General features: G+C 57.8%; 7 protein-coding genes and 1 pseudogene across 7 annotated transcripts, besides 4 other annotated features; 1 reads left to right on the forward strand and 7 right to left on the reverse strand.

The window, feature by feature from the left end:
• The first annotated feature begins 526 nt into the window (after positions 1-526).
• Positions 527-918: a repeat region.
• A 1365-nt stretch (positions 919-2283) lies between these two features.
• On the forward strand, positions 2284-3303 carry LPMP_271720 (hypothetical protein; the record flags this gene model as incomplete). The annotated part of the gene is made up of 1 exon (XM_010701956.1): positions 2284-3303. The coding sequence occupies one exon, from the start codon at positions 2284-2286 to the stop codon at positions 3301-3303; it is 1020 nt and encodes a 339-aa protein (XP_010700258.1).
• Positions 3304-5947: 2644 nt separating this feature from the next.
• Positions 5948-19357, reverse strand: LPMP_271730 (dynein heavy chain, putative; the record flags this gene model as incomplete). Its single annotated transcript, XM_010701957.1, has 1 exon — positions 5948-19357. One exon carries the CDS (start codon positions 19355-19357, stop codon positions 5948-5950), a length of 13410 nt encoding a protein of 4469 aa, XP_010700259.1.
• Positions 19358-21733: 2376 nt separating this feature from the next.
• Positions 21734-22062: a repeat region.
• Positions 22063-22506: 444 nt separating this feature from the next.
• Positions 22507-24219, reverse strand: LPMP_271740 (hypothetical protein; the record flags this gene model as incomplete). Its single annotated transcript, XM_010701958.1, has 1 exon — positions 22507-24219. The coding sequence occupies one exon, from the start codon at positions 24217-24219 to the stop codon at positions 22507-22509; it is 1713 nt and encodes a 570-aa protein (XP_010700260.1).
• A 737-nt stretch (positions 24220-24956) lies between these two features.
• Positions 24957-25324: a repeat region.
• A 1226-nt stretch (positions 25325-26550) lies between these two features.
• Positions 26551-31253, reverse strand: LPMP_271750 (annotated as a pseudogene).
• Positions 31254-34763: 3510 nt separating this feature from the next.
• On the reverse strand, positions 34764-36443 carry LPMP_271760 (casein kinase I-like protein; the record flags this gene model as incomplete). Its single annotated transcript, XM_010701959.1, has 1 exon — positions 34764-36443. One exon carries the CDS (start codon positions 36441-36443, stop codon positions 34764-34766), a length of 1680 nt encoding a protein of 559 aa, XP_010700261.1.
• Positions 36444-40915: 4472 nt separating this feature from the next.
• Positions 40916-43438, reverse strand: LPMP_271770 (hypothetical protein; the record flags this gene model as incomplete). The annotated part of the gene is made up of 1 exon (XM_010701960.1): positions 40916-43438. One exon carries the CDS (start codon positions 43436-43438, stop codon positions 40916-40918), a length of 2523 nt encoding a protein of 840 aa, XP_010700262.1.
• Positions 43439-45672: 2234 nt separating this feature from the next.
• Positions 45673-46032: a repeat region.
• A 1827-nt stretch (positions 46033-47859) lies between these two features.
• On the reverse strand, positions 47860-53193 carry LPMP_271780 (protein kinase-like protein; the record flags this gene model as incomplete). The annotated part of the gene is made up of 1 exon (XM_010701961.1): positions 47860-53193. One exon carries the CDS (start codon positions 53191-53193, stop codon positions 47860-47862), a length of 5334 nt encoding a protein of 1777 aa, XP_010700263.1.
• Positions 53194-57776: 4583 nt separating this feature from the next.
• On the reverse strand, positions 57777-59351 carry LPMP_271790 (glycosomal phosphoenolpyruvate carboxykinase, putative; the record flags this gene model as incomplete). The annotated part of the gene is made up of 1 exon (XM_010701962.1): positions 57777-59351. The coding sequence occupies one exon, from the start codon at positions 59349-59351 to the stop codon at positions 57777-57779; it is 1575 nt and encodes a 524-aa protein (XP_010700264.1).
• Between the last annotated feature and the right edge of the window lie 2195 nt (positions 59352-61546).

Consider the following 61546-nt stretch of genomic DNA (forward strand, 5'->3'; position numbering starts at 1 on the left):
TCTCTCTCTTGTTGGGCTGATCTTTGGTGGAGCGGAGGCTGACAACTTTGGCAAGCCACCAAGCGGCTCGTTTCTCCAATAGACCCCGTTGCTTTTGCTCTTGAGTAAAGGTCAGCACGTGAACCAGTGGAAGCGCCTCCCTCTTCACCGTCCCACGCGCATGCCTCCTTCCCCTTCGTTCACATAATTAGTTGTCGCCTTTTCTCTTTCATTCCCCCCTTCTCACTGCTATCGAGGTAGTTGAACGCGTGCTGCTGCTGCTGCGGATACCACTTCAGCATAGGCAAATGATAGCCCTTCGCTAGCATCACCGACTGGCAGTACCGCTCCTAGTGCCACCTTGCCAACCCTGTCCCCCCCTCTGTCCCACCGAAACAACGCTCAACAACAATAGCGAAAACAGAGGTAGGGGCCAAACACCGTCCTTCCTCGACCATCGCAATACAGAGAGACGTCACATTCGTCTCTTGTTTTTTTCTTCTTTGCACCCGTGTGTGTGTGTGTGTGTGTGTGTGTGTCTCCCCACCCCTGATGGTCAACTGTGAACACCTCAGTGCGTGGCGTCTCAGGGTCCAGTACCGCCGCGCTGCGGTGTGGGGAGAAGCCAGGCAGCCCCCACCCACCCCCTCCACCCCTGCCAATGCCGGACCACCCCTCTGGTGGTGGCAGGGTCAAGCATCTGGGTCGCAGGGAGGCCAGTGTGACGCATCACCACTGGTGTGGAGGGGGGGGGCGTGGGACGACCAGCAAAGCGGAGGGCGGGTGGAGTTTGCCTTAGGGGCACTGCACGGATGGCCGAGTCGGCACATTACTGCAACGCGTGTGTGTCCAGGACTGCTTCGCGCCATGCGGATGGGGCCCGTTGTGGTAGGGTGAAGGTCGAGTGGAAATTTCGACTTTGTGCTCTTTGGCAGAGAAAATGGGCTTTGAAAAGGCAGAAGAAAAAGAGAATGTCTCCTCCTGCCCCCCTCCCTCCCTCCTGAGTTGTGTGTGGCTCAGCGTGACGGTGAAGACATCTTAAAACACGCAACGGAATTTGTTCTTCGTTTTTCTTTTTCGTTGGTGCCGCCCTCGTGTCTTCCATTTCTTTAGCTCTATTTCAGCCTCGCATCATCTTTACCGCAGTACGGTTGTCGAGACACAGACAGAGGAACTGAGGATGGAACTGTGGGTGAGGGTGGGCCTTTGCACTTGGTGCATGGGTGTGGGTGGGTGTGTGTATGCCTGTCGCTCCCGCCACTGAAGCACAGGCGCATTGGAAGGAACCGCTTTGTGATTCGTTGGCGGAAGCATGACCGCATTTACTCACGCAAATGCCTGCGCGCGCACCGAGGCCCACGTGGAAGCTTAGGCACCTTTGCTCGTTACATCCCAACGCCTTCGGCTCTGCTTTTACATTTTTGTTCTTCTTTCGCTTGCCCTTCTTTGGTGTATCGTGTCAGTGCCTCCCCTCTCTCTCTTCTCCCTCTGTGCTGCATGGCCTGTCGGTCTTCTGCTTCGAGCACAAATAGTCGCTCACTTGTGTGTTTTGTCATTCGAGCGCGTCTCCGCGCAACTAAGTCAAACGGGAAGAAATAGTGGACACTAATCAACCAAGACGGCGAGAAAAGGGCTGCAGACCGGCACACGCCCAACAGCAGGCGCAGTGACACGATGCCGTGTTGTTGTTGCCTGTCTCTGTCGTTGTGGGTGGAGAACGAGAAGCTTTAGTTTCCGTGTGCCCTTTGGACTGGCCGTCACGTCGTCGCAATCCCATGTGCAGGGAGGCGCAAAGAGCGCGCGCCGGTGTGCCTCCTCCACCCTTAACTCCCTCCCTTCTCATCCACATCAACTGCACGTGCGGACATCGCAGCCCTCCTCTCGTTTGTTGCTCTTCCGCACCGACATACAAAGCAGACAACAGCCCTTCTGAATATTAAAAAAACCCGCCTCCCTCCTCCTCCTCCCCCCCCCTTATTTTGGTTCTCATTGCCCACTTGTCTTTGTTTTTCTTCGTTTTTCTCACCCTCACTTGTTCGCCCATTTCGCTTTCGTCCAGTCTTGAACTATTCAGTCGTCTTGGTCTTGTATACTGCGTGCGTTAGACCAGCGCTGCAGTAAGTAGAAAAAAGTCCCCCCCTTCCTCCCCCCTCCTACATAGTCAGTCCTGACCTGCACGCTGTCACCGCAGTGCTTCCACTTCGCACTCTAATCAACGTTTTTCGTTTTCTTTGTGGTCTTCCTTTCAGTTTTCTTTGGTCTCAGTAGAGCCTTTCTCTCTCCACCCACCGCCAAACAGCAGTCATGCCACTCTGCGCCAGCGTCCCCGCGACGGTGGACACCGACATGAACACCCGTGCCCTCTACCTAGAGGACTTGGACAAGTGCATGAAGAACTTCAGCGACTCCCTCACGACCACCATGAACTCGTACCGAAACCTCCTCACCGCGTTTGACCAGGTAGGGCAAGTGTACGGCAACGTCGCTCAGGAATGCGGGAATGAGGTCCGCAAGCTGGTCGACGAATTTCGCGACGGGATGCGCGACCTCAAGGACAAAGGTGGCATCGAGACGTTCAACCGCGAGATCCACTCGGGCACGATCTCCGTGATGGAGCCGGTGAAGGTAAGCCTGAAGAAGGCGGCCAAGTCACTCAAGAGTCTAAAGGTGAAGCAGAAGGAGTACGACACCGTCCGCTACGAGCTGGAAAAGACCGAGAAGTCGTACGCAAAGAAGAGCAAGCCCCTGTCGGAGAGCAAGAACTACAAGAAGACGCTCGAGAAGCGCGATAAGATGAAGGAATCGTACGATACAAGCCGCGAGGCCTTTGGCGAGGAAGTGAAGGCACTGCAGGCAACAACCAAGTCTGTTCTGCTGGAGTCCCTCAACAACTACCTCCACTGCACGGCCGCCTTCTGCGGCCAGCTGGAGGTAACCATGAACGGCTACCGAACTGACTTGGACCAAGACGGCTGCACCACGTTTGCAAACGACAGAATGGACCAGCTGAAGGAAAAGGCTGAAGCCGAGTCGATGACGCGGCGCTCACAGCGCAAGAGCGAGACGCTGCATCCGTACCAGGCCGGAAGCGACGCTGCATTGAACAACACTCACCCCAACTTGCCGTCCGTCGACGACGACCTCTACCCAAAGAAGGATTCACAGCTGGATCCTGAGAGCGCCAACTGCTACCCCAACGCCGACTCTGCGCCGCTGATGCACGACAGCGGTGAGAACTCCATACTGAAGGAGCAGTACGACAACGCAACTCACGGCAACGCCGATACCGCGAACCCGCTCATCAAGGTGAACGACCACGAGTAGTTGGGCGTGCGCGCCAATGCCTGCGTGTCCGTGAGTGCAAGTTGTAACTCTATCCTATGGCAGTGGTGGATCGGGGAGCGGATAGAAAGCGAGCGAGTGAAGAGAGGAGAAACATGGGCGTTATTTAATGCAAAATACCGCCGCCTCAGTGGTACTCCCCCTTTCTGCTGCTCCCCATTTTTTCTCTCTAGTAGATCACTTACTTGTCCGGCACCGGTCTCCTCCATGGGTCTTTGCACAAGCGCGCAAACGCCACGGGGACGATGGTGCACACGAGGGGGGGAGGTGTTCGTGCTTGTGTGCGTAGGTATTTCCTCAAAAGGATGCCCCGTGCTGTTCCCCTCAACGGTTACAATGTGCATGAAAAGCATCGATGTGGCTCATCCGGGTTTTGGATGGTTTCTCCCCCCACCCCACTCAACTTTTGTCGACTCGATTTTCCTCTTCTTCCGACCACTTTCATTTTGCACGTTTTTCTCGCTCGCCTTTTTGCTCGTTCATCTCACCTGCAATCCTTCACGGAGCAAAGGCGTCGGTGTGCTTTACCGCCGAGGAAGTTGCTCTTTGCTGAGGCTTTGGAGGGGCACAACGAAGCGTCTTTGCGATGAAGAGGACCGGTAGAGACCGCGCGAAGAACTTGCCCCCCCCCCTTCTCTCCCCACCCCCCTCCACCTTCCCCAACTCGCCGACGCCGACGCCGACGCCCCCCCCCCCCCTCCTTTTTTTAAGGTATGATAGTGGTGTGACTCTCTCTTTTGCCGTTGCGGTTTGCTCATGTGTATGTAGCCACCCCCACCAAACTTTGGTGCAGAACAAACGAAAGCAAGCAAGCAACGCATGAGGAGGAAGAGGAAGGAAAACGAGCAAAGGAAAGAGCAGAACTTTGAGCCTTTTTCTCTTTGGGTGTCGGGGGAGGGGGGAGGGGGATTCTTTCATATCGCGGTATGACTGCTCTTGTGTCGTTGTTGGAGCTGGCATGGTGCGCCGCAGGGGCGAGCAGCTCATGGGAAACCAACACAACCACCGATACTGGCGCACATCAACACACCGGCTTCTCTCCTCATTCACTACTACCACTACAGTGATGTTATCCTTTTTTTCTTCCTCATTTATTCCCCTCATTCTGATCATTTTGTCGAGGTGAAGAACGAGCGGCTGGCACCGGCTAGTACTCGCGTACAAGTACACCCAGACAAGTGAGAAAGCAGTAGTGCAGTCACGTGCACGCGTAACTCTTGTTCTCTCCTCGTGAACAAGCGTCAGGCTTGGCGTTGTCATGAGTCTACTGCATTTCGTCCTCTCTTTTCGGCACCCCCCTCCCTACCCACGCTCCTCCCTTCTACGCAGGGATATGCGCGCAGATTCAATGCCTTCTCTTGTACGCGGGTACACGCGTAAGTGCAATGTAGCTATGAATGTATAGGCACCACGGAAAAAAAAAACAAAGAGCGACCAAACAATGCAATCGTAGCGTATCGAGAAGCGAATATGGGTGGGCGCCTCCATTGTGGGGGGAGGGAGCTCTGGCGCCAATGATATCACAGAAGCATCCAAGTCAGGACTTGCCATTTACCCCGCCCCCCACACACAACGATTCCAATCCGTTGAGCTGCACCTGCTGCCCCTCTTCTGCAATGTTGCCCCGAGTCGATGTCTATGAACACTACTACCATGTGACCTAAACTATCCACGCCACTTTCTCCTCATCCCTGTACCTTCCCCTCTCGGCCTTGACTCTTCCAGTGTTTCGTTGGCCGCCCCACCCCCCGAGCAGCCCCGGTGACGGGTGGGGGGGCGCGCCGCTTATCGGGCGCGGGCGGGGGGGTTTTGGGGGGCGGCGGTGGCTTGCCGCGGATTTCGTTTTGGGCCTGCGGCGGTCCGGAGGGGGCCGGGCTGGGCACGGCCCCAACCCCCCTCCGCGCGGCCGGAAAACAAAAGAGGGAGGCGCTACGCCTAACGCAAGCGGCCAGCGCCGAAAAGGGGCGGGCGGGCGAAAGTTGTCAGGAGGGGATGGGGCCCCCGGCCGGCAGCCAAACGAGGAGCCCCCCGCACACGGCAGCGCGCCGCACGCACAGCCCCGCCACCGCCGCGCGAGAATAGCAGCGTTGGTGCTCTACCACACATCTCGTGTGGTGCTGGCGGTGTACCCTTTCCACCTTATTGAGGGTGGGGGTGGTAAGAGGAGAGACACAGAGCTCTTGAAGGCCCTCTGCAATGGTTAAAAGATGGGCAACAGGCGCCAGCACGTCGCTGGTCCTACAACTCCTTATGGGACATTCTATCAAGAGGAGCAAACCAAAATCAAAAAGGGGCGAGCGGGCGCGCATCAGCGGACTCGTCGTACGCCTTTCACAGCGATGCGCAGCAATAGGGAGAGAAGAGCATTGAGAAGGCACCCAAAATTCAAGCACGCACGAGCACATACACCAGTGTGTGCACGCCGCACACCACCCTCTCGCCACCAGCGCGATACGTGCGCGGTGCCGCCAACTCACAACGTCCTCTAGCAAACGTGTGCGGGAAAGAAGACGTGAACAGAAGGAGCGAGGACAAGAACCGAAAGAAGTCTGAACTTCTCCCACCCATCTGCGCTGTCGCCGCTAAGCGCGCGTCACAGCAAGGAAGACACGGATGAAGCGCAGCTCTACATATTCACCAAGTAGCACGCAACACCGTTCAGCGCCGTCTTGGTTGCCTCTGCCTCGCCGGCGCACCTCACACGCAGAGGGAATATCATCGTCCGGCGCTCTGCATCCGCGTAGACGGGAATGGCAGCGCTTTGACTGGAGTGCTTCACCTTGCCTGCGGGCACCCAGCTGGCTGTGATGTCCATACTGAGCTGCACGGAGGACGGCGAGTTGGCCTGCACAGCCGCGAGGCAGCCGTCGCCCGCGACCGCTGCGCCCTGCATCACCAGACTCTTCGCCGCCACCTTGACTGTGACGCCCCCGTGCACCACGTTGTCCATAGTGGCCACCAAGACAAGATCCGCGAGGGGCGCCTTTGTCGCCCGCGCCGTGTGTTGCCGCAGGGCGTTGAAAAAGGTCTGCGGCCGCAATAGGGACGAGAGGTCGTACGTCACCGATGTGCTGAACGGCACCTTCACGCTAGCGCGCGTCGTGTTGTACTTGCGCCACAGCAGCGCGAGCCACATCTTTGCCTCCTGTGGTCCATCCATGCGATCCAGCCAGCGGCTCGGCATACGGCCATTCATCAGCTCCGTCGCCTCCGCGCGCAGCGCACTGTCCGGGATGAGGACTCCCTCCGCCACGCTGTGCAACGTGTCGAAGAAGACCGACAGGTCCTTGATCAGGGCGGCGATCAAGTTCAGCTCACTGATGAAGAAGACCTCCATCGGCTCCGGGTCACTCGTGTGGCTCGACATCGTCTGCGGAAGCCCGTTTGCAGCGATGCCGCTGCCCTTCCACACCTCTAGCGCGGGCCTCAGCCGCTCTCGCCACTTCTCGCCGCTCGTCTGCTCCGTGGTCTCTTTCGTGCAGAGCTCACGGAGCGACTCGCACGTGGCGTGCGCCACGTCCTCCTGCACGGTGCGGTCCGCGTTGTCGCACATGCACAGCAGCGCCGGCGGATCGACGTCGGGCATGCTTGCCTGCAGCATCGCTACCATCCTGTCAAGGCTGCCTGCGTTCGCTGCCGTCACGCCGGGAAAGACTGGCGACTTGTCCTTGAGCAGCACGTCCTCGTTGAAGTACGTCTGAATGAGGAGCTCCAGCACCTTCTCATCTACCGCGTTCTCGAGGCGGCCGCCGTAGAGGCAACTTTCGAGGAAGCCAGTGAGCGTCACCCAGTCAAGCTGCGGCTGCTTAGCGAGGCTTGTCAAGACATCTGTCGCCGCCTTCAAGTCAGCCGGCGAGAACTCATAGTACTTGGACCAGCCCTGCGGCACATATGTTCGGCGCTCCTGCATCACAGCGTGAAGCCAGGCGAGTCCAAAGAGCAGCCGTGCGCCGGCCTGAGACTGTGCCGCGAGAAACGCTGAGTCCCAGAGGCTATAGGTGCGCAACAGGTTCTGCTTCACCCCTGGCGGCGCCTCCACGGCGACCTTGTTCGACATGCGCAGTAGTACGCTGGGGAAGAGGTCGTGCTGCTCGGTGGTAATGATGAGGCGGAAGTCCGTGCTCGGCGGAGGCATCGAGCACAGCTCATTTTCAAGCACCGAGGCCCAGTCCAGAACGAGGTGGAGATTCTTGAGCAGTAGCCAGTCGCCCTGCACGGCACAGCGCCGCACCTGCTGCAGCGCGTTGTCTGTCTGGCCACCACCAAGAGCAAGCTCCACAAAGCGCTCCTTGCCCACGAGGTGCGTCGCCACATCCTGTATCTCCATACTCGGGTCGGCGCCGCTCGAGGTGATCAGCAGCACCGGGGTGGTAGGGCTGCTGGTGAGGATTGTCTTCTCGAGGGACATAACGGGCGCCAGCGAAGTCAGCCCCAGCTTACTCAGGATGATCTGCAGCGCGGTGGCAGACGCGCGGTCCGGGCGGAATGTGTTAATCCACAGCAGCTTCTCCATGTCCGAGACGACCACGCTGCCATCCCTGTTGCTGTTCGTGGCAGGCGGCACCAACTCGCTCTCTGGTGTGGTGTGGTTCATGACAGCGGCCCACCGATTAGGGTCGCCGACCTGCCACTTCTCCGCCAGTGACTGCCCAGCTGCGCTGGAGAGGATGCTGGCATACTTGATCTTGCTTGATAGCGGCGCCCACTGCGGCAACGGCGAGTCTGAGACCGCCTTCACGTTGGTGATGGTCCCCACCAGAGCGCCCCACAAATCCTGCGGATACTCGGCTGGCCACAGACCGTGCAGAACGTGAAGCCCGAAGGCGATGCGGTCCTTCTTGAGGAGGCCGCGCGCCACGTTGTGAAAACAAGCCTTGGTAAAGCTCGCGATCAGCTCCTGCACCTTCGCCCCTGCCTCGTCGTCGCCCTGGTACGTCTTGAGCGTCTGCGTGAAGAGGGCAATGTAGTCGCTGATACCGTACTGGTACATGTGGTTGAGCACCTCCATGTCGCGAATGAGGAAGAAGAGGAGAGCTCCATGATGCGCGAAGGGGCGGTACACCTCGCGCTTCTCATCCAGCTCCACCTGTAGCACGTGCGAGCGTGCGAGGGACCGCTGGATGTTATAGGCCTGCATTTTGACCTCGTTGAGGGATGTAATGAGCTTCGCATTCTCAAGCAGGTTTCCCTGCGACTCGGCAAGGTCACTGAGAAGACGCTCCTCCAGCTTGCTGAGTTGCAGCTGCAAACTCTCCTCGTTTTCGAGAAGCTCCACTTTCTGCTTTTCCAGCTCCGGCCGCTCTCGTTGCAGCGTGACGCCGAGGAGCTGGCCCTCGAGGCCGAGACTCGTAACGGAGAAGTTCACCTCCGTCACCAGGGCCGCGGCTCCGGGGGACAGTCGCAGCCCCGACTGCCGCGAGAAGAGCATAATTCGGAAGCTGTCGTTCCACTCCACTGTCTTGTTGCCCACCTGCACCACTCGCTTCGCGCCAGCAGAGATGAGGTCGCGGCGCAAGACGGTGTAGAGCAGAGGCGCGATGTCAGCCACCTCCGTCACGATCAGCGTCTTCCCGAAGCGGATGGCAAGCTCGAGCGTGTGTGTGAAGCGCCCGTCATGCAGTGAAATCGTTTCGACAACGGTGTTCGCCCTCCTCAGGTGCTCCCGCATCCACTCAACCACCTTGTTCGCCGGGTCGATGACGAGCGGCGTCTGCTCCGTGTCCAGCATGACCACCGCATTTTGCAGGCTGAGTCCATCCGTCGACAGACCCTCGGACTTGTACTGAAGAAGATCTCCCTCGGTTCGCAGGAAGTAAGTCACCTCGAGAACCTCCGGAAAGCCCAGTCGGTCGCACCACGTTTTGAGAAAGCGGCGCCGGCCGTCCTCTGTTTCCTGGCCTAGGTAAGTCAGGAAGGCGGCGGCGACGAGGGCACGCTTCGGCATTGTGTTGTTCGCCTCCCGGATCGCGGCTGCCTCGGTGGCCCACCGATCCTTCTCGCCACTCAGCTTGTCCAGTAGGTCCTTCGCCCTCCCCAGTTCCTCCTCAGCAGCTTGCAGCTTACCCCTCAGTCGCTCTGCCTCCTTACACTTCTCAGAGAAGCCCTCGCGCAGCTCCTTCACCTTGGCGTCGATTTTCTTGAGCCTTTTCTGGAGGTGTTCGAGCTTGGCGGCGCCATCTTTCTGGTTCGTCTCGAGCTTCTCCAGCTGCTCTGTCAGAGGTGAGATGCGCTCCATGATGCTGGAGTACTCCAGCATCGCCTTGACCCACTCTGCTATCGGTGCCGCCGCCACCGAGGCGCGCTGAATGACTTCAGGCTTGAAGAAGGAGGCGCGGTCGCGTAGCAGCTTCTCCACACGGTGGCGGATGTCGGGGGTCACGCTCCTGACCTCGAAGTCAAGAATACGCTGCTTTGCACCACGCTCACCAAGGAACTGTCGCATCGACTGCCACGAGACGTCATTCACACCAAGCAGCGCTAGAACGCCCTCGAGAACGACGCGGATCGCCTCTGGCGGAGATGGCAAGGAGCGGATCTCGCTGAGCTGCTCGCTGCGGATGGAGCTGACAGCGTCGCGTGCGGCTTCCATCATCGGCTTAATGCCACCAAGCTCCTCCTCTACCTGTCCACGGCTCTTCGCAATGCACGTCTGCTCTTCCTTGAGCTGCTCCTGAAGGATTGCCGCCTCGTCGCGCTGCTCCTGGGACTCCTCCATGCTGGACTGGATCTCGTTCAGCGCCTTGTCCGCCGCCTTCTGCATCCGCTCCACATCCTTCTTCTTCTCCGCGACGTCCCTCTTTACCTTCTCAACGCTTTCCTCCGCCTCCTTCAGCTTCGCTAAGCCCGCCTCCAGCCGCTCCATCTTCTTCTTGCTGGTGCTGCTCTTCCGGCCCAGGATGGCGCGGAATGTGTTGAGCACCACCTGGACATCGTGCGGTGTGGAGCGGTCGCCCATGCCTTCGTGAATGGCGTTGACCTCGCGGTGCACGTGGAAGCCTTTGTTCGCCGGGTTTGCCTCGAGTGCAGCGATTTCGTCCGCCAGATATGTCTTGCAGATCGTTTTGGTCATGTCGCCACTCCACGTCCCCATCCACAGCAGCTCACACTTGCTCATGAGGGCTGGGTTGGAATGCAGGCGAATCAAAAAGAGCTCGTGGCGGTGGTCCATGATGAGGGCAATGCGCAGGTTGCGTTGCAGCCTCTCCACAAAGTAGGCGTAAATTGCCCCCATGTGCCCATCGTTGGCCGCATCGTCGCGCATCGCGGAGAACATCGTTTCCATCTCCTCCTGCGAGAACAGCCCCGGTACCTCGCCGCTGCTCAGCAGGCTGTTCACATACTCCAGAAAAGTCGCATTAACGATGTGGTGGTCCTCGATGAGGAGGACCAGAGGCGTATTTTGCACCGTGGCGCGCTGGATGAAGCCGCGGAGGTCAAGTCGGAAGTGCTTGAGATGGTAGTCCTGCGTCATGTTGAGCGATACCACCTCACGCCGTTGCTGATACGCCGCGAGAAGCACGGCGTTGCGCCGTCCGACGCCGGTACTACCAACCAAGAGGAGGTGGCCGCCTGGGCGAGTCAGCACCCGGTCGACGTAGGTCACCCAGCACAAGATCTCCGGGATGAGAGGAACGTGGAGCTCCTTGAACTCGCGGCTGTACCGCAGCAATCCATGCTCCACCTCGTCCCGCACGTCGTCGTACTTCCTCTGCACCAGTTTGAGCACTGCGCGTGGGCCCGTCGCTGCGGCGGCGGAAGCGCCCTCCGCCTCGCCGCCTCTGCTGGCTCTCGCGCCATTGTCAGTGTTCCCTTCCTCGTCACCGTCAGCGGCTGTCGCCATTGGCGCCTGCTCGCCGGCCGCGGCAACGTCGGCAGCACCGTTCTCCTGGTCGAACCACGTGACGAACATTGTGGTGAAGCGCTCCTCCTTTGCCGGCATCGCGTAGCCAATCATGGCGAGCTGCTCCGAGAAGGTCCGCAGCGCCTGCCGACGGTCCTCGGCGCGCGGAAGGCAATCCGTAAAGATGCGGCTGGCCTCGTAGGCGAGCACCGCCGGCAGCGTGGTGCGGGTGTCGATGTGGTAGAGGAGCACGTTGGTGATCCATTTGGTGAGATGGCGGGGGCTGAAAGAGAAGTGCATATACTCCTCACCCTCGAACTGGTGACGCACCTTGTCGTACACATGCAGCATGAACTGCGCGAGCAGCGCTCCCTTCTCGTAGTCTTTACCTTGGCCAATGTTTGTCTGCCGCAACAGCGCCGCCCAGTACGTGGTGTACACCTGCACGAGACTCGTTCTGGACGGGTAGGATACTGTCACGATGCTGGCGAGCGCCAGCAGCCGTGGTGTGACCGGGTAGCGACCGGCCGATGGAGTGGGGTTCATGCTGGCGACGATCTGCACGCGGTCGACCCCCACCCACTCGAGGTCCTGGTTATAGAAGCCGTTGTACAAGATGAGCTGCTGCAGAAAGGAGTGCAGCTCTACGGTGCCGTACTTATCCGCCTTTGGGAGATTTACGTTCTTGAGAATGATGACGAGCCGCTCCCCCTCGCGCGGACGGTACACGGGCCCGGCATTCGTGTTTGCCAGCACGCACGCTTGCTCGATCTTCTGAATGACGTGCGTGGAGTTTGTCTGCGCGCTGCAGTTGATCGTCGTCGTGCGCAATGTCGGCCGGGTGGAGAAGACGTAGTCGAGCAACGAACCCTTCCCACACCCCTCCGGCCCGACAACAAAGAACGCCTTGCAGCTGCGATCCTCCAAGAGCGGTTGCAGCGTAGAGATGAGTCGCTTTACCTCCACCGTCTGCACCACCGGTGGGCGGCCCGCCAGCAGGTCGGCCGGGGCCACTGGGGTCGAGAGGTCAGCCGTAAACTCCACGGCGCGCCCGAGCTTGTCGTCCCAGTATGAGTCAAACGGGCGGCTGTCGGAACAAGGCTTCTGCCCCATGGTGGTGTAGATCCAGCTCGCCAGCTTCGCCGCTCCGCCAGCATTCAGGCACGCACACAAGCCGCGCACCAGAGAGTACGCAAACTCCTGCGCATTCTTGGTGAGCATCACGTGCAGCAGGCATGTCTGCAGCAGACCCATGCGCGTCGTGGTAACAGAGAAGTCGTTCAGTCGCTGTGCCTCGTCGATGGCGGCGAAGACATACTTGAGGATGAGTGGCCGCACCACATTCCCCGTCTCCAGCGACTTGAACGCCATGCCAGACTCCACCACCGCCTCCAGCTGCACGTCCTTCTCAGAGAAGAAGAGTACACCCATGCGCGACACTGTCGCCGGTGACGCGTACTCGAGGCTGTGCGTCTCGAAAATAAAGTTTACATTCGCCCCAAACTGGATACGCACACCGTTCGGCATCGTCAGCAGCTTGTTATCATCCAACACCGAGTTGAGAGACTCGATCCACTCCGGGTCGATGTCGCCATCGCACAGCACCCACGGCCGCGCCTCCTTCGACTGCTTCACGACGTCGCGCGCTGCCACTGTCAGAACACCATCGTACCACTCCCGTGTGTCAGCGTCCATGTAGCCGAGCAAGCGACGCCGCGGCATCGCCTTGGGGTTCATGACGTGCATGGGGACTGTAATGTTCATCGTCTGCAGAGCCTTGCGGAGAATGCTGAGCAGAGTACTCTTGCCGCTGCCACTGGGGCCCACCAGCACCACACCTGTGCGCTGTTGCAGCGCCTCGTACAGCTGGAGCACCTTCCTCTGCTGTGCGGGAATCGGTTGCAGGCCCATATCCTTGACCGCGCTCGCCACTGCCACCTCCAGCTCGTTGTAAGTAATGTCCCGCGACTCCGCGCCAGGGAAGATGTCGCGCAGTAGCCCTTGAAAGACGCGCGCGTCGCCAAAAGTGAGCTTGCTGAGGGTGTTAATGTTCAGTGACTGTAGCACTAGCTCCTCCTCCGCTTTTTGAGATGCTGCGGCGCCGGCATGCTCCTTTTTCCAGCGCTGCAACAACGTACCGCCCAGTCGCAGGACGGCCTTCAGAGGACGCAAGCCCCAGTCGTAGTGCTGCTGCCGACTCATCAGCTGCCCACAGAGGCGGTAGAGTGCGACAATGCTCTTTGCCAACGCTCGTGCATGCGTAAACCCCTCCGAGAAGAGCACTGTCGACGTGATGAGCTCGTTGTCAGGCACGCTCATCGCCACCTCGCGGAAGAGCTGCTTCAGGTTGTCCGGTAGTTGCGTGCGACCGCCGTAGCCCTTGCCAGCAGGATTTAGCGTCACGAAGATGCCAGCATTAGCATTCACCGTGATTTCATTGTTCAGTAGCATACAGTTTGACTCTCTGTTCTTGAGGGCCTGCTGAATGACCTGAATCATCTGTGAAATAGCGGAAAGCTGATCGATTTTCAGCCGGTTGAATTCGTCGAAGCATCCCCATGCGCCACACTTGACAATGCCGACAAAGATTCGCCCCATCGCTTTGAAGTCGATGCCCTCGTCGCAGTTGAAGACAAGCACCTGGCGGCCCATTGCCGAGCCGAGTGCCTTCACAGACTCTGTCTTGCCGGTACCCGCAGGCCCGTATGGGTTGCCACCGTAGCCAAGGTCCATCCCTTTGGTGAGAACGAGGTAGCAGCGGTCCGTCAGCGGTGTGTGCACCAGCTTCGCCGCGTTGCCTTGGTACTCGTACGCGTACTCAAACTGGGTGTCAGCCATGTGGACGGTGCAGTAGTGTGTGTCATCCGTGGACATGCGGTAGCGCAGCTGCTTCTTCCACCACCACTGGTCGACGCTGCAGACGTTGCGCTTCAGGAGGAGCTCGACAACCTCGATGTTGTGAATTGTATCGAATATAAGCGCCTTCACCTTCAGCACGTGCAATGCGTCCAGCTCTGGCGTAATGGAGGTGAGTCGGTCGAGCCGCTGACGGAGCGATATGAGTAGCTGGTTGAGGGACTGCGCAATGATTGCCTCCTCGGCTTCCCGGGCGAAGTGTACGCCTTGCGCCACCTGAAGAATTTGTGATGGGTAGTCGATAATGCTCTCCTTTGTAGTGGCGTCTGGCTGCTTGACGCAACTGATGAGAAGTTCGTGCAGTGTCTCCTTCATGCTCGCATCCAGTGCCAGCAGCCAGTCCTCCACATCGCTGGACGTAATCACCACTGGCCTGCGCAGCGCCACCTTCTCTCCGTCGGCGCTAATCATGTGTGTGATACTGGCGTTGTCGCTGCTGAATGTGACGGAGTGAATACCCATAAAGAGCTTTTTGAGGTGCACCTGAATCACAGATGGGCTCTGGCTGTGGCCGAGCATCTCGAGCATGTCCTCGTCACTGATAAAGTAGAAGCGCGGCAACTTGTTACGCTTCGCCTCCAGAAATTCGATGAGTGACTTTTGGCATCGCTCAACCTGCTCGAGGATGCCCTTCAGCCTCTCATTCACATCTGTTTGGTTTGCCAGAGACATGACGCGCGGATCCGCCTCAATCTCGCGCAAGATGCCGATAAACTCCTTGTCCACGCGCTTGAAGCGGGCCTGCTCATGTGGTAACGCGCCGCGGGCAAAGATCGGCTCTAGATACGCCCACCGACGCTGAATGTGGTTCAGGAGCGTGAGACTCTGCGAGAGAGAAATTAACTTCGATTCCCATCCGGCCGCCTCGTCGGCAAAGTGCGCAAAGAATGGGCTGTCCTTGAGCGAGTTTACGAGGGCCTGGTTGTCGGTCACCTGCGTCATCATCTCCTTCCAGTCCGTAATGAGGCGCACCTTGCTGGCGCTCTCTGTAGGCGCCGTGAGGCTAAAATCAGCCTCCAGGGCCCACCTGCGCATGTCCTGCAGCGCCTCCCGCAGCTGGATCTCGCCGTGCGCGCGGGCGTGCAGGTGCTTCAGCTCCCCCTCCTTCGCCAGCAGCTCGAGGTGGTGGTCGAGAATCAAGCCAAAGGTAAGGCTCGTGCTGGTCGTCTCCTTTGGAATGTTGAGGAGCCTAAACATTTCGTTCCAGTGCTCCGTCATCCATCCCTCTCCACGCACAAACTTCAGCAGCGGCACCACATTCCCCCACTCCGTCACCATATTCAGTAGGTAGGCCGCAATGGGGTCGTTGGTGTTGTAGGCTGCGCTCGTAGTGTCGCCGCCGCCGTCCTTGTTCGACTTCCTCTTCTTGTCTTCCCCGGCCTCGCCCTTCGCGGTCGCGTCGCTGCCCTCTGCCACTGCTTTGTTGAGCTTCGATCGCCACGCCTTGCAGAAGTCCTCGAACTGACACGTGTGCGCGCGGAACGTGAGCCAGTCCTCGGCGCGTAGCTTCCCGAGCTCCTCCTCAAAAGCGTCGTACAGCGCCCACGTGGCGCTCATCGCCTGCACATCTTTCTTTGTGTCCCACAGCACTCCAAAAACTGGCTTCACCTGCCCAAAGAACTCGCACTTGGACTCCAGTTCCTTCGCCTGGGATTCGAGGTCAGCCAGGTCATGCAGCTGATCCTTGAGGGACAGCAGCACTGTGCGTATGGTCTTTGTTTCTTTGGCCGCAAAGGCGCGCATTAGCTGCGCTCTCTGCCGCTTCCACCCGTCAGCGAAGCGCTCCACATCCTTTAGGAAGCGCTGGATAAGGCTGTTGAGCGAAACCCGCATCTTCAGCACCGCAGCCTCCATCACCTTTGTGTGGGACGCCATCGCGTCCTTCAGGTGGTCCCAGCGGGCTCGGGTGGCGCCTACGTCGATGAAGGCGCCGACATGGTTGCGCAGCTCCTTATTCTGCTCCAGTACCGCATCCAACTTCCTCTCGTAGATACTGATTTGCTCCAGTGATTCCTTGTAGCGCTTATTGGCCTCTCCGACCTCGTCCATCGTTGTTGGCTGCCGCTCCACGATGTTCGACACGCGCAGCACAAACTCGTCGATGTCATTCAGCGAGGTCTGAATGTGGCGGCGCATGCCGTTCAGTAGGGCCTCCTCCAGGCGATGCAGATGCTCCTCGATGCTCGCCCGCACCGGAACCGTGCTAATAGCGAAACAGTCGATCTTCATGACGTTCTCGATCTTGCCCATCTTCTCCCGGTGCTCCTCCACAGTGCGAAAGCCCTGGCTGATCTGTCCGGCCAACTTTTCCATCCATGCATCTGCAATCGAATCCAGATCAGGCGAGCCGTGGATGCCGCAAAGACCGACAATGATGTGCGAACGAAACGCTTTTCGAACTCGATTGAGCTTTGCGAAGAGTTCGATGGCCTTGGCGTGCACCGTGACAATGCGGTCGTTGTTGGTGAGCGGCATCAAGGGGTATAGTTCATACGGCGTATTTGCGTCTTGCCGCTTAGGCTGCAACCCGCGGAAGCGCAGCGGCACGCTGACGAACTCACGCAGCTTGACGTAGTAGGCCTCGCGGATGGCCTCGAAGCTGGGCTTGAAGTGCACAGTGCCTTGCCTCAGTACCAACTCTACCTTGAACTCCGTCATCTCCTCGTGCAATCTCTCCAAGCCGCGCCTATACTGGTACTCAAGAGCCTTGTAGATCTGTCCATCCCAATGCCGGCGCCAGTCCTCGTGGTCAGACAGGTGCTGCCTCGCGAGGAAGTCCTCCATCTTGCTGCGAAGGTCGTCGACAGTGATGCGCCACTGCTCCATGTGCGAAGTAAGGTCCACGTCCATGAGGGCAATGACGTGTTGGCCGAACTCCTCGTGAAAGCGGCGGACCTGGCGGTTGGCGTTGCTGAGGGCCTCGATTGTGTTCTGGAAGCGCATGTTGACGCCTTCGAGCTCTTGGTAATTTGCGACAGCCACGGCCCTCTTTGCGGTGTCGGCATACAGCACCTGTAGCATACTCTTCTCGATGGCGGGGGCGAGCATCCGGCGTGTGCACGGGAGAATCTGTGCGATAACGGTGTTGTGGTTCGCAACACATTTCTGTGTGCGCAGTGCAGCTGTGCAGAGGTGCTCACAGGCGCAAATCGTGCTCTCGGCGCTGCTGCTTAGTCGCCAGAGCTGCGACGCCGCCGCTGCGGACACATCTTGCGACGCGCTGTTTCGGCGATCGCCGCTGCCACGACCGTATTGTTCTTGGCCGTGTCGCATCTCGGCATCGCTCAGCCACGCCCGCACGTTGCGCACCTCTTGCATGAACTTGCGCAGTGACATGTGCACTGTGCACATCAGCAAGTACGGGTGCTGTTGCTGTTGCTGCAGATCCCCGATCGTGGACACCACAACGGCATCTGGAAGCTCGAGCATCTTCTTGGCGGTCGACTCCACCGACGCACACCAATCCTTCATGATGACCGCCTCCTCCTGAGCTGCCTTGTGGATTAGCTCGTGCGCGTGGGCCGTCACCTTCTCCGTGAGCGCATCGGTGGTGCCAAACACCTTGGCGGCCTCCTCAGGCACCATCACGCACTCCGCTACGCACCCTTTCGCAGCACGCAGCTTCTGAAGCGGCGTCGTTGCACGTCGGCTGTTATTCTCAAAACGCGCGTACACGCGATCCAGGTGCTCGAAAAGGTGAGCGGCAACGCCATCCATCTCACGGGTCACAGCGCTGCGCACCCCACTCCGACGCAGCAGCGCTCTGTGCTGCTGCAGAAAGCGCAACTGCACATCCGACACTGGGGATTGGAAGAGCTGCTTCACGCAGCTCCGCAGGCCGGGCTCGGCGAAAGAAAACTCCTTCTCGAACTGCGCGACACGCGACTCCCACACTGTGTCTGCCACACCGCGCATGTCGAGAGCATTCAATCCCGCAAAGATGTGCTCCGGATGCAGAGCGGGCGGAGTTGTCTGGTTCAATTTTTGCACGCTCGCAAACGTCTCACGAACCCGCAGCACCGTGTGAAGGCGCTGCGCGAAGACGTCGAAGCTCTCGTCGTGGAACATGCCGCTCTCCCAGCCGACCCAGTCCTGTCGCACCAACTGCACCACCATCCTGTTCCACTGCTTGCACAGGTCAACAGCGCTGCTCAACTCCTCGGCAGGCATCCGCCATGGTGCTTGCCAGTCAGAGCCGTAGAGTTCCACCTTGCCACGCAGGTACTCCCGCAAGTCACCTGAGACGATGCTCAGCAGTGACAGCGTGGTGGATTTGACACGGTCGGTGTTTGTGGTGTGTTTTTCGTTCCAGTAGTGGGCCAACGTACGGTGCACTATGCCCAGCACCTCGGGAGCCTCAGCAAGACTGAAGGCTTTAGAACGCCACGCAGGCGGTAGCTCGGCCTCGACAGAGGCGCTGGCGTTCGACGCGAGTGCCTGTGCCCATGCACGGGTGTCAATCCACACCTTTGCTAGCTCCCCCTCCGGCAGCTTCGCAACGCTGTATGAGCTCTGCAGCATCGAGTCATTCAGGCTGCGGCAAGTCCCACTGTGAACGGTGGGACTTGGCGTTGTGGCAGTCGCCTCGGCTTCCACTTTCGAAGCGCGGGAGCGACGGGGTGCCTGTGCACCGTCAGCAGCATCGCCAAACGGCTCCGCTTCGTCGTCCGTATCGTCGTCGATGGTAGTGGTCACCGCAGCAGTCGGAGCGACGACCTCCTTCTCTGCTACAACGGCCGAGGCAGTCCGTGAAAACGCCTTTACGCAGATCTCGCCTTGCAGAACAACGTCGCAGCGGGTCCCCTGGGGACACAGGAGAAAAGGGAACTGCACAATGGCACGGGCGCCGTGCTTAGACTCTGCCACCACATCGTGGTAGAGCATTTCCACCATCTCCACCACTCCAGGTGCCTTTGGCAGCTCATCCACACCCGCACTGTCATCGCCCTTCTTCGGCTCACTACCTGCGCCCAGCGACACACCCGATTTGCGCAGCAGCTTTGTGAAGGAGAGGCTTTTGTCTGCCAACTTCCCAAAATGCGTTTCCTCATCCTCGTTGGTGAGCCGCACAGAGCCAGCACCGTTGCCAGTGACATCGCGCACAAGCGCGCTGCATAGTGCCTGTACCTCAAGCTCAAGCCTGGTATCGGCCCCAAAAGGTGCGAAAGAGAGCAGCAACCAACCGTCACCGCGCCGAGACTGTACATGGCCACAACGGATGTGGAAGTGGCGCTGCGCGGTGCTGACCAGCTGCGACTCTACGGAGACAAGGCCCGACATGTGCGTATCGGGGGTGCAGTTGATAGTTTGGGTTTGGCTGTATGTATGTCTCGTGTTGCACGATCGCCCGTGGTCAGCACAGCACAGACGAAGAGAAACAGAAGAAACCAGAAATACTCAAACATGAACGAGAAGAGTCGCAGACGGTGGAGGAAAGCGCAAGAAATGAGCGGGCGGCACACGAGCAACTCTTTTCCGGCTCTCCTACGCCACACTGCACAGCCAACGCGTCTGTAAGAAAGAGGCGGAACGAAGAGAGAAGGCGATAGCGGCGGAAAGTTTATAACGTTGTCTTCTGTGACACAAAACTGCGATGCCGTCTCACCTTCCACCCGTCAAAGCACAGAAGAATATCTGCGGTGGCCGTGCGTGGCTGCAGGTGTATCTGTGCAGAGAGCGCCAATATAAAGCCAGAGCGTGCATATATGAGTTTGTCTAAGGAACAGAGGAAGACGCACGCGAAGCGCGGCTACCACAGTGTCCCACCTCACGCAGCAAGAGATCGTAACAACAGTAACGATACAGGATAACGCAGAGCGAGTGAAAGAAAGAGGCTGAAGAAGAGGTGAATGTTGGCGGTGAGATGAGTTATGGAGATGTGTGATGGTGCTCTGCTGCGGAAGGGTGTGGTTTCGCGCTTTTCACATACACGAACGCAAGCACAACAGTAAAACGAACGAAAAGGGAAAAAAAAAAACGACCACCACTGAGGGTCGCGTGTAACGAGAAGGAGAGAGAATGTGGGTGCAAGTGTCCAAGAGCATGAAGGGAGGGGGTAGCAGTCCGTGGCGATGGTGTGAATGTTGTGGATGCGACACCACCACGCACGCGGTCAGACGGAGCTTGGCAGCCACGTTGTAGCAGAGAGAGGAAAGGAGATGATGAGAGCCAGAGGAGGAGGAGGAGGAGAGAGAGAGAGAGATACCGGGGGAATGAGGGCGAAGGGGAAAAAGCGGCAAAGCTGCGCACTCCTCACAAAACAGGTGTACCCCTCTAAGCCCCGACATAGCCACAAGACATCCCCCCAAAAGGTGAAGATGTGTATGTGTATTTTGTGTCGTCATGTATGCCTGTGTGTGTGGGGGGGGGGGGGGATGGCTGCTTAAATGAGTGCCTGCACATTGCACTCAGCTTCAGCTGCACTGAAGGCGTCGCCTTAGCTCGTAGAGAACCTGGTGTCCCCATTGCCAGCGCCGCCTTAAGCATAACGAGCGCCATAACGCAAGCGCCCAGCACAGTTAGGAGCACATATATACCACCGTGATATCACTGGCTACGATGGATTCGATCTGCCGCGCTAGGAAGGCGAGTAGAAATTGCGGAAGTACAAGTGCGATGAAGGACACAGGAAGCACCAGCAGGCGGCCTTTGCTTCTTCTGGCGACGCCTGCAACCACCTCCTCTCCCCTACGTCGACACAAGGCGCAGCGCCGCTGATGCCGCAACTCCACCACGCGCCCCTGGCACCTTCATGCCATAGCCTATCGGCGCCGCCGATGTTCTTTTTAGTTTTCCTCTCTCTCTTGCTTTGAAGTGGATACGATTGCAGTGTGGAAGAACAGACGGTAGATGCAGAGTACAGACAGGGAGAGCACTGCGGAGGTGGCAAGCGCAACGGAGAGGGTAGAAGAATAGTTGTCCAAGGAAAACGAGTAAAAGAAACAACAGCACGACGGTGCTACAAACCCCTTCCCCTCCCCTCGCCCACGGACACGGAAACACGCAGAAGAAATGAAACAAACAGCGCATGCACGCACAGGCGTACGGCGCAAGGAGAAAACAGAAGCCCACCCATCCACTCCCCGAATCGCAGGGAATGCCAGGAGGAAAGCTGCACCGGTGATACAGGGGCGCGCGTGCAAAGAACAGCCAACCCGTACGCAGACGGGCCCAAAAACAAGCGAAGCACAAACAAAAAGGACACCAAACGAAGAAAGGAACCAGACAAAACCAAAACAGCCGCGCTGCGTCTCCCATTGCCCCCCTCCCGCCCTCTCGTCATTGAGCAAAGGGTGCGGAGAGTCGAGTGCGGCTAGGGAAAGAGTACGTTTCCTCATGCATACGAGCCGCCTCTGCCTCACGCCACCTCACCAATACGATGCAGTGAAATTCAGCATTAAAGACTGAGGGAGAGGAGGCGGTGAAGGTCAACACACGCAAAGAGGCCTCCCCATTGGCAATGAAGGGGAAGAAAAGGTGGCGCAAACGAAGAGGGGGGGTAAAACGTCATCGAAACCGGAAGCGGAAGAGTTAGCGAGAACGGCGGCAGGCAACCGCGTATTCCCCGTTGCTTCTTCACCGCATCCACACTCTGCCGCGGAGCAGACAAACTCACTATCACCACGCACTCTACACACACGCATACATACACCAAACCTACCACAACGGGCCCCATCCGCATGGGGCGAAGCAGCCCTGGACACACACGCGTTGCAGTAATGTGCCGACTCGGCCATCCGTGCAGTGCCCCTAAGGCAAACTCCACCCGCCCTCCGCTTTGCTGGTCGTCCCACGCCCCCCCCCCCCTCCACACCAGTGGTGATGCGTCACATTGGCCTCCCTGCGACTCAGATGCTTGACCCTGCCACCACCAGAGGGGTGGTCCGGCACTGACAAGGGTGGAGGAGGAGGGGGGGCTGTCTGGCTTCTCCCCACACCGCAGCACGGTGGTACTGGACCCTGAGACGCCACGCACTGAGGTGTTCACAGTTGACAATGGACAAATATAATATATATCTATATATATATATATATATATATATATTCCAGATACAGTAGCCTCAGCACAGAGAGCGCCTATTGGAGAGAAACGAAGGGAAAGAGAGAGAGCGGCGGCAGAGAGCCGAGGGGCAAGCGGAGTACCGTGGGCCAGTTGGTGCTCTCTAACAAGAAGTGCAGAGGCGAGTCACAGCAGACGCGCGCGCACCTTCCCTGCAATAGTCAACACGTCCACAGAGAGCTTTACTAGCGCCTTCTGCGTTGCTACGTGGCCCTCTCCTCCTTCGAAGCACGGCGCCAAAACCCGCTCACGCGCTTTTTTCTCGTGCACTGCTCGCATCACCTCGGCTCGACAGCGAATTCGACTTCGGAGAGGCCCCACAACGACTCAACTCCTCCCCCCTCCGTCCTTCCTTCCTCATTCTCTATCCTCAGCCCACTGTTTTGCTTGGCGCCACGGTGTGTGTCAAGTCTGCCAAGATGTGCTCCTGCCCCGTCTCCTTCAGCCAGTCGCGGAACATGGATGTGACGCGCTGGTGCAGCTCATCCACAAGGTCGTTGCGCCCGGCCCCCCTCAGCTGCCCGGTGGCATCAGCGATAGCCTCGTTCACATCACGTAGCCGCTGCAGACGGCGGTTCACTGCATCACGGTACGGCATCGGCAGTGGGCATGGGTTTGTGCGGGTAACATTGCTGAGGTTGGCAGAGTGCGTCAGGGGAAAGGGCATGCTCTGGAACTCCGAGGGTGGCAGAATCGATTCGTGATCAGGCAGTCCCACGTTCCATACGTTCAGCAGCGGGCTAATGCCGGAGCTGCTGATGTGCTGCTCAATGGCGGGGTAGAATGAGTTGTACGGAGCAAAGCGCACCCCGCTCCTGGGAGGAAAAGATGCTGCACCGTTCGTCTTGCTGCTGCTCGCCCCTGACATCCCCACGCCGCCGTTCAAGCTCTCGTTCGACAGGAGCACTGGCGGTGTGTTCACACATACGTACAGAGTGACGTTCGTGCAGTTGCTCACCACAATCGCTCCACAAAGGGCGGAGATGCAGCAGTGATGGCAGTTCTGCACACTCAGTACACCGCTCACCGGACCCAGTAAGACGGTACAGTTCGTGAGGGAGCTAAGTTGGGTGTGGGGGAGCACCGAGGGAGCGTAGATGTGCGTCTGCGAGCAGTTCGAGATGGTCAAGTTAGATGACAGCAGACGGAACGCTATATCGGGCAGAAGGGCGTACGGCGTGATGTGGACTGTACTGTCTAGGTTCTGGACAGTGACGTTGTTGAAGCCGAAAGCGTTTGCTGCTGTCGTGGCGACGCTGCCGACCTTTGCTATTTCGCTGTTGGCCCGGATGCGCACTCGCAGGTACTGGGAGAGAACCGCGACGTCAATCGTCTTTTCGTTAAATTGCCAAAGAAAGCCGATACTGAGTCCGAACGGCTGCTCAACACCGTTGACAACCTCACGAAGCAAATAGCCAAGCTCTGCTGCGTCAGCCAGGGTCAGACGAGACGAACACGTAGCGGCGACGGCGCTGATGAAATCGTGCAGATGCTGCCGAACGTACTCGGCCACCGCCTCCGAGGTGAGCTTGTTGGGCGCGCCAGCCCGCCTGCGCTCCACGAACAGCTGACAAAGTAGAAAGACAAGAAGCCCTGGCAGACTCACCTGTCGCGCGGTGGAGGCGGCTGGCCAGCGGTTTTGATCAACAGTGCCGCCCATCTTCTGCAGCAGAGCACGATTGCTCTCCTGACGCAGCTGCGCCACGCTGGACCGCTCCCCACCCGAATAGGCCGGCGTGTTTTGGATGCAGCCCCCGCTTAAGGCGAAAAAAACGTCGAAAATGGCGTACGCAGTTGACTCGCGTAGCCCGAGCACCATCATAGCTGTCTCCTTCCACTTGGCGAGCGAAATGGACGTCTTGTTGCCGGTGCTTTGCAGCACCTTGAGCACAGCTGTCGTCGTCAGCCCGCTCGGCGCATTCAGCAGCGCACCGCAGTTCTCAAAGAGAACGGGGTTCACGCAGAACACCGCCGGTGCCGCCGCAGTCGAGCTTCCGGCGTCGCCGCCGCCCCCGCCTGCGCTGCTGAGGTGGCTGGAGGCGCTTCCGCTGCGGCCAAACGAGCCGCTCGGTCTCCGGGACATCCCCGTGTATAAAGGTTCGGTGAAAGGAATACTTCAAACAAACAGTAGCAGCTGCCCACACACGCCAAGCACCTCCGAGGTGATGTTCTACAGATGCCGGTTCTTCTTCTCTTCGTGGAAGGAAAGAGCAGTGGTTCAGCGCGATAAGCGAGGGGCCACGGACGAGAGAGGAGGATAGCGTCAGTGTGGATGAGCGTGGCATTGATGCATGCACAAGAGTGATAGTCAATTGATCAAGAGTGGGAGCCAATCAGGAGCAAGTGAAAGCGGTGATGAACGACACTAAACGCGCTGGAATACTCAATCAGCGCGCACACCACCATTACCAGCCCTTACCACGGCTAACCAAGAGGGTCTCCCCTCTTCCTCCGCTCTCCACCTCCCTACACTCAGGCATACCTTTTGCATCACACACCTCGAGCACACCGGCACTAGAGCGCTGAGGCATCTCCGTGAGCGCGACGCTAAAAGTGTCGCTCCACACACTCCCTGACGAGGGCTGATGACGCATGTCGATTCTGAGAGCGCATGTGTCGTCAGCACAGAGAAGTCCAACCGTAGCGGACCCGCAGGATGGCACGCACCTCCGTCTCCGTTGTGGTAATACCCCTCCGTTCACACAGAAGACGACCCACAAAAGAAAACAACATGCCATCATGAAGAAAGAACGATTTTTTTTTCCAAACATTTCCACAGCGTGTCCGTTCATTCACCACCAACAAGTCAGCGGGGATGCGCAGCCAATCGCAGCTCGCCCATATCCCTCTGCTGCACCACACGGCTCTGTCAAGGAACCGGGCCGACCAGCTGTGTTGGGTGTCGTTCCGCCGCACTACCATTCCACGGCAGGCAGCACAGGCCAGGCCCAGGATTGCGCTCAGCATCACAGCTAGCACAGAGAGCACAGCGGGTGCGTGCGTATGTGTGTGTTATGCCGCCGACGCGAGGCGTGGTGAGCTGGTACAAATGCTACCCTGACCACACGTCTCGTCCGCATCGCGCCAGGCCAGACGTGTCCATCGACACCAAGTGCCCACGTGGCCGCATACCCGAGGGCAGGCTGTAGACTGCGTGTCTGTCTTCCCCACAGAGTGGGCACTGGGCCGGATACCACACGCATTGGGGTGGCCAGCCGTCATGAGAACAGAGCCGAAGAAGCAAAAGATAAACTAAGCGCCAGGCACAAATCGAAAAGAAAACGAAAAGGTGACAGAGGCGCCGAGCAAGACGGTCAAAGCAGGAGACGCCACGAGGCACAACCCTATGCAAGTTCTGCTATACCGCCTTCCTCCCCCCTCCTCCTCCTCCTCCTCCTCCCGCTGGAGAACTCGCGGCTGTCGTTCTTTCTCACACATGAAACGCAACAGACAACTGCCACCACTGCACAGGAGGGTGGAGAGCATGCAAACAAGCGCGGGTTTCGGCAGCCACGCACAAACGCCGCCGAGTTGGATGCAGCCCAGCTTGTATGAGAACGTAGAGGAGAAGCACACAACGCGAGCAAGACAAGAAAAAGCTGAAAACAAAACCTGCGAAGACAACGTGGAAAAGGGGGGGTCGCTGAGAATGAGTCACATGTGAGAGAGAGAAAGTAATGACTGTTGGTAGCAGAAGGATGAGAGAATAAAATGAAAAAGTGTCGCCTACTCCCGTATTGGTTTCCTGACTGCGTGTACGCCGTGCGTGGCGGCACGCTTGAATGCGAGTGCCTCTGTGCTTGTGGGTGTGTGTGGCGAATGATCAGAACATTACGGACTCACGCCACCTTAGCCCCAAAGGAATAGGGCAGAGAGTAGGAGAGCAGCATTCGTTTTATTTACAAAAAAAAAGAGACACAGTCGAAGCTGCGAGGAGACGTCTGGCGCCTCGCCGTGTCTTGGCCACGTCAGAGACGGCAGCTCCAGTCACAAAAAGGGGCGGCGGCGACAGCGGCGCCACTTCTCGCCCCTCCCCCTTCTCCCAGAGGCATACGCACCAACAGAGTCGCACAACACGGCTCCAGCGCAGAGACGGTCAGCACACATCACATCCCTACCAAGGAACGCCTCGACACGCACACTAAGCGAGCGCAAAGCGCTTCACAGAGGACGAAAGAAGGAGTTCAGGGAGAGACGGCGAAAACATCTCGAGCAGAGGGGGGAGGAAGCGAAGTCTTGTGCGAGTGCACTGGGTGCGCTGCAGGGGTCAGGGTAGTGACAACACATACGTGGGACTGTCCCTGCTGAGCGTCTCTCCGCAGCACTCACCTTTTCCAATCCCAGCACACCATGTCCGATCTTCTTACTTTGCATGCGCTTCTCGAATGCGAGCTGCATGCCCTGAGTTTCCGTGTCAGACAGCACCTCCACCCCGTAGTCGACGACACACCACCAATCGAGCAGGCGCACCTGGTAAAGCTACAGCTTCTCCGCATCGCATACTGCCTCGTCTGCCGTAGCACCGGTCTTGTAGAGGCAGTACTGGCAACACCAGTCCATCAACTCAAGCCAGGGGTGTGCGTTCGCGCAACGGCTCGTGTCCTTGTAGCAGAGGTAGTGCGGCGTTTTGGTGGATGAAGGACGGCAAAAGTAGCTGTCCACATGCATGCCTTCCTCGAGATACTCAACGTACTGGAACTTCGCCTCGATATTAAAGCCTCTGCTCTTGATAGGCTGGTTTGTAGCCACCTCTAGCTCCTCCTCGCAGCCGCCGCGATCACATAGCCGCGTCCACGGATACTGCCGGTACATCTGCAGCCCAGCATCTTGCAACTTGCCCGGGGTCTTCGGGCCTGGGTTCTTCCGATACCGTTCCTTTATGGCGGGGTGAGCAACAAGGTAGCCAAGCCATATGAACGGCCCCGAATTCGATAGGACGAGTCACCTGAGAAACTGGGACCGCAGCAAGCCGTCCACCCAGTGCTCTGTGTTGCTGAAGCGGCTGATGTACATGTGCATCAGCAGACCGTACACATCGAGGACATCGTAGATGACACATCCCATCTCGCCGAGCGGAGATGGGATGGCGTAGCGGCGCACGCTCAAGATGGGATAACGGGTGATGAGAGCGCAGCCGTAGGTGTTGTCAATGGTAGTGTGGTCGCAGTTCGTATAGCGGAATCCTAGGTGGTAGAAAATATAGTCGGCCATGCCGCGGTTGCCGTTCGTGAGACGCCTGCTGTCATTCTCCAGTAACGCCAATCACACCGACCTCCGTCTTCCCCAGCTCCTCCAGAATGCGGGAGAAGGAGTCGACGTTGTAGGCGTCTATTCCCGAAATGGTCCGTCCAGATCGCCCCGGAAAAGAAAGGCATTGCCTTAGCAGCCTCCCAGATGTCAATGCGGTCCACGCGCCTGAGATGCGTTAGGTCAAACTTGGGGTCAACCGGAACGCTGTCCTTCAACGAAGTGGTGCTCTTGTCTATACTCTCCATCGCCTCCTCATAGCGCTGCTTGCAGGAGGTCATCTCGAACTCCCCTTGTACGCGGTTCCGTGATGCTGCGGCGCGCCTTGCGCAGCTCACTGAGCACCTTGTGCAGGCGCCGTAACTCCTTTTCGGTCACTAAAGAGGGCCGCCCTTCCTCTTTGTTGGGATTGGGACGCTGGCGACACCAACGGTAGCCCCGTCTGCGAAGCACCCACGCAACAGGGAAGAGGATGAGGGTGATACCCATCAGCTAGAGGGAGCGCTGCTTCCCCGATGTCCCACACGCTACAGGGCGCGGTACACTGTGCCAACATGCGTCAAGATGAGAGGCCGTGACTTTTTCACGCGCCAGCCACCCCATCACCACAAACGGCTACGAGGTGCAGCGCTTGGAGAGGGTGCGGAAGAAGGTCTTGGCACATGAGCCATGTCTGCCCAATTGGACATGAAGAAGATGCACTTGCGGCTAATAACAGATGCCGTCCCCATCGCCTCCGCGATCTGTACGAAGCGGGGCGGTCGCGTTGGTGCACCCGCGCCACGTCAGTCACAAAGGGGGGGAGAACACGCCAATGCAAAAAAGGCGAAGTCGAGGCCGCCCATGAAGGCCAGAGGCTCACTACCCCACAATGTACCGTGCGCACACACACACACCTTACTTCACATTCACTCGCGCCATCAGCGTATCCATTGCCACTGGGTAGCAGACCTGCGGCACCACGCGCGTGAAGTCTGTCTGCTGAGGAACAAACAGCGTCAGCGTAGTGCTGAGGTTCAACAACGCCTCGAAGCGAGGCCCAGGTGCCGCCAAAGACAACGCAAAATGCGCGTCGCACCTCGTCGGGGCGGCGCTTGGGGCGAAGCAGTACTAGCGTGAGAGCAAGAGCACCCGTGGAGCAGTACACTCCAACCCTGAAGACGCCTGCGATGACAATGACTACTGGAAGCGGCTCCACCGCAAACAGCCGTGGAATGTAGTTGGCGCCGTAAAGCAATGTAATACCGATGCTTGCCATGCACCTACACAAGCCGCCAAGCAGCACCGGCGACGGTGGCGTGTAAAGCGGGGCGATAGCCGATACAGTGCTTTCGTTCACCACGTCGATCTGGCCCAGACTGAGGTGGACATCGCGGATGTGGATACCGTCGGCGGCCTGCTTGCCATCACTGTCGGTGGGGAAGGTGCCGCGGCTGCCGCTCGCGGTGCTCACCGGCAAATCCCCGATTTTCTCACCATTGCTGCCACAAAGCGACCCACGCATCAGTAGTGTCGTGGCGCTCAGCTGTGCGACAGACGGCGTGTTGCACTACCAATTCACCTCCTCCTTCAGCGGGTTGGCCATCATGGCACGACGGTAGACGTCAGTGGTGAAGCCCAGTCCCACCAAGATGCTGCAGACATTGCCGTAGGAAGGGTCTGTGAAGAAGGGTGGTACACTCGCATGGTACACCCGGAGAAGCATGCGGAGAGTCAACCCAGGCGGTACCGTCATCATCATCCGGCCACTGTCTTCATTTAGCTCCGCCCCTAGGCGGTTGAGCGTCACTGTCGAGGGGTACAGAAGGAGCGTGCAGACTGCCAGCAAGAGGAGTTGCGGACCCATCGCAACCACCCGAATCTTCTTGCCAGGATTCCGGCGGAGGAGCCGGTGGAAGTGTGAAAGCGACGCCAGCGTGAAGAACAAGATATGCATGGGCAACGTACGATAACTGAGGCCAACCGGCATGTGCAACGGCTTCAGCCAGGTCCGCGCATAGGGGGCATGGCCCTATTACTCATCAACAGGAGGAGGTGATGCGCAAGAGACACGGAGCACCTAGCACCAGCACCGAGCACACCTCCTGCGGCAGTGACATGGAGATGAGTGGCGTGAAGTACATGGGCTGGACAAGGTGCACCTCTCCCCCATTTCGAATGGGGCGCGTGAGCTCAGTAAAGGTCGCACATCCATAAAGATGGGGACGACACGGGCACACTGCAAAAACTGAAGTGAAGAACGATGTCGTGGTCAAGGAAGAGCTCGCACGCGGTGGTGCGGGGCGAGGGGGGGTGAGGAGCGACATCGCCTCCCCGGCAGCAGCAGCAGCGTCGCAGTCACAGCCTGGCATCGTGTAGTCACCCTTGTTGGACACCTGGACCTTGACGAAGGCATCGCTGCAGCTACAAGCGCGTCCAGCCCTGTTGCCATCTTTCGCCACGTTGGCCTGCAGCGGCGACGTCACGCTGCCATCGTGGTGGACGTGATGAGTTCAACGATTCCGGTGGAAACTTGGCGACCCACTCGGCCACCATCCCGTTCTGCACCACGCCAAACCAAGCCGAGCCGTCGAAGAGGAGGTTGCACGTGGCAAAGACTCACTCCAACATGCCCGAAAAGTTGAATGAGCCGCTAACCCGGATGTGGGAGTGGCAGGGGTGTAGCAGCAGACGACACTAACGGCAGCAATGGAATCGCCCTCCCACATTACAAACAAGCTTGCGCGCGGTAACGAGGCGGTGACGTCTTGCTGGGGAGGGTAGAGGACCGTGTTGAGCCGATTGCGCTGCGCGAGCGTTGTCACCATCGCCTGCAGCATAAAGCAGAGGAAGACGTAGGGCCAGAAGCTGCACTTGTGGTAAGAAAGGGACTCGCTTGAGGAGACTAGAGTCCACACGACGACTCCGATGAGTCGCCACAAATCAGCCCAAAAGCTCCAGGAGGGCCAAGAAGGCGTTGCAGCTGAAGAAATTCGTCCACGAGCGGCGGAAGTCGTAGAGGACCGCCACACCACACGAAACTTTCTGCCAAGCGACGTTGAAGAAAGAGATGGCGGCGCTGAGGCGGAACGGGACGCACAAGATGAGCGCAGTCCTCCGCGTCTGCCTCTCCGACATCATGACATGGATAGTGACGCAGGTGCTAAGCCAAAACCTGTAGTGGCCCTCCCTGCACACTGTCGTCAGAATCTTCTTCGAGTGGAAGAGGACGCCGATGTAGCGGGAGACGAGTAGCGCTCGCCCCATAATCAGGACACATGAGCGTCCGCGTACGCTTACGAGATGTAAACCACGTGCCGCATCGTTTATTCGCATGTTCTCTCTAGGCGTGTGTGCATGGGTAAAGGTGTGAACGCAGAGATGAGATATTGTTGACTGTGAGAGAGCCAGGCACCAAATGAGATGCAGGGGGGGAACAGCTGAGAGAGAGAGAGAGAGGCTGATACGGAGAGGCAAAACTGGTGCCTTCCTGTGTACAGCGTAGAGAGTGAAGTGACAGGAGAGATGTAAAGAGTAACGACAAGAATCAAACGGGGAAAAGAGGTGGAGAAAAAGTGTGGGATGGGTTTGGGGAGAAAGAACAAGAGAGAAGACACATGCACACACACACACACACATACGAGCCAGTGAAGAGAAACACGAATTCGTGTCGAAGCTTTCTCAGCAGAAATGGGCGAAAGAGATAGGGGAGAGAGGTGAAAGAGGGGTGTGAGAGGGCAGGCACGTCTGCACAGACGTAACCCCCACCCCTCTCTTCTCCCCAACAGGAGCGAAGCGAGAGAAATGGTGCTGAGGGTCTCTCGGCTAGCCATCGCGGTGGAACACATGTGCACACACCCACGTGACTCTCCGAGGAGCACCTCCCGACATTCGACGATTTAGCTTTGCCACCTAGCCTGGTAGTCTGACTCACAAAATGGTAGTTAGAGGCCCCGTACTCAATGCGAAGCGGATGCAGCTGGGCTGAGCAAAGTCCAAAAAAAAGAAAGAAAGTAACGTAGGCATAAAAGCGAGCCTTGTGGCTATCAAAAAGGGGGCGGCAGTCGAGAGTGAGAGTGTGTGTGGGGGGGGTGTCTGGGTGGATGGGGGTTAAAGATAAGCACAAGGAGTGGAAGATTCCTATTGGTGAATTCTTTGACGGCCGCCGCGGCTTTTCGCTTTTCGACCTCAACAGTTTCACTTCGTCACTACGGTCAAGTTCACCGCTCAGGCAGGAAAACGAGCTGATAAAAAGAGAGACATGAGGAGAAATTAAATCGACTGGCACGTGTGCAGAGTATTGAGCGACGCTGAAAGAGGAAACAAAACACAAAAAAAACAGAGAGAGTCAGAGTGAAACGAGGTGAAGAAAAACACGTAGGGGAAGTCACCGTCTGTATACGTGCATCCATGACATCGTGCTTGGGTCTGTGCTTTTCATAAGAGGAGCGTTACTGTAGGAAAGCAAACAAGGGAGAAGAGGAGGGGGTAATAAGCTGAGTAACGCGCCCGCGTCAAGCATGGATGAGGTCGTGTTATCGGCACTAAGATGAAGCGCTAGAGAATAGCAGAGAAGGGAGAGAAAGAAAGGGCACAATAATCACAGCAGAAAGAAACCCACAGGAACCCAGCGAGGAGGGGTTAGGGAGAAGAGGGAGGGAGATGGCGAGAACAATAACATGGTGGCCAAGGTTTTGCCTTCTCTGTGAGCTGTCCCTCACGCGTGCGTCAGCCTGTGTATTGAGAACGCTTTGGCCTTTGCTTTTATTTTTGCTTTTTTTTTTGCGTTCTCAGTTCTCATGGTAGCCTCTCCGCATGTGTGTATGGCAGTGGCGGCACGCGTGCCTCTCTTTTCTGCGGAAACCTTCTCGCGCTCGCCTTTTATTCGGCCATCAGTGAATGCCTCCGCTCCTTCGCCAGCGTGAGAGGTAAGAGGTGAGAGAAGAGAGAAGGGAGGAAGTCGCAATACGAGCACCAGCGAGCCAGCATACTCGCGCCCAATACACATGACTGCTGGGCGGTGTGGGGGCAATCCGGCCACCTACACCGAGGCCACACCGGCAGCGGCAGAGCGCGGCTTTCATACAGGAGCATCGGCACACGTATGTGCGGTGCTTGGGCACCGACGAAAGTGCGGGGCTGCCGGCCCTGTCCACCCCACCCACCTGCCTCACCGGGTAGGGACATGAAGGGGCCCGATGGACGGCACCTACTGCGGAGGCACGGATAGCGAAAATGACGAGAAAAGGAGCGACACGGTCACCGTGGCCCTTTCTCAACGACGATGAAAGGTAGAAGTATCTCACTGGCAGGTAGAGCAGCGAGCGCGCTTCCACTGGGCAAGCAAAACACGATCGTGCGGACGATCGCGTCGCACCGCCATGCCCTACGAGGAGCGCACAAGGATAAACAAAGAGAGCAAAGGACCGAAAATGAATTCCCTTTCAGCAGCGGCTAGGATGCTCATCTGCTGGTCCAGGAAGGTGAGGAGAAAGAGGTGAGGAGGGGAAGGAGCGTGAGGGTTAGTCAGCAGCATTCCCTCTCCAAGCGACACCCGTGCCATAGTATAGAACAAATAGGTTGGGGATGGCTTGAGAATACGCAAGGTCAGCACCTAATGAAACAAAATGAGGAGAGAGAGGAAGAGGAGAGGAGAGGAGAGGATAGGATAGGAAGGGGGGATTAGAAGAACCAGAAACCAGCCCACACCGAGCGAGTGAACACAACATGCGGTAGAGAGAGAGGGGGGGTAGACGAAAACAAAGGGGGGCAGGTGTGTATGAATTTATAGACAGAGAGGAGGGAAGAGGAGGAGGAGGAGGAGAGGGGGATGGAAGGGTGCACACATCGAGAGGATGGGGAAGAGGAGGGAGACGAGGGAGGGAGGGAGGGAGGGAGGGAGAGAGGGGGGGTACACGTGACAAAAAGAGGAGGGGGGCCCAGAGAAAGACAGGCTGGTTGTATCGATAAGGAGAAGGTCCACAATGAGTGACAGTGGCGATGGTGGTGGGAGAGGGAGAGGGGGGGGTAGGTGGAAGAGACTGGGAAAAGGGGCACAGAGAGAGGGAGAGAGAGCGCGGCAGTAGCACATGGGGAGACCCCCAATAGAACTCCAATCATGCAGGTAGGCTCCTTTTCTTCCTCTCCTCGATGCATCAGTGACTGCGTTGTGGGTCTAGGGATGAAGGGTTAGATGGCGCAGAGGAGGAAAGGGGCAACAAAAAGGAAGACTGAGAGGGGGACGGGGGGGTTGTCGGCGCGTCGCAACACCGTCAGTAGAGACAACTGCCTTTACACCAGCAAGGGTGGAAATAAAACGAAAAGACAAGATCGACAGGAGGGGGTGGGGAGGGGAGGGAGGAGTAGCGGTTGTAGGAAGAACGGTAGGCAAGAAAGTAAGTCGTGTGGGGTATAGAGAGGGCACACAACAGGAGTCGAACTTCTCTTCTATTGAGTAAATCGGAGCGCGCGCATGTGCGCAAGCCTCACGGGGAAGGGGGTGAGTGGACCCCATCCTCAAGCATTACAAGAGGCATTGGGGGAGGAACTGAAGAGGAGGATAGCAGGGGGGAGGGGAGGGGAGGAACCACGAAGAAACAAAAGGGCAAAACGCAAAGGCAAACAAAACAAAAAAAGTGTGTGTGTGTGGGCGTCACAGCAAAGGAGGAAGAGGCAACACACACACACACATGCGAGAGGTGAGGCACACGGAAAAAAATATATATAAAGAAAAAAATAGACATGAAAAGCACCACAACAACAACAACAACGAGAAAAGGGCGAAAAAAAGGAGAAAAAAGGGGGGCGAGGGAGAAGAGAGAGGAGAAACTCGCGAAGAAGAGGCCCATGAGGAGCGAAGAGGAGAGCCGGGAAACAAACAAACCAACCAACCAACCAACCAATAAAAGAGCACAGAATGAAGAACTGGTCAAAGAATCAAAGTACACAGACACGCAGCGGCAATAAAGGAAAAGGCAAAAATGGTTCCGTACAGAGGGAGAGAGGGACGGGACCTTGGAGGAGGGGAGGGGAAAGAGGGGGGAGGGGGGGCCTCAAACGTTACCGGCAAAGAGGAGCCGAGGACATGAAAAAGGGAAAGGAGAAAACAGAGAAAGCCGACTCGCGCATGTACCTACATACGGGCGCGCTCACGAAAAAGTGAGTTAGGAAAGAGAAAGAGAGGAAGGGATATTGAGGGAGGAATCGGGTGTGTTTGGTAAGAAGGAGGCACACTTCGACGCCTCCAAGCGCAGAGAGAGATCTACCCAGCTAGAGCGCACACACACACACTCTGCTGCACGGAAGCTTTTTCTTTTTTGTAGGGGTCCCCCCACCACACCTTTCCATTGTTCCCCGGCTCCTTGAACACCTCTGGGGGTGATCGGCAATGTCGCCCGTCCCTTACCACATCTGCCGCAGTTGCGGCGACCTACACAGCAGCTGCAAATCCAGTGGTGGGGTTGGGAACGACTGGTCGTTCAGACAGTCGATGCGCGCCGATAGCGGTCCAGCATCTGTGCCGTTACCCGACAGGAAACCCTGGCCGATGGCGTCGCTGAAGAAGGCAGGCGCGCCAGTACCCCGTGACGACATCCTCATTGGGATCTCGGCAATCCCATCAATCTGGTCAACAACGCCAGACACAATACCCGTGTTCTTGATAAGTTCCACCCCCGCTGCAGCCACATCCACCGCACCCTCACCCGCAATACCGTCTCCGCTGTTTCGGCCCTTGGGAAGCTGGTGAGTAGAGCAGTCGCCATTCAACATCAGCATCTGTGGCATCACGCCACCAGTGCCGTCCGCGGACACGCAACTCGGCTTGCTGCTTAACTCCAGAGCGCATGAGTCACGCAGCGAGCATAAAAGCACATGCAGGAACTGGTACTGCGGTTCCTCCTCAAACTCCATGCAACGCGCGTAGTTGAGCACGTCTCGGAAAGCCTCCGGGCAGCCGGCGCAGATCAAGTCAAGCGGCATATCCGCCTTCATTTGCGCAATGCGCTTCTCCTTCGCATCCGGGTCGTGGATGCGCAGACCCGACCACGGTAGGCGACCGCGAAAGAGATAAATCATGACATACACGAGCTGCTCGATGTCATCGCGGCGAGACAGGGTGTAGCCCATGTGCGTCCGCAGCGATGCATAGCGTGGGGTACCAATGAAGCTGTGGTTCTTGATGAGAGGACGATGTTTGCCATTGCGGTCGCGGAAGCAGACGCTCAGGCCGAAGTCGACCAAGTATAGCTGCTCCTGGTCCTCGCGGCCGAATAGAATATTCTCCGGCTTCAAGTCCGCATGCACATACCCGGCGCGGTGCACGTGTTCGAGGCTGCTAAGAACCTGATCCACGATCATCACTGTCGCAAACAACGATAGGCGCTCTTGCTGCCGGTGAACATTGGCGACGGAGTGGCCGTGAAGGGACATGATGAGTACGCGGTTCATGCCGTCCTGGCCGTAGTACTTCAACTTTGCAATTCCAACTCTCTCCTGCCTCGCCTCACCTGCCGCCGTCGAGGCCTCGTTTTCAGCGCGATGGCCGTTTCCCTTCTGGCCCTGCTCCGGCTGCAGCCGCATCAGCTGGCTCGGCTTCGGGGTCGCGGCGTGAGCCTGAATCGACTTGTGTATCTCCTGCAACACCTTTGCCTCATGAAAGAGAAACGACTGCTCGGGAAGAGCGTTTGAGTCGGTCACTCGCTCCACCTTGATGGCGACTGGTGCCGGCTGGTCACGCTCCTCGGCGCGGTAAACATCGCCAAAGCCGCCGCTGCCAAGTCGATCGAAAAGGGTAAAGCGGCCACCGAATATGCTATGTTGTTGTTGCTGCGGCTGCGGCGCTTGTAGCTGCTGCTCAGTGGCAAGAAGGCCGCCATTTGTCACAGCAGAAGGTGTGGTGCCGAGCTGCGGATGCTGCTGCGTGGGTTGGTTGTTGTAAGGATGGCGGTGGCACTGCTGTAGCGGGATAGCGGCGCCGACTACGACATTCATGCTTGGGCACGGCGGTGGTGGCAGTGGCACTTGAGCTGCTACATCGTCCCGCGCGTGCGCGGCCTGAGCGTTGCGCCCTGTCAGCGTCATGTAGTGTTGTGTAGTCGCAGTGTATAAAATGCGCGGGGGGATGTCTTCGAGAAAAGAAAGCGGGAAAGGGCGATGAATTAGGGCAAGCGCTAGTAGACTACTCTAGACCGCGCTGAAGAGAGAAAGAGGAGGGGGGAGTAGAATGGGGGGAAGCGACCAGAAGAAGAGGTAGCAAGAAGAGAGAAGGGAGACGAGCACAATTATGCATTCGCATGTACACACGAGAGATAGAAAGGAGGAGGAAGAGGAGATGCTCGGAGAGACGAGAGGGGTGGGGAGAGGCGAAAGAAATCCGCAACGATCACGCGCGAAGGCAAGAGAGATGCAAGCACGTCTCGTGAGTGCAGGAAGAAGAGCGACGGGGGGACAAAAGTGGAAAAGAACGGGAGTAAACGGAACACACGAAAACCTCCAAAACGTCGGAGCGGCACAACAGGGGGGGCAGTGGCACGGAGAGGAGTCGCGACAGGATGCGGAGGAGAAAGCAGAAAAGAGAAAAAAAAATTAAAGAGACCAGAGCTGCGTCGAGGCACCGAGAAGAACGAGCACGAGGAGGAAATAAAAATAAATATTCACAACGACGAACAGTAGTGCGCCACCAGACAGTGGTGTTCGATAAGGCAAAGATGTAGACTGAGTGTGCGTGTGTGCGTGTGAGTGAAAATAAGACCGACCTCACGATCTCTGTTCAGCCTTTGAAGTCGGCTTGCGATTGTGTCGGTCTCTATTGCCGAATGCCTCCGTTCCTTCGCCAGCGTGAGAGGTAAGAGGTGAGAGAAGAGAGAAGGGAGGAAGTCGCAATACGAGCACCAGCGAGCCAGCATACTCGCGCCCAATACACATGACTGCTGGGCGGTGTGGGGGCAATCCGGCCACCTACACCGAGGCCACACCGGCAGCGGCAGAGCGCGGCTTTCATACAGGAGCATCGGCACACGTATGTGCGGTGCTTGGGCACCGACGAGAGTGCGGGGCTGCCGGCCCTGTCCACCCCACCCACCTGCCCCACCTCCCCGTTTCACCCGTTGTACCCCTTCGCACTGGGTATACGGCATAACAGCTCGGCCCACCTGCATAATTTTCACTGGGCTTTATGTAGCGGCCCCGTGGATGACGTACGGCAGGTGAGTCGTGCAGCCGCAGAGTGACACGCGGGCTGCGTTGACGATGTGTGTGTAGCCTCTACGGAAAGCAGCGAGAGCGGAAGGTCTATTTGGGTGAAGGTGAGCCGTAGAGGCAGCAGTCAAAAAAAAAAGAAACGCAGGCCCCACATGCGCAGCACCCCGCCCGGAGCTCTGCTGCAGTTATACTCTCAGAGGGCCGTGTCTCCAACGCGGGTCCCCGTAGTGGCGCCTTGCCTGATCGCACGATTCACGCACGCGATTCCCCCCCCCCCTCCCTCTGTCCCGCGTGTCACGTTGGTGTAGAAGTCGCACACCGCGCCGGTTGTCGCCATCGGTGTGATGTGTTGTGTTCGTTGTGACCCACTTTGACCATTCGCCCAGAGCACTTGCGGATAGTGTGACCAGCAGTGGGACACACAGCTAACCACGCCACTGCTTGGAGAACAGCCACCGTGCCGCACTGAGAAGCCACCAAAAATCAATGAGTCGAAATCATCCCGACTCGAGCCCTGAACCACAGTTATCACAAGAGGCGGTCGAGGTGGCCCACTATCTAGTTTTGAGCTGATTCCACGCGCAGCTTCCTGAAGATGTTCTCGCCAAGGCAGACGGAATTCGCCTTGCTGTCATAAGCGTCCACTGTAGGCGCGTATACTTGAGGGGGAGGACATTAGTTTGGTCTCGGCCGAGAGTGCCGTTAAACCAGACTTCCGCCTGAGTCGCCAATTCCGCTGCCTACTTCACTGCTGGACACGTGCCCGCAAATTACATGTCGCCCATCCTCACATTAGCTGGCACATTGGCAGCGAGTCGTGCCGCGTAGAGAAGGGGGTGGGCCAGCCATGGGTGCTGGAACCCGCTGCCGCACTTCAGGACCTAGGCGGCACCCCACTGGCATAACTCTCAGTTGATCAACCATCCCGCCAGCGACGTTGAGCACGGAGAAGGTCCTCAGCTCGTCAGGTAATGCGTGCCAGGAAAAACGGCATTGTTAGGCCCGTCATCTCACGAGCGTCGCACAGCGCGTTCTGCTACGGTGAGCATCCCAGCCGGAGGCCCACCTGGCACCCTTTCACGGCGAGCCACGTGTTCGCCGTTTGCGGCCACATGATGAACCGTCTCTTGATCTGGCCCTGTCCCTCTCCCGACACGGAGAGGGCGGAATCGACCACGCAACTGCGGGAATAGCAGCATTCTGCAATGCCTACCGCCTCCAGTTGCGACATCTTCCTCCGGCATGGCCGCGGGGCTCAGTGAGGCAAGCAGGTCCCCGCTGGCATCATCGTGGCTCTGGTAAGCATGGCGTCGAAGGACTGAAACAGGGCTGTTCTCCACAGAAGATGCCGTAACTGCTTCTGCCGAGGTCTGCAAAGCACCGATCCACTCGGCCTCTGATGCCACCTGGAGAATGGGTTGCCAAAGGGTTTGTTCGTCGTGCTGCAACACTTTGCCTGCAGTCAGCTGGTCAAATGCGGAGGGAGCCTTTCGGAAGTGCGCCCGTCCATCTTCGTCTGTGTGGGTCACTTCGCAATAGAGCCCCTCAAGGTGGGCAGAACACACATGATCTCCCAGGCATGCCACACCCCGTCGCACGCCAGCATCGGGTTCTTCTGGCAGCGGGTGCTAGCAGTCTCCATGAATCTGCTGAGAGCGATCTCGAGGCGGGTCGTGTGTCCGGCTCCTCCAGGCGATGGATGCACTCCTCGGACGCCCACACCCTCTCCCTCCGTACCATGATGATTGCATCAGCCGAAGTCAGAATCTCCACGTGCGTAGGGCGTCCGCCTGTTCCCCAATCTTTGGAGTGTATGGGGCACGATTGTTAGCCGGTAAAATCACCCTTGGGTTCCGCGAACGCGAGGGCGCGTGAGTCTTGGTCACCCAGGATAAGCCCATGCGCAGCTGGCTTGTCGGGAACCAGCCCCTCGAAACTCAGTGGAAATGGAAGGCCCTTCTGCACCGTGACGACTGCAGCCGCATGCGGAGTACTCCCGTTCGGCATAGTGCCGAGAGCAGGAGAGAGGGGGTTGGGGGGGGATGGGGTCAAATGAAGCCGGGTATTGCGCGTTTGGACGTGTAGCCACGTTCTTCCTTGGGGTGGTGGCCAGGAACTCGCGTGCGGGTCGCCTGCTGGCACAACGGAAGGAGAAGAGGTAAGGATGTAAAGAGGAGAGGGAAAGAGCTAGTCCTCATCAGTAAGCGTCTAAGATGTGCTGTCATCCTACTATGTCAATGTTTTGTGCCTATAGAGGTGATGTCTGTGTTCGAAGCTGGAGAAGGTGCGTGTGTGTGGGTGTGAGTGTGTGTGTGACTGCATGGCCGCATCGTTTGTGCGGCCTCACTTGCGTGCACCTGTTTTTTCCTCTTCTCCTTTTCGTCGCGTAGGCCCTTCTTTTCGTTTTCTTTTTACCATTTTCTCTCGGCTCGATTGATGCAGCGCAGAGGCCCACATACACACGTGCGCGCGTTACTGCCGCTGCTGCCGTTGCTGCGGCGGCGGCTGTTGTGGATACGGTTAGCAACGGCATCCACAACACGGAGAAGGAAGAAGAGGAAGAAGAAGCAAAAATCAGTAAAAATGCACTTTTGCGGCCAATAACGCCAAAGTCCCCCAGCGAACACACAAGAGAAAGCGAAGCCGCAACGCAGCAAGAGGGGGAGGAGTACGGATACACCCATGTACCGCGCCAAAGCGATCATGCCAGCCGCAGCACAGTCATGAAAATTTAGGCGGTAATAAAAGTGAGAGACACTTGACATGAGAACTGGTGTGTATGCACGTAAAGGCGTCGAAGCCCACTCGCTCGCTCGCACGTGCACAGACGCGCAAACCGCGTGTGCCGACCGCGCAATAACTCCACATACACACACACACACACACGGCTCGGTTCCCCTTCGTGTAGAACTGCACGAGGACCTCGAATGCGTGAAGTGGAACACCTGCGCTGCTTCTCTCTTTTTTTCTTCTTCTTCGACTGTTGCGGCTGCGGCGGCTGTTCAAGTGGGGGGCCCCCTCAAGTGCGGTGTTAAGTACACGTGGTGCCGGTGGTGGGAATCGGGAAAACAAATGAGAGGTAGAGAAAAAGAGAAAACGCAGAAGGCGAGCGAGCGTTGAGGAGGGATCGTGTGTCCATTAGCCACACCTCTTTTGCTTCCCGACCCTCTGTTGTGGTGAATGGGGTTCTTTTCTGTGCTCCGCTCGCATCACGAATGCTGCGGCTGCACCTACTCCCGTTGCTGGTTTCTACGGCTGGAGGTACAGGAGACGGGGAGAGCAGAGACGAGGGTTGCAGCAAGAGCTAATGATCTGAAGCACATCAACAGCCGCGGAGAGATTGCCCGCCGCGCTCACAAACGCAACGACAGTGGCTGCAGCTGGAGAGTTGTTGGGAAGGAAAACGATGTGGAAGCCGGTGTGCTGCTTGGTGGCGACTGGTGCAATGGCTGCCGCTCAGGCAACGAACATGCTGATGGGTGATTGGCATGGAAGCTATGACGATGATGCACCTCCTCCTCTTCCCCAGTCAACTTCAGCGAGTGGTCGCCCATCACAGCAGCAGCAGCACTGTGGTGGCCCCCGTCAGACCTTCGCCAGAAACTGCTGTCTCGCACGGTGTCGCTGGCCTTGTCTTCCTCTCGACTCACCCATAGCTCGTCCTCCTGTCGCTCATCACGTGATGGGCGGGCTTCGACGCATGGTGAAGTCGGACGCCGGTTTGACTGCTGCTGGGGCGTCCGCGGCGACCACAGTGATTTCACACCAAACTTCTTGCGTAGCAACTGCCGCACCATCACCGACGCCTCCTCGGCAAACAGGAGACTCTTCTGCAGACAGAAATTCTGTGCGAGTCGTGTCCAGCGCCCCACCAGCATTTCCATCCCCTCCAGGTGCGCGCGGAACGTCACGGAGAGTCGGTGAGTCAGTAGCATCTCTGCCATGTCGTTTGTAGTCATCTCCAGTGCTGCGATGCGAGTGTGCGCGCTGAGCATGGCTTCCTTAGCCTCCTGGCGCAGCTGCCGCTCGTGGAGAACGCGACGCTGAAGCGCGGCGATGTCATGGCTGCTGAGGTCGCTATGTGGACTATCAAAAACACCCGCCGCCACCGTTTCATCTTGCGCTTGTGATGTCGCGTCGGTCTGCTGCCGTAGTGGCACTACTGACCCGCGGTCTTCGCATGTCAGCAGGTGGAAGGCTGGGGACGGAGACATTGAGGGTGGGGTTCGGTAATTACCACCGCCACCGCAACCAACAGGCAGTGCCGGCGTCGTGGAGAGTCGGCCGGCGAAGTAGTCCCAAAGCTGTAGGTCCGAGTCGCTGTTGGGGTTCCCGATGTCCCTGCCAACGGCCCCATGGCGGCGACACCTACCAGGATTATAGCCTGCTCCGACCTCCTCGCTGCTGTGAGTCGCAGGCTCCCGCGACTCACCCTCTGCGGGTGGGGGTCGACGGTATGCCTCCCACATGGCTGTGCCAATCAAAGCCTGCAGCGAGCGACGGGCTTCTTGATCCAACAGAGGTTGAGACTGTACCGCAGAAACGGCACCTCGACGGTGTGTCCCATCCTGACTGGGAAGCCTCGTGTGTTGCACGTCACGAGTGCAATCTGCTCGAGAAGCACTGCCAACTGCAGAGTGATAGTTGCCGCTAGTGTCTTGCACCTGTCGCGGTGCAGGAGAGAAGGGAAACGGTGCTGTTGTTGTGATCGCTGCAGACGGCGGAGCGCCAACCACGGCAATGCCGCCGCTTGCTCTGATGTGGTTGCCAGAGACAACGTTATCACCATCGTCATGACCAGCAGTATTGGAGGCGCTCCCACCGTACGTGCCACGCTGAGGCGACGTTAGTTCGGGTGGCGAGCTTTCCCTGCTCTGTGACGGGCGCGGCGCTCGGCCGGAGGTATCAGGATAGCTCCTCATTTGTGCGACCTTCGAGGTGCCTGGCATCAGGGCGTGGCAGTGTTGAAAATACCGACGGGGGTCAGCCACAGAAGCCAAGCGGCCCGCAGCCTCCTCCACAACGCGGCCGTATGGAGACGCCGACGACCTCTGAGGCAACTGATGTGGCTGCACGGGAGAGCGAGGCGAGTATACCACCCCTCCATCATCGGCATTTGCCCTTCCACGGGGGTGTGTCCGGTTCGCAGACGGGACATCATACAGGTGCCTATCCCGCAGTGGCTGTGGCGAGAGGCCAGGCCTCGCTGGCGTGACCATCGCTGCCGTGGCCGAAGACCTCACGTTCATCAGCTGCCGCTCCACGTGGGCCAGCTCTTCGAGAAGCACGTGGCGCTCCCGCGGTGCCATTGCCTCGGACAACGGCAGCAACGACCTCTCCTGTGAGAGAGGCGTCTGACCTGCCGCGAGCCGCACAGCGCGCCTGTCGCGCTGAAGTAAGTCCTCCAGTGCCTCCAGCAGCTGACTCAACACCTTCTCTTGTAGAGATGGACAGAGGGACGTGAGAGAGACGCGAGAAACGCTGATGGAAGGGTCCATGTAACTCTGCTGCTCCTCTGCTGAACCGTAGGCGTGCTGCCGTTGCTGCTGCTGCTGCTGTCGTGCCACAGACGCCTGCATCGACTGCATACGCTCACAGGAACGGACCACCTTGCCGGCCATCAGCTCTAGTAGCAGCTTGTACTCGCGGACTACGTTGACGTAGGCGACAGTACGATAGCGAATCACCGGCGTGTGGTGGCAACGCTGAAGGACCTGCTGCGACGTGGCCTGCATGTCCCCACCGACGGCGGTGGCGCAGGTGCCGCATAGGGTGAGCAAGCTCACCGGCGGCCCATCTGTAACTTGCGAAAAGAATAGTGCAGGTGCCTCAGACCAGGTGGAACCGGGCCCACTCTCGCACCGAGTCTCGCACATCCAGCACATGGCAGCCGAGGAGGAAACAGGCGAGGCGACAGTTGCCCGGGGCGCAACGACAGTTGCAACTACGGCAGCCTTTTGTGATGCCGAGGGCGGTAAGAAGGCAGTTGCGGAAGTGCACCGCAAATCTGTGTAACCAACAACGTGGCGACTGCCAGCTGGGCCAGTGACAACAGCGGTACCGATGTTGTCGTCTCCGTAGCGCGGGGGTGTCCGCGGCTTCGGACTTGCGTGGTGCGTGCTCTCTGAGGCAACGTGAGTCGAGTGCAGCCATGCTGTACGTTGGCGCGACGAGGATGCTACATGGAGTCCATCACCGACGACTTTCGTGGGTGTGCGGATCGGGGAGCCGTATAGCGCCGCATGACTATTAGTGCACAATGAAGCAGTTGAGCCCGTGGCAAGAGTAGGGGTGTGTATCAGTGGTGCTATAGCTGAACTGAACGGTTGTGCCTGACGTTCGCGCTGCGACAGTGACGACGGAGGCATATCGGCAGGGAAAGCTTGGATCACCGGCGATGCGCGGGTACGCGTTGGTGGCGGTGATCGGCCCTGGTACCTGAATGCCGCGAGGTCTACCGCAGTTGCTGCAGGATGGTGAGCAAAGGACATGAATGACGCAAGGATCTGATTTGCTCCCCTCTCTCTCTTTTCTGCAGCAAGGTGATGCAGACGTGTTTGGTGATCTTCCCGCTACCCAACCAGTAAAACAATGTTAAGCAACAGCAACCGTGCGTGGGTAGTTGGACACCCCCCAAAAGGCATCCGCAGACGCGCTCGGACGGCCAGTCAAGTTCACTTCGCAACTCCCACAACAACTAAAACCATGCTTCGATGATGGAGTGGCGCACATGCGTCAGTGGGACGCATTCATCGAGACAGCGAAACGGAAAGATGAATAGAGAACCAGAAGCAACGAGAAGAAATGTATACACTGCATGGGAAGTAAAACCCTACTGAGAGACAGCAAAGCGCGAGAGAGCGAGACCACAGGGGTGGTTATTATATAGAAGGAAAGAAGGAGACGTGAGAGAGGCGGTGCGTGCGGGCGCCCTTCGGCGATAAAACGTCGTTGCGTGAGGGTGAGAAACCCAGGCATATGCACGCAGATCTAGAGAAACAGTGAGGAGCTCCACGATCGCTGAGAAAAGGCCGCCGTGCTGCACCCCTCGAACCACGTTACCCCCCCCCCTCTTCTGCGTTCGTGTTTCTGTCAAGCACCATAGGGGTAGGCACCGCAGTCGCCGCTTCACCATCACCCCAACAGTCAAGTTGCTTGGTCTCCTGTTCTCTCCTCCAATAACGCTCCCTCTCGCTACTGCGCGCATTAGCAAGGCAGGAACTAGTGCTCTCTTCTGTTTCCTCTCCAATAGTAGTGCGCAGTGGGGGGGTTGCGGGAGAGGGGGTGTCAAAGCCCCCTCAACTCCCTTCTCCGTGACTTCTCCCTCCCTCCGCGTGTGTGTGCAAGTGTGTGTTCTCCATCCTTTGAGTGTTTCTGGACGGTCTTGCATGGGGGGGGGGGTGTTTGTTTGTTTAGAAACGGTCACATCTAAGAAGCAAACGCAAAACTAAAAGGCAGGCAGACAGCCCCGGGGGGCACGAGTGCAGTTAACAAGAAACAAAGAGAGAGAGAGCCAAAGTCATCAGGAAGAGCTGCCTCCTGATGTCCTCCCACCGCCACCACGATCACAACCCTTTGCTCCTTCCCTCCCGGCCCCCTCATCCACCCTCCTACCACCACCGCCGGACCACCCCGCCGAGGGATGCATCATGCAACCGCAAAAGAAAATGAAAAGGAACAATAAAAAGGAGAGGCGACTCGAAGTGATCAGAAGACGAGCACCAGAGCGGAATGGCGTCGAGCGGCTCGGCAGCGGCGGAGAGAAACCCGCAGAAGGCGAGAAGGGAACGAGGAAGCCGATATCGGCGCACAAAACTCAGCAAATGAAAAATAGCTCACAAGGGGAAACGGAAGAGAAAATGGGGGCGCCGCGGCAGACACGGAAGCTAAATTTTGGTAGTACCACCTACAGCAGCCACCGCGGTTGCACTGGCACAAACGACGCCCCCATTTTCTCCTCTGTTTCAGTTGGCGAAAAAAAAAAGAAAAGAAAAAGAGCGCACCCCACAAAGCCACTGTTGTCAATTTCTTCGTTGCTTCTTCACCGCATCCACACTCTGCCGCGGAGCAGACAAACTCACTATCACCACGCACTCTACACACACGCATACATACACCAAACCTACCACAACGGGCCCCATCCGCATGGGGCGAAGCAGCCCTGGACACACACGCGTTGCAGTAATGTGCCGACTCGGCCATCCGTGCACTGCCCCTAAGCCAAACTCCACCCGCCCTCCGCTTTGCTGGTCGTCCCACGCCCCCCCCCCCTCCACACCAGTGGTGATGCGTCGCACTGGCCTCCCTGCGACCCAGATGCTTGACCCTGCCACCACCAGAGGGGTGGTCCGGCATTGGCAGGGGTGGAGGGGGTGGGTGGGGGCTGTCTGGCTTCTCCCCACACCGCAGCACGGTGGTACTGGACCCTGAGACGCCACGCACTGAGGTGTCCTCCACTCACCATCAGGGGTGGGGAGACACACACACACGGGGGCAAAGAAAAAAGGGTTAGAGAGAGGGGCATAGCGGTGCCCTGTGTGAGCGAGAGAGACAGAAGAGTTTTAGTTTCTCCCGCGGAGCTTAGAACCAGTCAGCACAGAGGGAGGAGAGGTGCATGCGGGATAATGATGAATGAGATGCAGCGGCTACGGATGCGTGCTTGTTGTTTGTTTTTTCCGTTATGACGGCGGTGGTGATTGTGATCTGGACACCATCGTCAAGCGCGGACCCACGCAGCCAACCGTTTCGGCAGGATACCCCAATCAGTCACACAGCAGACACGGACGCGAGAAGAGGAGTCGAAGAGCAGCGCGACACATCGCGTCGCGTAGATTATTTCAGTGGCAGTTTTTGCTTTCGCTTTGGCCTTCTCAGATTCCTCTCTCTCTCTCTCTCTTGCCCGCCTCCCTGCCGATCGCCCTTCTTTGTTGTGTGCAAACATACACGCACGCATGGTCCGTCTCTGCTCCCGTGAAGGCCTCGACACTTCACCACCACAGCCATCGCGTAGAGCGCCATTCGCCATCACTACACACAGTCATCGGTATTTTGATGTACAGCGACAACAAACAGCAAACACATATAAAAAAAAAAGAGAGAGCCTGTCGCCTTCAATGAGCCTCAACAGCGTCATCGTCGCCAAGAAGGCCAATGACCACACACCCACACACGCAGAGAGAGAGGGGGGGAGGAAAGAGAGACAATCCCGTCGATGGATAATCAACGGGCGAGTGAGTGAGTGCGTGCATGCGTGCGTGGGGGGCCGTGGGTAGCACAAAAATCAAACTGAACAACGAAGAGAGGAAGAGGGAGGGAGCACTTCTGCTAAGAAGACGAAAAAAAAAAGAAGAGAACATAAAAGAGCCCAGGGCACAATATAGAGGCAGAGAGAAGGTCGGAGTGGTAACGAGCGAGTGGGGAAAGGGGGACGCCGTTGATTATTTGATTACACCGTACAATACAGCGACAGCGGGAAGGGTGGGTGAGACAGACAAACAGAGAGAGACAGGAAGAGACAGAGATGGGATACAGAGTAGAGAAAGGACGCAAGAATGATATGACGAAGACATCAAAACAGAGGAAAAAAACCAAAGGCACAACTGTCTACACCGCCTGGACAACACGAGGAAGGGGGAGGGGAGGGGCAACTCAAAGAAGAACGTGGGCGCGAGAGAGAGGGAGGGGAGGGGAGGGGAGTGGAGACAGCAGAGGGACGTGGCGCACACTAAAGAGAGAACACACTGAGCAAAGTGTAGGAGGCAGAAATCAGGGACGACAACAAAGACAAATACAACGGTGTGGAATGGGGGGAAAAGCGAAGCGGCCACATTCCGTCGACAACAAACCACCCGAATTTAGCTTGGTGAGTGCTCCAAGGAGCACGCACACGTTCCCATCAACCACGGCAACGATTACCACAACGACAACGACACCTCCGCACCCGCCTCCGGGGAGAGAGAAGAACCCGCGGGAGCGAAACACTTGCTGTGATAAACAAGCAGAGAAATGAACAGAAATAGAACCCACATGTATCGCAAAGTGCCCAGGAGGAGGAATACAGGGTAGCAGCAGTCTTTCATTGTTCTTCCTCCTTTTGCTTTTCTGCTTTCCATCCTGAACACTGCAGGCGGGAGTGGGAGCTGAGGGGAAGAGCGGCAGTCCGAAGAGAGCATCCAACGAAAAGAGGAAGTGCTTGACCTATCAGCTGATCTGCCGTGCTCACTGCGATGAAAACCTGACGTACTTCTTGAGAGAGCTAAGATGGGTGAGGTGCGGGGGGGTGAAAGGTGTCTGATCACTACATCTTGGGTGGCGAAACCTCAGTCGCAGAAGTGCACCGTGGCGTGTCCCTGTCGTGCGGCTTTGAAAGAACGGAGTTGGCAAAGGCGCCGCGAGTCTGCCCGTCGCCGTCCTCGTCACCTCCGTCGCTGCCCCCGGTCGTCGGCAACGACGACACTGCGCCGTTGGCCTGGGAGAGGGAGAACGTCGAGGGTCGAGGAGCACTGATGCGTCGAAGTGTGCGAGGGTCTCGGCGGTGCTTTGGCTTTGACCTTGTCAACTCAGACAAGGCATCCACGCTGATCGTATTCACGGATCCGTCTGTAGTGCTGCCGCGCGAGTTGACCGATTTTATAGCAACGAAGCTCGCCTTATACGGCTGTTTCAGTGAAGCAACAGAATCTGCGACCACCATGGGATTCACCGGCCCCGCGGCCAAGCCTTGCGCCTGCGGGCGGGAGGTAGCTGCGACCGACGCACCGATGGACTGCTGGTGCATTGGACTGCGTAATAGCGTCACTCCGGACTGCGTATAGCGCGGTACGATAGAGATGGACGTCTTACCCAAGCCTGCGTCAGTGCTCGCCACCGCTGCCGATGACCGTTGCAGCATCTTCGTCTGCGAAGGTGGCTGTTGAAGTAATTGCATCGGCGTCGACATTACGTTCCCGCCGATTGCGTTAGTGAGCAAGTCAGTAGTTATCAGCACGGGCGAGATGCCACGGGGAGAGCCGGGGCGCCGATACGTCGCTGAAGGCTTCGGTGAAGCAGCCAGTGAGACACCGTTCCGTGGGCTGCGCGCTGACGTTACGCTCACGCCATCAGTCGACGACCGCAGTGAGTTGATGCCTGTCGTCCCATGTGCGACTGGGTTGCGAGGCGACCGCGACACCGACTGAAAGGACGCGCTGCCGGCCGAGCCAGAGAGGGCTGCCGGGTAAGACAATGTAGCGAGACCTGACTTGCTAGTGCCGCCACTCTTGAAGCTGCTGTTCAGACGACTGCTAGTGCTAGCGTTGGTGAGAACAGCGGTGGCCGATCGGAGAGACTTCGTGCCCGCAGTGACATCGGGAGCGATGTTGATGCACAAAGACGAGCGCTGACACCGAAGCGAGGGATCAGGTGATGTGCGGGTGTGCTGCGTGTTCAGCAACTTTGCGCTGGCGTTGCTGCTGTTGTGAGACAAAGCCTCGCGCCGCTCGTCTGCCCCGTGAGTAGTTCTAGACAGCACGAAAGAAGGTGGTGCTGTGGCGGCGGTGGCAGCGCCAATGACCGGCAGTTGCGACGACATATTGGGAGGAGAAGCACGGTCCTGCAGCACCAGCGACCCTCGTGCCATGTGCAGACCCAGCGACTGCGATGCAGCTGCGCTACCCGCCTCCTCCATTTTCGCCTCCGATAGGACATGGCTGCTGCTGTCGGAGGGGTACACAAGGCCGTGGGCCGGCTGATAGGGTCGATGCAGCGGCTGATGGAGAACCGCCGCAACACCGATTGTCCCCACTGGTGAAGTGGGCGCCGTTGTCAGCAGCTGTGGATTCACAGTACTGTTGGCATTTACGAGTCGCCCATCCTTCAGCGATAGTGAGCACTCGTGCGAACGAGGGGCGGTAACAGCCGGGTGGGAAGTCGTCGCGGAGACCCTGAGAGTCATGGGGATCAGTTCTTCAACAGATGGGCACGCAGACACCGGGGCGGGCACTGGTGCCGCTGGCGTCCGCCCTGGCTTGATCACGGCACGTTGCGATGCCGTCAGGGGTGGTGACATAGGCTTGCGCATCTCGGAGACGCTGAACGGCGACACTGACTTGAGCTTGTCCGCCGACGTCATCACGACAGTGAACTGGCTTGGTACAGAAGGCGTCTGACCCACGTGCGTTGGCGTGGTCAGCTTCGACGTTGTTGTCGCGGACGTTGATGACATTGCCATCGATAACCGCCGCGCTGACCTGCCGGCAGCAGGTGTGGTGCCCGCTGATGGAGGCATCATGTGAGACTGCAAATCCGCCTTGGACACTGACGCGGCGTTGAGCATGCCACCAAGCAAGCTGCTGCTGTTCGCGCGGGCAGCTGAGTCGTGCGAAAGGGGGACGGTACTGGCCAGCTCATGGGGATCCTCGTTTGATGTCACTTCTGGTACGGTACGCAAGGGCGTGATAGGACCTCTTGTGGGGGATTGTCGGCCCGCGAGAAACGATGACGACCGGGCAGCAGGCGAACACTCGCGCGGACTTCGGTGTCTATGGCTTCGCTGCGCTGAAAAGAGGTTGCGCTGGGACTGCGGTAGAGGCGGCCCCAAAGCAGTGGCGAAGGGTTGCCGACCTTCCTTCACCATCGCAGCAGCGATGGCCTCCATCTTTGCCACCTCTACATCTCGCCACTCGCTGCTTGGAGTGCTGAAGCGTGCGTTTAGTGTGTTTATCATGACAGGCGATGACGCGTTAGAGGTGCCCTCCATGGGCGGGCGGCAACGCACGGGGCTGCGGTAGTCAGTGGTGTGGGGACTACCATCTGAGTTGTACGTGCTGCTGAGGCGGTTGTTTATCGGTGACGAAGGGGTGCTCACGAACAGCTTGGTTGGCAACACAACTGAGGGGTTGTCCTTGTCGCTGTTGTCAGCACTAACGTTGTCGACATCATCATTCTTTGTAGCGGCCAGACAAGTCACCGTCTGCGATCCCACTCGCTTGCAGCCGCCATCGCCATCACCAGTTGCCGCCTCGCTTCGGCCTTCCCTTATGTGGTCGACATCATGACGCTCGTCATCCACATTGGGGCTACCCAGCACAGCAAGCGACTCTGTTCGCATGCACATGCCCACCGCTGTGATGTCACGCTGGAGGGGCGCCCGATAGCCCAGAGGCGTGTTGGGAGACTCCGACAGCCGGTGCAGAGTCGCCAACTCTGTTGCAGCTGCCGACTGAGTAACTTCCGTCGACGCCGCCACAGACGGCCCGAGTCGCAAGGTGGTCGTAACACCCGCCTCATTTTCCTTGGTGATACTGTGGTCTGATATGGAACCGAGCATTGTGGCAGGCTTGCGAAGAGAGTGTCGATGCGTTGAGCTGTTCGGCGGTGCGCCGGCACGAAACACCGTCTGCGGTGGCGTGGTATTGGCATCTGGCATGGATATGATGAGACCCTGTGCCGGCCCAGCCGCCAATGACGCCTTCGTCATCCTCGGCGATCGCGTGATGGTCGGAGAGAGAGTCTCCAGCAGGCAGCATGCCGTGGAGGACGAGTGGGGCGGTGTACGATTTCGCCTCTTATCAGCACTGAGGTCGAGCTGCAGATGCTGGCGGGGGCTCTTCAGCGGACTCGTCACGTCCAGCTTAGTGCTGCCGCCACCAGCCGCACTTCTACCACAGCCGTGCTGTGAGCCGGAACTGAGACCCTTATGTGGCGTCATCATGCTGCTCTTGGTGGCCGGGGACATGATGCGACCCGAGAGCTTCCGAGCGGACCGCCCGCTGCGGCGCCGCCCGCTCTGCGACGACAGTGGTGTTGCGGCACCGTCGGACGCTAGGGCAGACGCCTTGACGTGTTCGAGAGCGAGCTGCGGCACGAGTGCCGCTCTCCCTGTGGAGGTGGACTGGTGGTTGTTCACTACCGGATGTGGAGACGGCACCTCCTCAGTCAGCACGCCCGCTCCCGGTGAAGGGCTCCTCGAGTGCTGATTACCGCCACTTCGCACCACTGGCGTGCTGGTCGCACGCCTGCGAGTTTCTCTTGCCTTGGAAGACCGCTTCTTGCCCGGCGATGCCGCGTACGGTGCCATAACACTAGACGTAGCGGATCTGCTTATACTCCCGGCTGTCACCGGAGCAACTGCGGTGGCGACTGTAGTCATCCGGGCGGTGGCCTCCCTGGAAGTACCACCAGCCGCCAGGTCGCTAAACGGTGACGTGGCGCTGACGGTCGGCGATGCTGCTGACATTTCTTGAGCAGGGACAGACGTCATGCATGGGTGTGTCTCTGAGCGGCTTCCCGCCACGTTGCTGCTGTTCGTTTCACCACGTTTGTGATTATGGTGGTGTTGCCTGTGCGAGGAGTGGTTGTTCTTGGCGCCATCCGCCACTGCGGTCATATCATCGGTGGAGCTGATGTCCCTTATAGTGGAAGACGACCGTGCGCTGAGGCTCTGCACTTCTGCAGCGCCTCTGCCGTGATGCACACTGCTGCTGCGGTCATTCTTTCTCGCTCCGTCTACGGTGTGGTCGAGCGCGCTGTTGTCGCTGCTGTCTGTAGGTCGTGGGCTCATGCCGTTTCCAAGGATGGCAGCTCCAGCGAAGCGGCGGCGTTGTTGTTGCTGCGCCTCTGCAGTCGCATCTGCCAGCCGCTGTCGCTCCTTTCGAGCGGCGCGGAGCGCGTCGAACATGGGCAAAGCCAGCGCCTCAGCTGATGTCATGCGCTCATCTGGGATGTACGTGAGGAGCCCCTTGAGTAGGTGAAGAAATTCACGGTCATACCTGAACACTTCACGTATTGGGGTCAGTCGGCACTTAGAAAAGCGAATAACGTCCGGAGTGGACACGAAATCGCCGTGGCTGTTGAAGTACCTGCTCGAGTACTTGGAGTGTTTCACGAAGGCCTCCGGCAGTCGCCCAAGGCGGCGGTCCATCATGTGCAGGTGCGTCAGGTCATCGCGGGTTTCGAAGAGGCGATGCCCAACGGCAACCTCGTAGAGGATGCAGCCCACACTCCACATGTCGGCAGCGTAGTGCCACTTGTTGCCAAGCACCACTTCCGGTGCGCGGTACGGACGCGTGGAAATGAGGTCCGAGTCCAGCTTGTCCATACGCCAGAGCGATGCACTTCCAAAGTCGCAGACAACCCACTCGTTACCCATTGAGTTCTCGGCAACGTTCCTGTCAGCAATAAGGATGTTCTCCGGCTTGAGATCGGTGTGCACCATGTGGCACTCAAAGTGCACAAATCCCATCGTCTCCAGCAAGTTGTAGCTGAACTCGAGCAGCTTCTCGTGCGTGACGATGCCGCGGTTGACCCCAAGGCGTCGGCTGCGCAGACTCGGGCCGTGCATCGGCATAATGAACACAGGGCACTCCTGCCAGACAAAACACTCGTACATCTTTGACACACGCGCGTTGCGGCCCCCGTCATGTTCGTGCAGCACGATCAGCATCTGCTTCTCGTACTTGGCGTCGCTGCTGTACTCCTTCTTAATCACCTTCATCGCCAGCGGTTTGCGCTGCTGCTCCTTGACGGGCAACTGCAGGTCAATTACACGGTACACTTTTGAAAAGTTACCGGTACCGATGGGGGTGATGACCTCGTAGTGGTTCTTCACTACCGACCCCTTCTCGAGTCGAAGATGCTCTCCTCGCGACGTCATTCTGTTCGTCTTGGCCGGAGAGAGGGAGCGACAACGCTTGACCGGGAAAAGGGGGGCACACGCGCAGCGCAAGCGAAAAAAAGCAATCGATGTTAAAAGAAGAGATCGAACTCCAGCGAGTCGCCGCTTCGGCCACACGCGTTGTGCCGTCACGCCTCCCACTCGAGAAGCGAAAACAACACAGAGACCAAAAAGAATACCGCTCGTGTGAGGGGAGGGGAGGTAGGGGCGTTGCCGAATGCCTCCGTTCCTTCGCCAGCGTGAGAGGTAAGAGGTGAGAGAAGAGAGAAGGGAGGAAGTCGCAATACGAGCACCAGCGAGCCAGCATACTCGCGCCCAATACACATGACTGCTGGGCGGTGTGGGGGCAATCCGGCCACCTACACCGAGGCCACACCGGCAGCGGCAGAGCGCGGCTTTCATACAGGAGCATCGGCACACGTATGTGCGGTGCTTGGGCACCGACGAGAGTGCGGGGCTGCCGGCCCTGTCCACCCCACCCACCTGCCTCACCGGGTAGGGACATGAAGGGGCCCGATGGACGGCACCTACTGCGGAGGCACGGATAGCGAAAATGACGAGAAAAGGAGCGACACGGTCACCGTGGCCCTTTCTCAACGACGATGAAAGGTAGAAGTATCTCACTGGCAGGTAGAGCAGCGAGCGCGCTTCCACTGGGCAAGCAAAACACGATCGTGCGGACGATCGCGTCGCACCGCCATGCCCTACGAGGAGCGCACAAGGATAAACAAAGAGAGCAAAGGACCGAAAATGAATTCCCTTTCAGCAGCGGCTAGGATGCTCATCTGCTGGTCCAGGAAGGTGAGGAGAAAGAGGTGAGGAGGGGAAGGAGCGTGAGGGTTAGTCAGCAGCATTCCCTCTCCAAGCGACACCCGTGCCATAGTATACCCTTGCTGTTGAGTGTGCTGGCAAGGACGTGTGCTCGACCAGGTGGGTGGGCTGTCGAGGTTCTTGCGCGCACAAGGATACGGTCAGTCGCCAATGCGTGAGAAACGCCGCAATGCCGACGGACAGAAGGGCAAAGAGGAAAAAGAACGAAGTATAGAGCACGAGAAAATGGGCGAGAAATTAAAAAGAGGAGCAAAACCCGACAAAACAGAGAGGCCATTGACGGAGAAAGGGAGGAATGGGGGTGTGTAGGGGGAGGGGGGGAAGGCGGAGCGTAACGGAGTGAGTCAGTCCACCAACGAAAAGCGAGAAGAAAAAAAACGTTCAAACAAATGCGCGACGTGGCCAAATGTTGGTGAGTTGCGGGGGGGCCCGCACGCCCTCCTTCGGTGCTGTCTCTTTTTGTTCTCCGGGATGCAGGGTCGCCATAGAACGATCGATGAGATACGCTACGTTCTTCTTCTCGATAATCATTTTTTTTTTGCGCTTTTCCCCCCTCCCCCTCTCTCTCTCTCTCTGTCCGTCGATTTTGGGGTGTTCCCGAAAAGTACGGGAGGATTGACTGTCAACGACAGAGCCCCCCTGCCCTGCATTCCTCACACACGTATGGGCATGAATGGGTGCGTGCGCGTGAGCAAAAAAAGGGGAGGAAGGAGAATAAAGGAGGAGGGTAGGTGACTGTGTACGGTGTAGTTGAATGTCGGCCTGGTTGTCTGTCTGTCGGGGCGTGGGCGTGGGCGTGGGCGTGGGCGTGGGTGTGTGTCTGCGCATCACTGAGCTCCTGTGCTGGAGAAACGCGGGGAGAGAAAGGGGAGAAGAGGAGGGAAGAAGGCAAAAGGGAAAAAAAACATGAAGAGTACATGTCAGCCAAAGCTGGCCGAAAGGAAAGGAAGAGGCAGGAGGAGAAAACGCAATAAAGCGAATACGTGCGTGCGCGTAGCGGCAAACCACCTCTCTACGCTTTGCAGGGCAGCCCGGAGTGCGTGCGTACTGCGAAAACAGCGCAAAGGCACATCCCGCTCAGTCGATACGCACACACACGCACTCACACACGCAAGCGCGCGACGCGTAAAGCGCATGAAACCACACCACTCAGCAAAGAAGGGTGCGCACACCGGCACCAACAGCAGAAGAGCACACACGAATAAGGGACAGAAAAGGAGAGCTGAGAGACGCGACTGCGAGACGCATATCGCTTCCGCCACCTCTCGCTTGCTCTTCTTTGGTAGGTGCCTCGGTTGCTGAATCCCTTTTTTACGTCTCTGTGCATCTGCTTGAGATAGGGGAGAGAAGCACAACTGTGCAAAGGTAACTTCTTGTCACACATAACACACAGAGAGAGAGAGAGGAGGGGAAAACACAGCATGTGGTTTTAAGCAGCGTTTCTCTTTGTGCTTGAGTGAATTCTTTCGGCGTTGTGGTTGCTGCTTGTGAGAGGATTATGTTCGCCTCCCTGTCTGACTCACTTGGAGGCGTTGGAATCAATTCTGCCAAGCATCAAGAGAGGGGGGATGAGTGCTCTTCTCCGAAGCACTCGTTTCAACTTGACGCTCAGCTAAAGGTTGCGGGCGATCGTATGTTCTTCTTTCTCCTGTTTTGAGGCTGCCTGTCCGACACTTCCTTTTCTCTTCGTTCTTCCATCTTTCCTTCGCTGTGATCGCATACACTCGCCTCCTCTGCGTGTGTGTGTGTGTGTGTGTGTGTCGGTATCAGCCCGAAACAGTAACACCACAACAGCATTGCGATTCACCTCCTGCGCACATCGCCACTTTGTTCACTCTGTTCGCCCATCTTTCTGTCGACAAAAAACAAACAAAAACAAACAAACAGTGGCAGAGAGCGAGAGAGAGAGAGAGCGAGAGCGCACGTGACAGGGGGAAAAACACGGGTGCTCTACGCGAGCGATTTGATCGAACAACCGCAAAAGCACGCGCAAAGTGAGAGGGGAGAGAGAGAGAAAAGCGAGAAGAACAGCAGGAGAAAAAAAAAAAATAAGGAAGTCGGCACGATCCATGAAGCACATGTCCGCCTATCACCAGAAGAAAGCCGCAAGGAAGACAAATAGAAAACTAAAGAAAACGAAGATAGGGGAGGGGGGAAGGCAGAGTTAGCAAGCAAGTGGTGATTCCCTATCCTTCGGAGAAGAGAAGGGACTGATGTTGATACCAGACGTTTTGCAGGTGTTTGGCCACGTCAGCTGTTGGGGAGGGGGAGGGAAGTGGAGGAGAGCAGTGGGTCTGTATGCGTGCTCGTGTGTTGACCTGTGTAGAAGCAAATATTTCGTTTTTCTGGTCTTCACGATGCTTCTTTGATGGAGAAACACGCACACATACACACACGTAGTCACGTACCAGCTAACTAGCAGGAGGAAAGGTGAGGAGGGGGGAGAAGACGGGAGTCCGGGGGTAGCAGCGGAGAAGGGGGAAGGAGGAGGAGGGTGGAGGCGAAGAGGTATCCAACGAAAAGGGATGAAGAGGGAGCACGGGAAAAGTAGGGGGCAGTGAAAAGGAAAAGAAAAAAATGGCAGATGTTGATCCAAGTAACGAGCCTCCGGTCCGCATGATGCGAGCTCGAGAAGCAAGGAAAAGAGCGAGAGAGCGAGGGGTTAGAGGGGAAAGCAGGAGCAGGGAGCAAAAGGTAAGTGCGCTCTTTTTTGTGCTTGTTCAGTAGCTGGTCCGTATACACACACACATGCACCCGCCTTTAGGAACGCATGTAACTGGACGGATGCTTAGCTCACTTCTCCTTTCTTCACTCCCTCGTTCTCTCTCTCTCTCCCTCCCTCCCTCCTTCCCTTGACCATCCCTCCTTCCTCCTCTGCTCCTACCACACCTATGCAGACACGCAAACCGAAAAGCACACATACATGCGTCAGCAGCTAAAAGAAAGAGAGAGGCGTCAAATGCTGGACAACGACACGCAAGCAGCACAACTCAGCCTTTCAGCTCTGTGTGTGGGTGTGTAGGCGCCTGTAGGTACATCTCTGGATGGATTTGGGTGGCGAAGTGAGGGTGAGGTGAATGTGTGCTGGGGAACTCGCAAGCAGCAGAAGGAAAAAAAGCGGAACGCACACCTTTATGACGAGAGTGTCAAGGCCATAGCGTCCGCCGTAAGTAGTGTGCTACAGCGGGCCAACATCGACACGTCCACCGACAAGATCACGAACAGCAACGCAAGAGGTACCAGCGACAGTCACCCCTTGCGGCGGTGAATTACGTACACCAGGACACCCACACGGCTTAGCAACCAGGAAAGGGGGGGAAGGCGAGAAAAATAAAGGCGCACGAAGGAATCTCGCTTTCCCGAAGCCGAGCAAGAGAAGCAGCGCGCACCCCACTCACCTGCTAAGCAGAGGGACACTCCAAATAAATGCTGGGAAAAAAAGAGAGCGTCCATAAGCCACCCACAATTCACCTTTTACCCCCCTGTCTCTGCCGGCTTCGTAGCCCCCTCTTCCTCCACTCACACTATTTCTTGCCTGCGCACACGCCTACCGCCTCCATCAGCTGCCAAGCCGCCTTCCACCAAACAACTGCATCGGGTTCTTGCCGTCAGTTTGACCACACGGAAAAGCTGTCGTTCCTCACAACTCTGCACAGCGCACCAACGCCCACCATAAAGCACCGCAAAAGTGAGTGGAACACGGCACACACCTGACCGAGAAAAGAGCAGACTTACAAGTGGGCGCATTCAACGTACTTCGGCACAGCGGACTTCAGTGCATCGCTCGCCTTCGACGCAAAGCGCTTCTCGAAGCTCTCCTGGAACATCATAACGAGCTCCTTCGTCGTATGATTGAACGCCTTTACGTCCTTCCATGCCTTGCGCGGGTCCAGCAGGTGCGACGGCACGCGCGCGCACTTCTTCGGGATGTGCAGCCCCCAGCCCGGGTACACGATGTACTCCTCCCTGTCCAGGCTGCCGTCGTGAATTGCATCGATCACGGCGCGCGTCACCTTCAGCGGCATCCGCTTCGCGCCGCGGTCCGCACGCCCGCCGGCGTAGCCGGTGTTCAGCAACCACACCCGTGCGTTGTGCTCCGTCATCTTCTTCGCCAGCTGCTCGCCGTAGAACGTCGCGTGGCGCACAAGGAACGGGCCGGCGAAGCACGCCGAGAAGACCGGCTTCGCCACCGGCAGGCTTCCCGCCTCCACCCCGGGCACGTTCGCCGTGTACCCCATGATGAACCAAAACATCGCCTGCTCCGGCGTCAGCCGCGCAACCGGCGGCATCACGCCGAACGCGTCGTTCGTCAGGAAGATCACGTTGCGCGGGTGCCCGGCAACCGCGTGGGTCAGCGCGCCGGGGATGTGCTCCAGTGGGTACGCGACGCGCGTGTTCTTGCAGATCGACTCGTCGTTGAAGTCGATTTCGTGCGTCTTGTCTAGTCTGCAGTTCTCCGCCACCGCGCCGAACCTCACCGCGTTGTAGATCTCCTCCTCCGTCTTCGGGTTCAGCCCGATCGCCTTTGCGTAGCAGCCACCCTCGATGTTGAACACGCCGCGGTCCGTCCACACGTGCTCGTCGTCGCCGATCAGCATCCGGTTCGGGTCCGCGGACAGCGTCGTCTTGCCCGTCCCGCTCAGCCCAAAGAACACGGTCACGTCGCCCTTCTTGCCGACGTTCGCGGACGCGTGCATGCACAGGTGGCCCTGGCGCGGCATCAGCTCGAACATCACCGTCAGTATGCCCTTCTTCATCTCGCCGGCGTACTCCGTGCCGAGGATCACCTCCTCCTGCGTCTTGAAGTTCAGCGACACGGACGTCTTCGACGTGATCCCGGGCACAGACGGGTCTGCCGAGCACTCGCCGGCGTTGTAGATCGTGTACTCCGGCTCACCAAAGCTCTCCAGCTCCTTCTGCGTCGGGCGGATCAGCATGTTGTACATGAACAGCGCGTGGTACGGTCGGGCCGTGATCACGCGCACCTTCAGGCGATAGCGCTCGTCGTGCCCGGCGAAGCAGTCCACGACAAACATGTGCTCGCGTGAGTTCAGGAAGTCCATCGCGTGCTTCTTCACCTTCGCGAACGACTCCTCACTCAGCTTCATGTTCACGCTGCCCCAGTCCACGTTGCTGCGCACGTCATCCGTGTCCACCACGCGCTTGTCGCGCGGAGATCGGCCGGTCTTCGCGTACGACAGCACGCACAGCGTGCCGCGCGCGCTCAGCACTGTGTCCTTCTCAAGCTTCAGCGCCCACTGCACCAGCTCGGGGGCGGTAAGGTTGCGGTGAATGATCGGAGCCATGGTCGACGTCTTGGTGGAGGGCAAGGATGGTTAGGGGTGGGGGTATTTGGATAGGGGGGTGCTATATAGATATACGCCCGCTATAGTTATGGTGCAAGTGCGCAACGAAGAGGGCGCGAATAAGAAAAAGAGAGATCAGCAAGAGAAGCAAAAGGAAGAACACGAAGCGTGCGAGACGGAGATGGCTTGAAACTGAAAGTGGCGGTGTGTAGGTGGGTGTCCGTGTGTGGAGCGTCGAGGGGAGGGAGTTGCAGCGACGAGGACAGAGATGACAGGTGAAAAATAAAAAAAATGCAAGAGGGCAATGAAAGCAAAGAGAGGAAATGCTTTGTGGGGGGGGGGGGTAGCAGTGGGGAGCACTGTGTACGTGAAGGGCTGAATGCAGCGTTGCTTCGGAATGCCGTGTGTTTACAACCCGGCATTGTGGTTGCAGATTTTGTTTCGTGCGTGTGTGGGTGTGTGTGTGTAAGTGGATGAGTGGTGCAGGTGGTGGATGTACACATTGACGTGTGCAGGAGTGAATGTGAGCGGGGGGGCATTGTGAAAGATATTTTTTAGTATGTCAGGCAAATGCAAAGTCAAGTTGTGAGGTGTGGTGTCGAGCCGCGGGTAGGGAAAGGGAAGGAGAGCGAAGGAGGGGTGGGGATGGGCTACGCAACAAGGGGGTACGTAATAGGCAGAGTCCCTACAGAGCACACCGAAAGACGCACTTCCGAGGAAGAACGAGGAAAAGGAAAGGTGGTACTTCATTATCATCGCCACTGAGCCAGAAGGCCCCCCTTCCCCATATACACGAAACACAATGTCGACTGAGCTGAAAGAAATAAAAATCATCTTGCGTTTCCATCAACTGCCTCACTGAGCGCACAATGGAGGGAAGTGCGTCAGGAGCATGTACAAACTCAGTAGACCACATGAAACCCAACACAACTCGTCCCCTTACTCCCGACTCTCCTTTCGGAGCTTAGGCGCGCTGTCGACTACTATCGTAGTTTTTTCGTGCTTCCATAGGTGTGTTTGCTTGGTGATTAGTTGAGCTTTCCGATGCCCCTCCCCGTCCACCATAAGCACCACCCCATACCTCATCCCTTCTACACCTTACTACATGCACAGACTTTTGCCTGAATGCTTGACTGCATAGGCGTGTGTGTGTAGGGGGGGGGGGGTGATGGTTTGCATATTTCCATAACCCGCCCTCCCTTCCTCTCTTTTCTTGGAAGAGAAGGAGAGAGAGGGGGGAGAAGGGGGAGGGGGAAGGCTCTCTTGTGCTCCAACGCTTCTTTGGGCTTGTATGCGCCTGAAGATGAACACGGCGCTTTCCTCACGTGTGGCGTCGTGCCCCTCTCCTTCTCTCAGTGCTTCGAATGGGATCTGCTCTGCTTGGCGTCTCTCATCCTTTGCCCTTCACGTCCCCCCCTCCCCCTCTGCTGTGCCTGCTGCAGAGGGGGGGGGAGGAGACGAGGCAGGGTGAGGTGGGGTTTGCAATCGTTGCAGGAAACCGCACCACCAGCGCGAGAGTGCTCAGCAAGGGGAAGTAGAGTGAGAGTGAGAGAGGGGGAGACAGAGGGACACACGAGCCGACGACAGCCAACACGACGCAATCACACAAAGAACGAGAGAGAGAGAGAGAGCAAAATCCGTGAAACACGAACAAACAAACAAAAAGGGGAACTACGCAGAGAGGCGAAAGCAAAAGTCCGAAGAGATGGCCTTGTGCGAAATAAATAAATAAATAAAACGTTTTGGAGGTGCGCCTTTTCCTGGCAGTTTTGGCCACCGATGAAAAGGCACGCACAACGGACATATCCGCTAAAAGACCGTAAAAGGCAAAGCGCGCCACGATCAAGCGCACGCAGAACCAAAACAAACACAAAAAAAAGACAGCTAAAAGGGGAAGGGGGGAGGACGCAGCCGCTGTCGCACGGGACTCCCACACTGAAGTCCAGAGTCCCTCCTCACCGCCGATCCCATTCTGCCGTCGGTGGTGTCACCAGTAAGAACTTCGGCGTTTCCAAACAGGAGCGCTGAATCGCTGCTAGTATACCGCAAGCAATCCTCTTTTCCACAGTGTGCGCATGAAAAACTACGCGATCCTCACTTACCGCGTAAGTCGTTCGTGCCAGCAAACACACACAGTCATACACACCTGCTGGCTTAGCCAGCAGTGATCAATGAATGCACGTCAAGCCTACAGA

Source organism: Leishmania panamensis (genome assembly GCF_000755165.1).
Source record: "Leishmania panamensis strain MHOM/PA/94/PSC-1 chromosome 27 sequence".
In the NCBI taxonomy this organism is placed as follows: Eukaryota; Euglenozoa; class Kinetoplastea; order Trypanosomatida; family Trypanosomatidae; genus Leishmania; species Leishmania panamensis.